The sequence below is a fragment of the Dasypus novemcinctus genome, chromosome 2 (genome assembly GCF_030445035.2).
Source record: "Dasypus novemcinctus isolate mDasNov1 chromosome 2, mDasNov1.1.hap2, whole genome shotgun sequence".
NCBI lineage: Eukaryota > Metazoa > Chordata > Mammalia > Cingulata > Dasypodidae > Dasypus > Dasypus novemcinctus.
The window spans coordinates 185,048,716-185,120,804 of NC_080674.1; the positions used below are offsets into that span (position 1 = coordinate 185,048,716).

The 72,089-nt window shown below is 45.1% G+C and overlaps 1 long non-coding RNA gene and 1 other non-coding gene across 2 annotated transcripts; both read left to right on the forward strand.

Moving 5' to 3' along the window:
- The first annotated feature begins 14,240 nt into the window (after positions 1–14,240).
- Positions 14,241–14,347, forward strand: LOC111758842 (U6 spliceosomal RNA). Its single transcript, XR_002792994.2, has one exon. It is a non-coding gene; the product is annotated as a U6 spliceosomal RNA (small nuclear RNA).
- Positions 14,348–51,904: 37,557 nt separating this feature from the next.
- Positions 51,905–56,095, forward strand: LOC111758841 (uncharacterized). The gene is made up of 3 exons (XR_002792993.3): positions 51,905–52,152; positions 54,228–54,343; positions 55,998–56,095. It is a non-coding gene; the product is annotated as an uncharacterized lncRNA (long non-coding RNA).
- Positions 56,096–72,089: the final 15,994 nt, after the last annotated feature.

Below are 72,089 nucleotides of genomic sequence, written 5' to 3' on the forward strand. Positions count from 1 at the left end.
CCCTGCTCTCACAGAGCTTCTGGTCTAGACAGGAAGACAGGCGTTAATCCAGTGATTAATGTAAATTTACAGCTTCCACTTGATGTGAAGGAACAGCTCATGGTGCGAAGATAGTAACTTTCTCTTTTTGATTCTCCTACTCTTGCTGTCTCCCTTTCCAATCAACCCCTGCATGAAGGCTGGATTAATCTTTCTAAATCCTGACTCAGATCACTCACAGCTCTCAAACCTTCAGTAGCTCCCCATTCCCAGACAGTAGAATGTCAATGCCTCAGCCTGGAATTCAAAACTTCTCTTAAGGCACTTTTTAAATTTTTATTTTCAGGAGGTATGAACCTGACACCTCATACATGGGAAGTAGGTGCTCAACCAGTGCACTACAACCCCTCCCTCCATAAGGCACTTCGACCTCATCTTTGCAACCTTCCCACCTGGCTCCTTTCCTGGGGCAAGAGCCACAGTTTCCACCTGCCCTGCCCTTACCTGTGGATACCTATCCACTCAGAATACTGAGCCCTCCATGTCTCCCCAATGTAAACTCCAAACTGCCCGTCCTCCAAAGCCTGTGCCACTGCCCTCTTTCATGAATCTTCCCTTTGCCTTTCATCACTTCCGTCCTCCACTGGCAGCACTTTGGTTCATCCTGGTCTGAGACTTTGTGCTTCTCTCCCTCACATCACAGGTATGTGTGGGGTTTCTGTTGGCCCCAAATTGAATGTGAATTCCTTGTGGTAGGGTGGAGACACAAATGTCTTGCTCATTTGAGGTTCTTCTGGGCTGTTTGATACACATGAGTTGAATTAAGTTGGTGCTCACAGGGCAGACTGGAGATAGGAGTTATACTCAAACGAAGGCTAATTCCTTTATTTTTTTCATTTTTGTAAAAGCCTTCTTAGCATCTATTGTATACCAGGCCATGTAGTGGAAACTGAGGATGGAGAGTTGAAGGCAATAGAGCCTTTGAGCTTGAAAAGAAACAGGGCGGAGGTAGAGACAAACACTCCCACACAGCATTGCTGCCGGGCTGATGAGGGTGCCACGGTGATAACAACTGCAGCGTGCCTTGCTTTGACGTTTCCCGTGGGCCAGGACTGTGCTTGCTCCTTTACATGCATTTCTCATTCAGTCTTCAAAGAAATCCCATGAGGTTCTTCTTATTTCTATCTTAGAGGACAAGGAGGAGCCAATTGTATTGGTTTCCTGGCTGCTAAAACAAATGCCGTACAATGGGTTGGCATAATCAATGGGAATTTGTGGGATCACGGTTTTGAGGCTCAAAAATGCGAGGCATCAGGAGGCGATGCTTTCTCCTGAAAGCTCGGGGGCTGGCTGCTGGCGATCCTTGGGTCCTTGGCTTTTGTGTCACATGGCAGTGTGTATGGCCACACCTTCTCCTTTCTCCTTAGGTTCTATTGACTTCCAGCTTCTGGCTGCTCTTTCCATGTTGAATTTCTCTGGCTTATAAGGACTTATGGCCATTTGGGGTTATGGCCCACCCTCAGTCAGGCCGGGCTCACCATAACTAATAACAGCTTCAAAGGTCTTTCCAGATGGGTTCACAGCCACAGGCTCAGGGATTGGCAGCATGCCTTTCATGGGGGGGGGGGGCACGATGCAATCTCCAAAACTAACGAAGTGTAAGACTACTTGCCTAGCGTCCTGCGTTCAGCAGTGTCTTACTGGGCCTCACCCAACAGAGGCTTAGCCACATAATGAGCAACCTGGGCACACAGTGCAGGTACCTGGGGAAGGTGCATGGGCTCTACAGTGCCATCAGGCACTCCTGCCTCTCACTCAGACCCTTTTATTGCGTGGCCTCCATCCTCCCGCTCATTACTACGTCCATCCAAGCTTCTAACCTCAGCAGGGATGGAGGGAGGGCAGAGAGTAAAAGGCAGACCTGTTACCCTACCTTCTTTTAAAGAGTTTCCCAGAAGCCCTACCTGGCCAATGCCATGTGCCATTGGCCAAAGCCATGGCATTTGAGCATTCTTCACTGTATGAGAGGCCGAAACACAGTTATTTGGTCAGACTCATTGCCCGGCTAAATGAAACTGCAATTCTTTGAGTAAGAACGAAGGGGAGAATGGACATTGGGTGAGCAATGAGCAGTATCTGCCACCCTAGGTTCAAGCCTGGACTCAAGTTCTGATTTGTGGCATTTGCCAATGTCCATGGTGAAAATACTCCTATTGTGGGCAAATTCAAGCTCCCAAGACAATGGCAGATGGCTTACAGAATTCCTGAAGATCTAACCATCAGTTCTCACTAGCCAGTGTGAGCCAGCTCCAGTAGTACATCACAGCCTTGAACTTGCCTAACCCCAAAGCCTACACTCTGGACCGTGCACTCTCTGCACTGTGGAATATCGGGAATGGAGCATCAGGTGTGAGCATGGGCACCTGGCGATTCTTGAGAGGCCACCTTGAGCTCAGAAGATGCAGCTAGGGTTTAACCACCCCGAGATGACTGAGAGAATCTCATTCCAGCTGGATGGGCTGCAGACAGGTTTGAGGTCCCTGAGCCCAAAGAGGCACCTCCGGGCCCCTGGGAAGCTGTTGGGAGATGAGTCAAAACCTCCAAGGAGAAGGCCATGATCAAGGCAACCAGCACCTGAAATTGAAAGAGAAGGAAAAGTGTTTCCTTCCACCACCTTCCTTTCTACCTTTGTGATTATGGTTCTCAACCAGGAATGGTCTTACTCCCAGGGGACATTTGGCCCTGTCTGGAGACATTTTGGGTTGTCACAACTGGAGGTTGATGCTGGCATCTAGTGGGTAGAGGCCAGAGATGCTGTTAAACTTCCTACAAGACACAGGGCACCCCACAACAAAGGTTATCCAGCCCAAAATATCAGTGCTGAAGCTGAGAAACCCCACCTCTATGATAGCAGCCTCCGTGAGTTTTGTGGGCCCCAGAAAAGACTTTTAGTTTTCAGTACCATGTTGGCTGGGGGGGTGGTATGGGGGACTGGGTTTGACTTGCGAAGGGAAGACGCTGTTTATTATTCAACTCTCACTTCCACAGCAGGGAAAGCGCTGTTTATACAAAACATCAAAGGTGGCTGCCACAGATATCAATTCCATATTGCATGAGCCTTTGCCAAATCAAATTAGCTTATTTTCCTTGATATTAAGTTTGACAAGCAAAGAGGCTGTGAAAACCAGAATTCCAACTGGGCGTGCCCCTGTAATTCAGTAAATTTTCTCTAGCATCGAAGATTCCAACAGTAGCCTTATTCTTCACGTAAGGATTATATTACTGTCTCTATTTATCTTGTCTGGAACTTTACCTCATTGCATCCCCAGCTCCTTCTAATATTCAGGGTCTCCAGGAATGTGACTGAGGCAGCAGGCGCTATTTGGACTGGCAGGGGAGGCCGATGGAGGGCGGCTGGGCTGGTACCCCAGGAAGAGAGGGGCCCCCGCTCCGGGCGAAACCCGCTATTAGGGTGATGTGGTGTGAGGCAGTGGTGTGTCAGCATTTGTGTCAGTCAAAAGGAAAAGAAAGTAAGGAAATATCCCCAGGCCAGTTATTCTTAATGGCTTTTGGTTCCAGAGAACTTTGAGAATTGGAGGAAAGCTGGAGCCTCTCTTCTGCCAATGTGGGCCCACATCCGTGCATTTTGCATGGAATCACGGCATATTTGCTGACTTCCAGAAGGTCAGCCACGGAGCCCCAGCTCCCAGTTACGACCCTCTGCTCGAGATGAAAGCAGGTAGCAACAAGATGCCGAATGTGGCACCAGCCGGGTTCAAGGTCACGTTCTGGCTCTTCCATGGCGTGACCTTGCACCTGTGACCTTGGGCCTCACCTCCTGAAGACTGTTTCATCTACCCTGAAATGGATATTCATTGGACTGGATGTGGCTCAAGCAGTTGAGTGCCCACCAACCACATGGGAGGCCCTGGTCAGTTCCTGGTGCCTCCTGAAGAAGCAAAAACAAATAACAAGCAAAACAAAGATAAAATCAACTCAGGGAAGCTGATGTGGCTCAGTGGTTGAGTGCCGGCTTCCCATATATGAGGTCCTGGGTTCAATCCCCAGTCCCTTGTACCTCAAAAAAGAAAAAAGGACTTTCTCCTTCCAGTCCTATCAGCAAGGACAAGATCCCTGGAAGTTGGTGTGGAGAATGGACCAGATGGGGAAGCAGAGGGAGGGGAGGAAGTCATTTTTTCATTTAACTAGTGAAGTGGAAACACCTATTATGTGCAGACAGCCTGCAGAGGGTTGGGAATTCAGAGCTACAGAAGGCAAAATCTCTGTCCTCGAGAAGCTCACTGAACATTTCGAACTTCCAGGAGACAGCTGGGGAGGCTTCATCTGGTGCTGTGGTATTGGGGATGGACAGAGGGAAAGGATTCCAGAGCTTGTAAAGAGAGGAGCCCTGGGGTGCTGAGGGAGGCAACCAGAGGGCTGACCCCAGAGGGCTGACCCCAGCTTAGTTCTCCAGCCGCACAAAGGTCATGACCTCAGGGTCGTGCCTTCTTTTCCTTTCAGTTTTATTGTGGTAACATACATAAAACATCAAATTTGCCACTCTAACCATTTTAAGTGTACAGCTCAGTGATATTAATTATAGTTACCATGTTCTCGGGAAGTGGATGTGGCTCAACTGATAGCGCATCCGTCTACCATATGGAGGGTCCGGGGTTCTATCCCCAGGGCCTCCTTGATTCGTGTGGAGCTGGCCCACACACAGTGTTGCCACACACAAGGAGTGCCATGCCACACAGGGGCACCCCCACATAGGGCTGCCCCACGTGCAAGGAGCGCACCCCAAAGGAGAGCCACCCCACGTGATAAAAGTGCAGACTGCCCAGGAGTGGCACCGTACACATAGAGAGCTGACGCAGCAAGATGACGCAACAAAAAAGAGATGCAGTTTCCCAGTGCCACCAGATAGTGCAAGCAGACGCAGAAGAACACACAGCGAATGGACCCAGAGAGCAGATGTAAATAAAATAAATCTTTAAAAAAATAATAAAATAAAATAATTATATTTACCATGTTCTGTTACCTTCGCCAACATCCATTATTGAGATTTCATTTCATCACCCAAAACAATATCCCTGCACCCATTAAGCCATAACTCCCTCCAGCAGCCTCTGGTAACCTCTAAGCTACTTTCTGTCTCTATGAATTTGCTTCTTCTAGTGGAATCTAACAATATTTGTCCTTTTGTATCTGACTTATTTCACTTGGCATAATGTTGACACAGTTCATCCGTGCTGTACCATGTACCAGAATTTTACTCTTTTTAAGAGCTGAATAAAGTTCCATTGTACGGATATGCTGCATTTGGTTTATGCATTCATCTGTCCATGGATGCTTGGCTTGTTTCTACCTTTTGGTTATTGTAAATAAAGTTGCTATGAACATAGGTATGTAAATATCTGTTTAAGTTCTTGGTTTTTTTTTTGTTTTTTTAAAATGTTTTTTATCTTCTTTTTTATTAGTTTGAAGTTCTTGTTTTAACACTTGAGGATATATACCTAGCAATGAAATCACCGGGTCATATGGTAAGTCTATGTTCAACTTTCTGAGGAACCACCAAACTGATTCCCACAGTGGCTAAACCATTTTATACTCCCATCAACAGCGTACACAGTTCCAGTTTCTCCACATCCTTGCCAGTATTTATTTTCCATTAAAAAAAAGAATAACAACTGTCATAGTGGGTGTGAAGTGATATCTCCTTGGGGTTTTGATTTGCATTTCCCTGAAGATGGATGATGTTGAGCATCCTTTCCCGTGTTTAATGGCCAGTTGTACTTCTTTGGAGAAATGTCTGTTCAAGTCCTTTGCCCATTGTTTACTTAGGGTTTTTGTTTGTTTGTTTGTTTAGACTTTGTGTGAATTACAGGCATTCTTTATATATTCTGAAGGATCATGCATTTTTTGTATAAGCCCAGAACAAAGCAGTTTCTAGATGTGGTGCCAGCTCTCAGCAACCCTGGCAGAGGGTTGACTTTCAAACACAACCTTGGGTAAAATGCCTCAGTTTTTGTTCTTTGGCATTTGAGATATAAATTGGACTAGTAGTCCACGCTTGCCTAATGGATTCGTAGGGTGTGATATTTAGACTACACATTCCATTCTCAGCACCTAGAATGGTGCCTGCCACTCAGGAGGACCTCTCTCAGCATTTAATCAAAACAGTGAATGAATGGATTCAACTAGTGGAGGCTACAGGTTTAATCAGGACTACAAATGACAAGAACAGGGTCTGAAAGCACATATATCCAAGGACGTTACCTTGGTTAGGAAGGCCCTGGAAGGCTCCCCTAAGGATATGGTCTTAGGGGTGAGACCGGAATAGAAGTTAATGAGCTGAAGAGAGAAGCAGAGGGAACAGCCCGTGCAAAGGCCCAGTGGCAGACTGGAGACTGGCAAATTCAAGGAGCTGAGAAGGTTGGTGTGACTAGAGTGCTGAGAAAGGCAGGGAGTGGCTCAGGGGGCAGCTGAAGGGGCAGACAGGGCCAGATCACACGGGGCCTTGTAGGTCATTGCCAAGTCTTGGTCATGGTCCTGAGAATACTGGGAAGCCAATGAATGTCTTCAAGAACTTTGGGCAATTTCTCCCCCTTCTCTTAGCCTCAATCTTCCCATCCAAACGACGACAGCTTGAGGGAGCACACTCTGTACATATGTCATTTGCCTTCCTAGTATTCATCTCTCTCTTTTCTTCCTGGAAACAATACCTTGAACTTCCCTTGCAATCTAACTTTCTCGCTTCTCAGCCTGGGTGGATTGGTCCCCTCCCAGCTCCATCAAGGGACTGTCATTTCCCTAAACCAGTGAGGACATCTCTTCCCTCTGGCCACAAGAAGTGATATGATGGTGGTCACAAAACACAAGCAGTGCAAAGCTGAAGAGTAGAATGCTGTCTGGGGCGTCTGGGGTATGATGCTTTTCCTTCCTTGGGAACTACTAGGAGAATGTCTCCCTTTCCCCCTGGATGGTTTGTTTGAAACTTCTCTGCATCTGGAGCGGCAACTGTTGGGATCAAACTCGTGGGACTTAAAAGATGAAGCTAACATTCCGAAAGAAAGAACCAAGGTATGTAGCTAAACCGAGCCTTGATGATACTTTGTGAGCATCTTCATCAAGCCTCACCTAACACCAAACTACTTCTAGACCTTTCAGCTTTCTGAGCCAATAAGTTCTGTTGATTTTTAAGCCATTTTGAGTTGGGCTTTTGGACACGGGAGTAAATTAATTGATTCAGACGATTGAGCTAGCTCTCTCTAATGTTGCTGAATCTGCAGAACAGTTTTTACAAAGACTCTTCAAAAGACAGGGCATCTGGGAGGTAGAAACCATGTGGAAACTGTAATCTGAAGGCATGAAATCTCATATTTTACCCAAGTATTATGATGGGCCATCAGTCCAAAACTTCACACCACAGTACAACCAAATTCACAGTGAGTGGTCTGAAATTCATGTGGACACGGCTCCAAAGTTTCAGGATTCAGTTTCCATTTGGAGGAGAGCCTAGAATTTTTGGATGTTTCCCCAAAGATTCAAGCTGGTGGATCTGAAAAGCCAGCAGGGAGATCTCCTCTGAGAGCCTTTTTCACGGCCCTCCAGGATACTTCCTTCCCAAGGATAAGAAGGAACTCTTCTGCTGGGCCTTAAGCCCTTCCACGGTGGAAAGTTGGCTGGAAATCAGAAGGGATGAGTAATGAGGAAAAGTCTGCAGGCTTCAAAGAGCCTGGGTTGGGGCTAACTTCAATAATAAGTAGACAGCCTGGCTGAGTGGGTTCACCATTTGTCGAAGCCCACTCATTCCTTCCTGGTGCTGTGAATGCTTGGCTGTCTCTTCTGAACTCAAGACAACCAAGGAAGGGCAAGTGGCAAGCCTGCTGTGTTGAAGCTTTGAGTTTCAGCTGGCAGAGTTTGACCCTGAAGAATCAGCATGGCCTCCATTCTGTGAGGTATCTCCAGCTTCAGGGTCCTTTCTCCTGAGCAACTCGCTCAGATTTTACCAAAAAGGAGCTGGAGCATCTTGGCGGAAGAAGGGGGAGCAGAAATAACGTTTGATTCGCCTGTTCATGATTTGTTGGAATTTGTCTTCGACAACCAATATTTGTTTAACTCTCTCTGAAGTGAACAGTTATCCAACCTCTCAGAACTTCAGTTTCTTCTTTGGTAAAATGGGGACCATAGAAATCACATAGCACGGTGTCCAACACATAAGCGAGCTCAATACATATTGCTGTAATAGGTAAATTCCAACAGGAGAATGTTACAAAGAGAGAAGATTATAGTCCAGCATCATGAAATGTCATACTGCCATGGAAATAAAAATAAAAATCTAACTCCCCAGATAAAAGCGAGCTGCTTCCCAGTGCTCATTCGCATGAAACTACAATGATATACTTTCGGTTTTGCAGTGGCGGGGTCGTAGAGTTCAGCCCACGCCCTGGCATGTGAACTTGTGGTTTCTGTCCAATGACTCAGTCCATGACGGGAAAATTAACTTATTCGAGCGGAATGATGTCAACGTCCCTTGGAGGAAGGTGCTGGTACAATGTACAGTCTCTGCAAATGTCTGAGATGAGGAGACAGAATCATGCCGTCTGCGGGGTTTGCCGATACGAGGTTCACATTTAGAAACCCTGATGTTAATCTAAAACATTTTGGTTTGGCATTGGGGGAGGGAAGAGGGCAGAAAGGGAGAGAGGCGCTCATGCAGCCACTGTGTAGCCGCGGCATGAGTGGACCAAACAAACACCCCGCAAGCCTGGCCCCCCAAGTCTCTGAGCCAGGGGACCCGGACAGCTGTTGGCTCTCAGATTGTTGTTTCTTTTCCTCCTACTGGGAAACCTTCTTTCCCAGAGGGGATTTCTCCAGTGACTTCTGCCGATTTCTCCTTGCAGCGTTGTGGGAGCCAGAGAAGCAAGTGGGCAACTGGAGGAAAACAGGAAAAGGCAGGCTTCTCGGGAGCCTTCTGACAGCCTAGATTGACTTCAGCGGTTTGGACAAGGTTAACGTTTTTCCAAACCAGCTCCTCCATCACTGTAACAGCTCGGGTGTCTGGGAAAACTGGCTTTTGGTAACAGCCAGGATGTGAAGAGATAGATTAGAAAGAGTAGGAAGGGGTCAGACTCTGTCTCGCTCCGAGCCAAGGAAAGAAAGAGTGAGAGGTGAGTGGTCAGTGTCTTGGGTGGATGGGGCCAGTGGGCTGTGGGTGGGGGTGGGGGGGCAACTGAGCTCTTCCCACCCCAGATGCTGGAAGCAGCGTGCATCAGAGACCCACAGGGGCCACTCGGACTTCTCAGCAGAAGCTGCTCGCAGCACTAGCAAGGCGGACACTCCTGGCAGGGCACTGGTGTATGAGGTCTGAACGGGAAGAGGGGATTAGAGCCGAGAAGGAAAACCTCGCCACAAGGATTATTTACAAGCTATAAATCCAGTTGTTAATTTTAAACCATCAAAACCATTCTCACACGGCCAGCTCAAAATGGCAACGGATGGACGCTAACGCACGGGTCATCCACGAGGAGAGCCCCAGCCACGCCAGCCACTGCCTTTCCCGGTGGATAAAATATGACCTTCATTACAAGTCAACCCATTCTCATTAGGAGAGGGGGAGGGAGAGACTGGAGAAGGCGGTTGAGAAATGGAGGCTGCTCGCCGGGATCAGAAATGTGCATGCAATTTGCAACAGGAAGAAAGCAAGGCTGACTTTTATAAAAGATGTGCCAAGAACACTTCAGGCTCCAGAAGAGACATGAGCCCGAAGCAGGCAAGGCCTTGCTGATTACACAGAGGCGAGATCCAGCACTGCCATTCATGCCAAAGGCTTCCTTTCTCATCTGTGAAAAGTTTACTGTAAGGCCGAAATTTCTCATAACTGTCCTACTTAATTACATATGTGTGTGAGGGGGGGAGGCGAGGCTTCACTGCTGGCCCCCAAAAAAGAATGACTGGTAATAATAACTTTACAGAGTTATTAGGACATCTATTGCCTTTTTTCTCTGTTTGATTTACATCACTGTGCATTTATTATGCAGTAGATACAAGGGTAGTTACAATAAGTGAATACTACTAGCATCTCTTCTTTAAAGATGAGGACACTGAAGTATGATAATTTACACAATGATACACAGCTAGTACATGCCGGAGGAGTCAGGATTTGAACCCACATTTATGTGGCTCCAGCAGCTTTGCTTATAACCCCTCCACTCTAGCAGCCTGTGCTTCTCAGAGATATTTTCCCCAGATTCCTTGAGCTATCTCTTCCCACTTCAAAGATAAAGAAACCAAGGCTAAGAGAAGGGAAGAACACACCCAAGGTGAGCCAGGCCCCGAGTGCTGGAGCTGGATTTCCACAGAGTTCCTTGAAAAAGGCTGAGCATGGCCTTCTAGAAGCCGAAGATGGGTCCATCTTAGTGCTGACCCCAGGCAACCAAAACAAGACATTCAAAGGCTTGCAGTCTTCCAGAGACTGCCCCTAATTCCTGCTCCCTTGAGCCTCAGAATTGCTCTGGTTCTTACTCTTTACAAAATCAGCTTCTCTTTCAATTCTATGAGCTACTCCCAATCCTTCAATTAATATCATTTTTTGTTTGTTAGCTAAAATTGGGTTTCTGTTGTGTACAACCACCCAGTCCTCACTGTCATAGGAATATACTGAATGAAAAAGGTCAAAGCCTGGGAAATCAAATTCTGAAGTCAAGGTTAAGGTGAACCCAAGGCCAAGAGAGAGGAACAAGCCAATAGGATTAGAATTTGTGAAGCTATAAAAACAAATGCTAGTGGAGAAAGAGGCTTCAGGACAATAAGGGAAGGAGGCTGGACTACCGGAGGCTTGGATTTTATCGACTTCTGATCTTACGGTGCTGTAAATGGATGGCCCTGATTTAAAGAATTCCTAGGCTCTGTTCATCAGACCATGTAGCCTTTTGTAAATTGGAATAATCATATCACTCGTGGTGCAAAGGCAAAACTTTATTCAAAAACTATTTATATTTTTATTTTTATATTTAATTTATATTTGTGCTATGAAACTGCTCTCCATTTACAATAGTACTATAAAGCTTGTTTTCTTAAATTAAGAGAGGAAAGATGAGTCTCTTTAAAGGAAAATTTTAAATATGGCAAAAACTGTAGTAGTGACGTTAAAAAATGAGTGACATTTAAGAAACTGCACAACACAGTTTATTTAATAATACAGTGAATGGAGCTTGAACTGTGATGACAAAACTAAGCCAAAAACCTTGAGATAAACCAAGATTAAACTTCTTACTTCAACCTCAATTACCTAGATAGGAAGGTTTTAGCGAACTTTAACCTGAATTGTCCAGAGATTAGCCTCTTTTTAAATGTTTAACTTCACTTTCATAAGGAAGCAGAGTCTGTATCTAGATTGGCCTCTGGGATTCAGAAACTGCACATGGTAGGGTGATGTCAAAGATAAAACAAAAACTACCAGAGGGGAAAAGCAAGTTACAAAACTGAGTCTATTAACTTACCAGTCAAGGAAGCAAACAACGGTGGAGAAATTCACTGAGTAGTTCGCTGTGTGGAAAAACTCAGGTTTTGTAAGTACTAGAAAGGGTTGTTCCTAGTCAAATTTCGCATTGAATACTAATACACAGGACACAGCATCAGCCTGAGCACAGTTGGTTAAGGCAAATGCCATTGCCATCGGTCAGGAATATCTTCAGTGATATCCAGAGAGTCTGGCAAGAATCACTCAAAATCAGCTTCACAGAGTGGCATCACCATCCCCAAATCCTCAAGGTTGGGGAATGAACAATGGACTAAAGCAGACTTATTATTATTCTACTATAGACTTATTATTATTCTAGCAATGGAAGAACTCTTATCACTGATATAAAGGCAGTGGCCACCAGAGGTTCTAAGGGATGGGAGAGGGAAGAATAGGTGTAGTATTGGGGAATTTTCAGGTCATGGGAGTTGTCTTGCATGATATTGCAGTGACAGATACAGGCCATTGTATATTTTGTCATAACCTACAAAATTGTGCAAGACAGTGTAAACTATAATGTAAACTGTAGTCCACAGTTAATAGCAATGCTTCAATATCTATTCATTCATTGTAACAAACATACCACAATAATGAGGGATGTTGTTGATGTGGGAAAGTGTGTGAGGGGAAGGGAATGGGGCATATGGGAGTCCCTTATACTTTCTATGTAACATTTATGTGATCCAAGCTTCTTTAAAAATAAAAAAAAAATTACTTAAAAAAATCATCAGCTTCAGCTGTTGAGGGTCAATTACAATGAAACATAACATTCATTTTTTTTATTGCTAGGAAAGTGGTGACCTAAGAGGAAAGTTTTCTTTTAAATTCCCTTCTCTTAGCTCTCCCTTTTCATGCTCTGATAAATGACCACATAAAGGATACACAGATGATCAGGTTTTCGGATCTATACCACCATCTTTGTTTCAGTACCATTCTTACAGATCCCATCGTGTTTAAGTCACTTAAGTCTCCTTTTGAGAGAGAATCATCCCCTATATGAATCAACACGATGGCAGCTCTGTGGCTGCATTGAAGACCTGGTTAACAATATACTCAACACCAGCAACAATTAATCTCAACATAACAAAACTATGTCAAGGGGAGAGAGGCCATTGGTTGGTATGTATGACCTTGGACAAGGAATTCCTTGTTCTTGAATTTTTTATAGGAGCCTCTTGACTTCATTTAAATCCTAAAACATTAATCTAAATGCAACAAAAAGTGATAATCGGAACGTGAATGCTACTTTCTTGCATCAAAAAATAACCCCAGGGAAACGGACTTTGGCCCAGTGGTTAGGGCGTCCGTCTACCACATGGGAGGTCCGCGGTTCAAGCCCCGGGCCTCCTTGACCCGTGTGGAGCTGGCCCATGCGCAGTGCTGATGCGCGCAAGGAGTGCCGTGCCACGCAAGGGTGTCCCCCGCGTGGGGGAGCCCCACGCGCAAGGAGTGCGCCCATGAGGAAAGCCGCCCAGCGTGAAAGAAAGAGCAGCCTGTCCAGGAATGGCGCCGCCCACACTTCCCGTGCCGCTGACGACAACAGAAGCGGACAAAGAAACAAGACGCAGCAAATAGACACCAAGAACAGACAACCAGGGGTGGGGGGGGAATTAAATAAATAAATAAATCTTTAAAAAAAAAAAAAAACCCCAAGTGATTTTATGGTCTACCGTCAATGTAGTGACTGAGTGAGTGTATTAGTCAGCCAAAGGGGTGCTGATGCAAAGTACCATAAATCTGTTGGCTTTTATAAAGGGTATTTATTTGTGGTAAAAGCTTATAGTTACAAGGCCCTAAAGAGACCAACTCAAGGTTGCTTACTCACCAAAGTCAGTTGCCACATGTCAAAGTAAGCTGGTCACTGATCTCTGCCTGTTCTCTCAGGCCTTCCCGGCTACTCAGCTGCTCTGTTGTTCTCTTTGGCTGCAAACTATCAGGAAAATGGCTCATCTCTCTTCCAGGGGCTTTAGCTGGTTGAGCCTTCTCCTTCCTGTCATACAGAAGGACTGAAATGACCAAGTTCTCTCCTCTTCCATATCTTCTTGAATGAGTGTCCATTTATATCAGTCCACCAAGGGGGAAGAGACTCAACCTGAGTCACACCGTCCTGCCGTGGTCTTAACAGGTCATTTAATCAAGGGCCCCTCAACCGCATCCAGTATAACCAAAGGGTATCACACCCAGAATAGATAAGTTTACAAACATAATATTTCTCTTTCTGAGATTCATAATCTCAAACTGCCACAGTGAGTGAAGGCTTTTGCAATTGAATATGAACTGCATACACATTCTACATGTTGGCATTTACTGCCATTGCTATTCTACAAGACAGTTTCTAAAGCAGTGTTCTTAATCTAGACCCCCCATCCAAGGGAGAAAGCCATGTCCCCATGATGGAACCCAGTTATCTCTGGCTCTTCCTGAGAGATCCGTTCTTTGACAGGCAAGTCATTTGGGTTATCACTAGTATAGAAATATGGGAACCCCCAAAAGGTATACAAGCCCAATCAAATCTACCAAGATGGTAGACTCCTCCTCTCCAAGGCCTCCAAAATGGTCATAATCGGTTGACAGAAATACACAAATTTAAACATACTTCTCAGGTATATATATTTGGTACCATTATAATGAAATATACCAAAGTTCAACAGAAAAAAATATATAGTGAGTTCAACCAGCACAAGGAAATTTTCCTTGATCTCTCAACAAGAATTAAGTTTTTAAAAAAGCTTTATTTGTGCTCGCTTCGGCAGCACATACACTAAAATTGGAATGATACAGAAAAGATTAGCACGGCCCCTATGCGAGGATGACACGCAATTTTGTGAAGTGTTCCATATTTTTTTTTTTAAAAAAAAGCTTTATTAGTTACATCCTATGAAACAGTAATTTTCCATCAGCAAAATTTTACATTATATGGCTTGAAAATAATTTTGACCTCTTTTTCCCAAAAGTTGGTTGCTGAATATTAACCTGAGGATGCCATTCTTACTGGCAAGACTCTTCATTGGAGACCAACCAGAAACAACAATTATGGAATTCTACAAAAAGATAATAAACTCAAACTGAGTTTGGTACATAAAATAACTCCTCACAATAATTTTGAGGTACTTAAAATACAGAGAATACCAGACAAACCTAATTATATTTATTATTATCTTTTCTATTTTTAAGGTGAAAGAGAAAATCTTTGTGTTTACATGATAGCTGTCCAGGAGATCCCAAAGATATCTCAGGTATAAAAGGCATCCTTGGGGTTTGATGATTCTAAATGTGGGACCTCATTTGGGGGAAAGCGATATCCAAAGGAGTCATCGGAATAGTTTGGCCACAGGAATGAAGGAAAGTTGTTGTCTTGGCTGCCTCAGCAAACAGAGGGACAAATTAGCTAACAGAAGTTAACGCGATAATCATAAAGAAGGTCAATCATTTGTGAAGTGAAGACTACTTGTAGTTTCTTTTAAAACAACCAAGGAGCATAAAAGCAAAGAACTAAACCCTTGAGAATTGAGACGACATCAAACAAGGATAATTATTTCCTCATGTGGAGGGAAGATATACAGTCCAAGGTCATCATTTTTCCTTCAGCTATCAGACCTCTTTAAGGTTTTTGCTACTGATGTTTTATACCATTGTATGCATATATTGAAACATACATAAATAGACATACTATGCAATATTTTATATTCTTAATCTTGTTAATATATGACAATGGATAGGTCACACTGATTTTGCCATTTTGAGTTAAGAGCAATATGAGCAAGACTATAACTAAGTACATGGCTGGCCAGGGTGGCTGAAAAATGGTGGGTCAAAGACGTCCTTGTATTCCATGGAACCTGTGCCTACGCTACCTCTTGTGGCAAAAAGAACTTTGCAGATGGAATTAAGTTCAAGAATTTGAGATTGCCCTGTACTTTCTGGGTGGCCTGAGGTAACAGCAAAGGTCCTTCTGAAAGGGAGGCGGGAAGTCTAGGAGGAGAGTAGATGCCTGCTGCTGGCTTTGAAGATGGGGGAAAGCGCCACAAGCCCAAGAATGCAGAAGCTTCTAGAAGCTGAAAGAGGCAAGCAAACAGCTTCTCCCCCTGAGCATCCAGAGGAACCAGTCCCCACCAAAAACCTGGTTTTTAGACTTTAGACCTCCAGAACTGCAAGGGGGCAAATCTGAATTGTTTTTAAGCCTCACATGGTAACTCTGTACAATCTTTCCCTCTGTTTTAGGAATTTGAAATAAAAAATATTCACTGCCAACTTTCTAGGTTTCAAAGTCAATTAGAGACCTTAGAAATTAAATTCAAGTCATCCTAAAAAAGCAATACAATCACTAATGATAGTAAAAATATCAGAAATAGACCATTTTAGAATGTACATAGTTAGCTGAATTGGAACAATTTTGTAGATTCATGTAATTTTTAGCATGACTAAAGTTACAGTGATCAATTCTTTCTGTGAATACATCGGTTATTATAATTCAATTTAAATGAACATACATTCACATTTTTTAAAGTTTAAACATTTATGAAAGCAATATTAGCCTAAGACTAGTTGGGAAATGCAGATTAATTAAACTTTCTAGCTTCTTCTGGAATATTATGCTAAAATTATTGTTATGCCGCAATAAAATCAGAAGTTGTAATCAAATCGGCTATTTTTCGAAGATTCACCTTAATTATAAATATCTCTTCTATTTAAATTAAATAACAACAATTAACACCTTACCTTGTTTAAAAGCACTGGATGAACCACATAGCATCTTAGTATGTAACCCAGTAAACAAGACCATGAATTGAACTCACAGTTAAATCTCTTTTACCGAGCTGTAGTCCCCACAGGAAAATATTCCTTGAAAGCACTAAAACATTTAAAACATGAGTTAAATTTGTTTTGCCTTTTGGAAATTCCTGAGTTCTTTTCTTTTAAGTTTATGTAAGTGCTTTTAAGTCTGTACAGACCAATTAATTTAAGGGCTCCCATAGAATTGCAAATTTATATTATGACTCATTAGTTTTCTCCTATCTGGACTAGGTATTCCTAGAGCACAGCATAACGATAGTTACAACCAAGTGAAAAGACTAACCATCATAGAATTGAAATAGTTTACGTTGGGTGGGTAGGTGGGTAGGCGTAGGAGAGGGTATTAACTGTTTTTGAACTTGGCAATTCCCTGCTTTAACAAAAATTTGAAATAGAAAGGATTCCAATTCCTCCAGTGAGGGACGTGGTTGAGGCACTCTTGGGAAATCTCCAGGCTGCCTGAGCATAAAGCCGAAAATAAAACAAAACAAAAAATAATCAAAGGAATAAACAACCAAAGAACCGAGCGCAGTCACTTGCCAAGCAAGGAAATAGGCACTAGCAAAGAAATTCACCAAGTCGTTCTCCAAGGTGAGAGGCAGGAAGGGATGTTTAGATGCTGAAAAGGGGGACTTTATGGAGGTTGTGCTAATGAAGTTGTTCTAATTAAGCCCTCCGGATAAGGCAGCCTGGAAAGAGCACGGAGCTCTGTACACAGGGCTTAAACAAGTCCCGCTGTTTACTGGTTAGGAAAGTCTGTAGCCAGGTCCTGTAAAGCTCTGGGACAGCAGCGTTGCTCAGAGTTCATGGCCTTTTAACAGCTTTAGCTGTTTAGAGCCAGTTGTGCGGAAACACAGCATTTGGTGCTGATTGTTCCCCGGCAAGCGTTGCTATAGGTAAAAAAAAAAAAATTTTAATTCTTTTATTGACGGCATTAAAAAGAAGGAACTCTGAACTTTTCTCAGCCTTCTATTCTCATCCAAAAATGTTTAAGGTGACCTCCTTAAACAGTCCTGACCACAAAGCAGTACCATCCTTCAAGAATTGGAGAGACAGGGTTGACAAAACACCTGGGAAATGACAGAGGCTGATAGGGGTTCTCAGAATATCAACTGAGACACAAGAAGAAGGAAATAATATTATTTTCTGGCATCCCCACTTGGTTCTTTGTTCCTATGTCATTGGGTGCATAGCAATTATCGGAAAATCATCTCTTCTTAATTAAACCATTTTGCTTTCATTTGGATTAATCACAGTCTCAATAGGATCAAATTTAGGGTTAGTTATTAATGAAACCAATAATAATCAAGCTTCTTAGAAAGCTTTTATTATGATTATTTAGAATGAAAGGGCCAACATAAACTCAGTTGCTTCCAAACAATACTTGATGCTAATAAATCTATCCCTGGGTAGCATATACTCTAGCCAATCGAATATATATTTCCAAGTCATGACAAACTGGGATTCGGGTGACCACTGAGAAATGCTATTTCCTTATCTTCTATGCTAAGATCAATTTGGATGGCAAAACACTTCATGTGGTCATTCATCTATTTAATGCGGGGATACATATTTTTCAATATTGAGAAATGAACCCTGAGGAAAGAATTTGGATTTTTCAAAATTCATAGAAAGTTACCACAGAAATGGTTAATTTTACTGTACGTAAAGTTTATCTTAATTAACCTGACCCAGCAAAAGGAATCTGGTTTATTTCCCCATACACAGATAGAACTGACTGAAAAAAAAATAATTTCCAATATCTGTGGATAAAATGAAATTTGTTTCAAAATTAAACCGGGGAGGGGGCACTAAAAATGAAACAAGATTGGCAGATGAGTTGATAAATGTGAAAATTTGCTACACTAGTCTTTCTAGATTTTTCTATGTTTGAAAATTTCTCTAATAAGAAGTGAAATAAAATATTTACTTTGAGGTTCAGGAAGGGCTTTTACTCAGAGAATCGTGAACAAATGCTCTGGTGCAGACTTGATGTCTAGAATAATGAAACACTACTAAAAGGTCACAGGTATTTATCAAGGGCCAGGTTCTCAGCTACATGCCTTATAAGTGTAAGGTCGTTCCATCCTAGTAGGCTTGCAAAGCAGGTATTATTATTTTCACTTGATAAAAAAGGAAATTGAGGCTTAGGAAGATTAGGGGTTTGCCTCAAGTCCCACAGCTTCTTGGAACTGGCAAAGCCCGTCTCCAAATCCAGATTGGCCTAATCCCAACGTCTGGTTTTTATTTGTTCAGTTTTTGTTTCTGCTTTTTGATGTGTGTGTGTTTATAATTCTTCAACATGAAAAACTATTTTCTCACATTCTTACTCTTCCGCTCTGAAAAAGTTGACCAAGGGAAGATGCTTGGATTTTTTCCCCGTGAATATATCTGACACAAACGTTCCTGGGATGTGCAAAAAGCATCTCGTGGGAAACAGATGTGGCTCAAGTGATAAGGCCTCCCCTTGCCATATGGGAGGACCTAGGTTTGATCCCTGGGACCTGTTGGTGAAAAAGAAGAAGAGAAAGTGTGCCTGCACTGTGAGCCAGTGCCTATACGAGGGCCCGCGTGGTGAGCCAGTGCCTGTGCAGTGAGCCAGTGCCTACACAAGTGAGCCACGCAGCAAGATGATGACCCAACAAAAGAGAGACAAGGGGAGAGTCAAGGTGAAGAGCAGCAGAGACCAGAAACTGAGATGGCGCAATTAACAGGGACCCTCTCTCCACATCAGAGGTCCCCAAGATCGAATCCCAGTGAATCCTAGAGGAGAAAAAGTGAAAAAGAAAAAAGAACCAGATACAGAAGATCACACAGCGAATGGACACAGCAAAAAAGGCAGGCGGGAGGAGGGGAGGGGCGGGGTGAAGGGAAGGGGGAAATAAATAAATAAATCTTTAAAAAAAAAAAAGCATCTCCTCTCAGCACCTATAGGACGGGAGAGGGTCTGCAGTTGCTGTGGCTGTCCCTGGCTCTCTCTCACTTTTTCCAGAAGCAGTCCCTGATCACACAGCCGGCAGCGGGGGCCCCCTCCTCACTCCTGCATCCTTTAAGGCTTAGCTCGGAATGAGGTTCTCGGAGGCGCCCCTCCCTGCACACGCCCCAGCCTCCAGCCAGACTGCAGCTTCCCCACCCATCCAAGGTCACAGCTCAGAGTCTCTCTTCCATTTTTTATTCCCCCAACCTCCACTTAAAGTTTTTCTTTGTATAAAAGATTAAAACAAATATTGATTCAGCACTTGTAACACGTGTGCCACACTCATGCATGATGTAACTATAAAGGGAAACTGAATGCAGAGAAATGAGGGCTATTTGGAAATAAAACAGATACATCCATACAATGAAATACTACTCAGTTAAAAAGGAATGAAGCTCCAATATAGGCTACAACAGGGATGAACCTGAAACCATTATATGGAATGAAATAAGCCAGATACAAAAGGACAAATATTATATGATTTCAATTATTGAAAATACATGGAAAGAAAAAATTCATAGAGATAGAAAGTTAATTCAAGGTTACAAGGGGCTGATGGGGAGGGGAGAATAGGGAGTTTTATGGCTTAGTGGGTATAAGGTTTCTGTTTGGGGTGATGAAAAAATTTCATTAAGGGATATTCAGCTGGTGATGGCAGCACAGCATTGTGAATGCAATTTTTATTAATCCCATTGAATTGCACACTTAAAGTGGCTAAAATGGAAAATTTCATGTTTTATATGTTACCACAATAAAAATACTTTTAAAAGATTAAGGGAAGCAGATGTGGCTCAACTGATAGAGTGTCCACCTACCATATTGGAGGTCCAGGGTTCAAACCTAGGGCCTCCTGGCCTGTGTGGAGCTGGCCCATGCGCAGTGCTGCCGCGCACAAGGAGTGCCGTGCCACGCAGGGGTGTTCCCTGCATAGGGGAGGCCCCATGTGCAAGAAGTGCACCCCGCAAGGATAGCTGCCCAGCATGAAAAGTGCAGCCCACCCAGGAATGGCGCCACACACCCAGAGAGCTGATGCAGTACACAATGAACAGACACAGAGAACAGAGAGCGAGCACAAACAATGGGAGGAGGGATAAAGAAAAAAATAAAATAAATCTTTAGAAAAAAAAGATTAAGATAATATTGCAAAGCAATGGAGATAGAGAAGATCCATCAGAGCAAGCAGGAAGTTGCTCTATCTGGAGCCACCTACTATGTTCTTTACTATTATAAGGCAATTAACATATGTGATCTCAATTTTTTTTTCCCATTGGAAAAGTCCGAGGAAAACAGGATTCCCATCTTATAGAAACTAGAGCTCACAAAGGTTGAAGGTATCTAGAATGAATGATTTTTTTTTGAATTGCACAGTATATTACACCGTGCTTTTTCTAGTGTGTGATTTTATTACTTTCTAGCATGGTGACTTTCTAGCTTCCCCTCTCTGAACCTCAGTTTCTTCGTATGTATAATGGTGATAATCATGCTAACTGGAAGGATTGTAGTGAAGGCAAAATAAAGATGCCTTGTGCTTAAATATGCATAAATACATCTCTCTCCTTTGGGTGAGGATTCATTGTCCCAGAATGGTGGGGTAAGAGTTGTTTCCCAGGGAGCTTTGGGGTGGTCACTCTTTTCCAGGTTGCCTCAGTGCCCTCGGCGTGCCAAGCCTCTGCCCCTCTGTGGCCCCACAACTCCTCTCTGACTGTTAGACCCGCCCCATCCCTACCACAGTCCCTGGAAGATCCATCTGCGAGAGGGAGTGCTGCCCCTTACCCTCACCTTTACCCAGACCAGGGGCCCCTGGAAGGTTGCAGTCAAGTCTGCACCCCTGATTCAGGTACGGAGTTCTGGTTTCGTCTTTGAGATTCCTGAAATCATCACCTGGATGTGCCAGGCAGCCCTGACCACACGTCCTGGTTGTCCCCATGTTTCTATGTGCTCTAGATCACCACTGAAATCAGATAATTGACTGTGTAATTAGTCGTTAAAAATCTCCTTTGCTAGATGATGAGAGCTAGGAGTGGGCCGCAGCAGCTTATAGAGCACCAGCCACCACGTAGGAGATTTGTATTCGTTGAATGATAAAAGAATCAGACACTTTAAATATGTTCAGGTTTCCTCTATACAAAGCCTGGCTCTTTGTCCCTGCCCTTCTGATCCCTCTGTTTTGACCACATGTGAGCTGGACTTGACTGTGCTTTTGCACTTGTCACTGATGCGGCCAGTAAGCAGACAAAGTGGTGAAAAGTGTATGAAATAATTGGATTAGAAATGTGATTAGAAATAAAACCCTAGAATCACTGATGAGAATTTCACATTTCAAAAATCATGGATTAGCTAAGAAACCATTACAAATGCTTTTTTATTTAAAACCAATTCATGAGGAATATTACCAGTAGAAAAACTCCTTTACAAATGAAACTCAACAACAAGAACTCACTTTGTAAATCTAAGACTTACAAAACAGAAAAGAAGACACCTGGACTTGAAGAAGAAAACTCAAAACTATGATTAATAAAACCTGATATGAGGGAGCGAATGTGGTTCAAGCAGTTGAGTGCCCACCTCCCACACAGGAGGTCCTGGGTTCGGTTCCTGTGCCTCCTAAAGAAGACAAACTAACGACAAGCAGACATTGAGCAAAAACAAATGAGCAGGGAGTGGATGTGGCTTGAACAGTTGAGCACCTGTCTCCCATATGGGAGGTCCTGGGTTCGGTTTCCAGTGCCTCCTAAAGAAAAGAGACAATGAGAAATAAATAAAATAAAATAAATGCGCAGATAATGAGCACAAACAATGAGCAAAAACAACAGGCAAGCAGACAAGGGATCGGGGGGGGGGGGGGGTGGGGGCGGGGCGGAGCCTGATAGGAACAAAATACCACTAGATGAACCAAATCTGTCTTTGTAAAATGTCCTTAGACAATACTTAGGTGACCGACTCATCCTGGTTTGCCAGGGGCTTTCCTGGCTTTAATGCTGGAAGTTCCTCAGTGCCTGGCAAACCAGGGTGGTTGGTTATCTGCAAAATAATTGACCTTATTGAAGGTGAGGTTGGCTCCACTTCTTATTAGCTATAGACCCTTGGATTCTTTTCTCATTTTTCTCACGTATAAATAGGGACTAATAATAGTATCAGCTTCACAGGTTTTTGAGAGGATAAGCTTAGATAATCAGCCGAAAGCATCTGGTACCTATTAATGCTCCAGACATTTAGTAGTTACTCTTATTGCTTGTTCAAAGTCAGAAGCTAGTTAGCGGCAGAAATGAATTTCAAATTGAGAGTTTTCTCTCCCCAAGGCCTCTGCCGATTCCCCTTCTGTGCTATGCATGTTTAGGCACACAGCCAAGAACTCCAAAGGGTGGTGGTTTGTGCTAAGATGCTCTGTGGTTGGTTTCAGAGCCCAGAAGCAGCAGCACGTGACTGCTGGAACATTCTCTGCATGTGGGCAGTTAGACCTGACCTCCAAGCCTTGAACGAAGCAAGTCATAACGAAAGACCTGATTATTTCCAGGTCTCTCTACTGCAGACGTGGTGTAGCTCAAGCACCCGAAGAACACTGGGCAAGGCTGATCCCAGCCTCCTCCTGCGGCCACCGCCAACACAAGCCCAGCTGGTACCAGGCTCTCCAGAGCGGGGAGCAGCTGCTGACCTGCCTCAGGCAGATTCCAGCTCACATGAATAAGAGATACTGGCTTAGAAAAGAACTCTTGTTAAAACAAATAAGCAGTCAAGCAAGGTGTCGAGGACTCTCAGATACTGTTGTGTCATCATTTGGGCTTGGATCATAAAGCTGCCTCCCCATCTAGTGCCATGTCTTAATTAATCCTTCTCATTCTGGTCACGGCTCTGCCGTCCCTCCCCTTGATTACTGAGATGGAGGGCAGGTTCCAGGCTCAAACTCATTCTAGAGAATCAGAAGAGAAGTTGTAGAGTTAGGAGGGGGTGGAGCAGATGGAAGAGCATGTCACGAAAGGTCTTCAGTACCTGTGTGGTCCTTGAAAAATGCTTCGGCTCCTGGTCCCACCCATGTCAGCTTCCTGCCTCCATCCTCTCTCTCAGGGATGCTTTTTATCTCGCAGTGGAGACATCTGGCCAATATCCTGATATTACCCACCACTGATCCACAGGCAGCAGCCTTAGCACCAAGTCCAAGGCAGGCGGTGCTGAGCTAAACTGGAGCGGTTCAGAGAGGCGAGACCAGGCGGCCCCAAAGGCAATTAACAGAGCTAAGCCTTCAGTACAAAGGCTGGTTGACCCGACTTAACCAAGAAAGCCTGTATCCACTTAGATGGAATCTTGCCAGAGCATCAAAGGCCCCTTGTCTGCCAGCAATCTTTCCTTTCTGGTGGCAGAAATGAGTTTCAGCTATGAATGAGGTCGCTAGAAGAGAAAATGTTTGTTGAATGAATAACTGCATGAACAATAAATCTGGGATGTCATTAAGGAAGTTAGGAGGCATGGGTTGCAAGGGGGGGTGCTGTCAGGTATTAAGCTGGCAAATGAGAAACTGGGTCATTGCATCTTCGGTGGATGCTATGGGAATGCAATGGGAACAAATCTGCATGGGCCTTCTCTGGATGGTTGGTGGATGTGGAAGCTGGCTCTGGTGGGAAGCCTGGCAGCGTAGAATGGTACAACCCTTTTGGAAATCACTTTACCTGCTTAAAGGAAAAAATGTAAACAATAGGACAAGTGATAACTGAATATTGTTAAAATTGTGAAGGTGCCCATGATTGGTGGAAGTGAGGGAATCCTGCCTTTAGAAGGTATCCATTCACTCTGTCCCACCTAATGGGATCTGAGGTCTCCTTAGGTCAAGACCAGATTTGCTAGGACCTCCATTTGAGGATTACCTTGACCTTCAGTTTATTTGATTTTCAAATCACCCCAGGCCAGCCCTCTACCTGCCTTTCATCCCCTGGGTTATGCTGGCGGAGCCTGCTGTGCCCCTGCAGAGGCAATTCTACAATCCCTCTCTCCCCAGCACTGGCAAACTCAGACAACTCTGATGGCTTCCCCAGGAGCCCCATAAAAAGTCCCTACCATGTCCTGGTGGAATGTTCCAGACACGCTACTGTTACTAGGCATGTTCTCCCTGTGGCTTCTCAAAGTAAGATATTTCAAAAAAAAAAAAGAAAGAACCACAGGCTTAATTCTGAAATGAACCCAGCCCTCTTCCTTCCTTCCCAATCTGACTTGTGTGCCTGCATTTAATTAATTGGGCTTGTAGCTGATAGATCATCTGACTTGCACAAACAATTAAGTGTAATTACTTGGGTGCACCCATTAGGGCTCATAATCTATTATGCTTGGCAAATTTGGCCAAACAAAATTAAAGACGTCGTTTCCACACCTGGTTCTGTCTTGCTGCCCTCACTCTTGGCAGTGAACCTGTGGTGCAGAGTTGATTCGCACGCTCAGCCTTTTATGGAGTCCTGATGTTTCATCATGTCTTCAGGTGCTGGATGCCCTCGTTTTGAGAAACCCGAAAACCTTATTCTATTCAATTTGATTGAGTTCATTTTAGCAGACACACAGGTCCCCTCCCAGGGCTGTGCTTTCCTTTGCTTGAAGCCCCCTTCTCTGACATTCCCCATGAAATGAGCCTCAATGTACTCCATCCACATTATCTTGTTCTAGCTTGGTCACGTCCAATGCTTTCTGCCCAGGAGATCCTATTCAGCTCTACAGTCTTTTAAAATGAGTATGCAGACACTTTTAAAATCAGGACTTTTTGCTGATGGTGTTTAATTTGATGTGCTCTGCTTGCCTTACTAATGAATTTTATTTCTTGCAGTTTCCTTGGAGGGTGTGAGGATCATAAAAAAATAAGACACTCGGTCCCCAGAAAGGATGCCTTGTCAGACCCGCGGCAAGGCTGAGCGCTTAGGGCAAGGCAGTGGTAACCTAGAGCTCTGGGCTTGGCTCTTAATATTGGAAGGGAAGGGTGGTTTATAGAGTTCCTATCATAAAGCTGCAGCAGATGTCAGGGCCCCAGATCAAAGTTTGTAGGAAGCAGATAAAAGGGAGTGAGAGGAGGCGGTTTCCCAGAGGGACAGAGGCAACTGCCAAGTCTCCATCCTTCCTAGAAAAGGGTGTCTTGGAAGAGGGGGACACATGTCCCCATTAGAAAAGGCTAATGGAGAGGAGGTCCAGGCACACTGGGACAGATGGGAGGGCACGCCTCCCTCGGGCGGGCTTTCCTCCCTTGTCCTCCATCACGCAGGTACTGCTCTTCATTTAGTGTAAAGCACCTTATGTAGTGATTAAGGCATCTAAGCAAGGGAATTTGCCTCTTCCCATCTCAACTGAACCATCTGTAAAATGGGAACAATCCTGAAAGCTGCATGAAGTCGTTTCCAAAGCTACTGATTATCTCCCACCACCCAGTGCTTGCAAAGTTGATTGCTCTTGCCACATTTTTTTTAAAATTTAAATGAACTTAATAGTGCTGTTTTAATTGATTATAACGTCTATAATTCCACACATAATGCATACATACATTCTCTACATTTTAAAAATCACAGACAAATCTAAAGAGGCTGATAATCACTGTTATTAATTTGTTGTATGTCCTTTCAAAGCTTTTTGCTTATATTAAATATAATTATGTCTCTATTTAAGGTATAACCAGTCTCAAATGGTATGTATCATTCTGCAATGTGTTTTTTGTTCACTCTCAAATGTTTATCTTATTCACTCCAAAGACTTCCACATAGAATTTCACACTGCAGTTGTGCCATGAAATTTTTTATTCCCACAGGTGGACATTTCGATTGTTTTCACTGATTTGAATGATGCTACAATGAAGACTCCTGTTCACGTGTCCAAGTGGGAGTCTGTCACCCGGCAAGGCTGTGGGCTTCTTTATAGGAATGTGTTACAATCACATCTCTATCCCTGGCAGGTGCTTTACCTGGAGACTGGCACTTGAGTTGTTCTCAAGGATTACTGACTAATGTACTAGTTGGTTTGAATACCTGGCCCTGTACAAGGTGATGGTAAGAGCTCAGATAGAATGAAATTGCCCTCAGGAAGCTTACAGGTAAGGTCACGCATGAAAACAAAGTCGTGTTAAACAGCATTAGATCCTTAGAATAAACAAAGGAGACAAAGTCAGAGAATTATTCCTTTGTTCTAGGACAGATCCTAATTTAAGTTTAGGCAGGTGGAGGCAGTGGGATCTGGAGATAAATAGGGTAAGACCCTGCCCTCAAAAAGCTTACTATTTAATGAAGGGGAGATAAGATATGTACACAGATGTCCTCAAGAAAGCTCAGAAGAATGTGGGAAACTCCCTAAGAACAGCAGAAACAAAGACTCAAGAGAGAGTGATGCCTTTTAGTGATGCAAACTTGCTAAGAAAAGAGTCTTTGAAAGAGTCAGAAGTGCGGAGGGAGGGGCAGGAGTGGATGTGGCTCAAGCAATTGAGCTCCCAACTACCATATAGGAGGTCCCAGGTTCAGTTCCCGGTGCCTCCTAGAGAAGACATGTAAGACAGCGGGCTGATGCAATGAGCAGGCATGCAAGCTGACACAAGGAGATACAAAGAGAAGGGACAGTGAGAAACACAGCAAAGCGGGAGCTGAGGTGGCTCAGGTGATTGAGCACCTTTCTCCCACATGGGAGGTCCGGGTTCAGTTCCCGGTGCCTCCTAAAGAGAAGACGAGCAGACACAGAGAGCAGACAGCAAATGGACATAGAGAGCAGACAGTGAGTGCAAGCAATGAGGAGGGGAATAAATAACATAAACAAATCTTAAAAAAGAAAAAAGAAGGTAGGGGGAGAACTGGTGATGACTATTCGGGGAGCTGGAAGGGAGAGAGTCCAGTGTGGAAGAAAGATCCACGTTAGCACTTCTCCAATACTCCTGTGTGCACGAGACTCGTGGGGGGCTGCTGACAGGCAGTCAGTCTGGGTTGGTCCCCAAGATCCTGTGTTTCCACAAGTTTCTAGGCAAAGTTATGCCCACAGTCCACAGATCTTAGGCATATAGGGAAAAATCCTGGATGTATTTGGAGGCCTGGGCTAGAAGTAAAAATAGTACAAACTTGGCATTGAAACTGGTCAGATTCCAGGGGGACTTGAACATCAGAATGACTTGACAACATTGTAAGTTTTGATCATTTCCTACAAACTTAACCCATAAATATTTATTGAGCTGCTACTATGTGCAGGCATTTTTCTAGGTGCTTCAGAATACAGCAGTGACCAGACAGATCAAAATCCTTGCTCTGGTGGAGATAATATTCCAGAGATGTGAGAAGAAGACAATAAACAATAAAAATACATAACTAATATAGCATTAGATGGTGGTACAACAGGAAAAACAGCAAAGGGGACAGGATAATGAGGGAGAATTTCAGTTTTCAGTAAGGTGGTCAAAGTAGGCCTCATTGGTTTGCCTAAAGACACGAGGGAGATAAATTCAATTTAAATTAGGGATTACAGATGTGAGCGTCTAGAGGAAGAGCACTGCAGGCAAGGAACAGCCAGTGCAAACACCCCGAGGTTCTGCAGAAGAAGAAACCAAGGCAGAGGGTTTAGGCAACTTATGAGAGAACTTTCTCCCAGGATACAAACCATACCTGGAGCTCACAAGCTTAGCCACTGCTCTCTGCTGCCTTTCTAGGCTGTGGGGTCACTGCTGAGCCCCCGCCAGACACCCTTCACTCGCCTACAGTGTGCAGTGACCGCCCAACCCAGGGTAGTCAGGGGGAGTCCCCCAGCTGGCACAGACAGCAAGAGCTCAGCTCATCTGTTTATCTGCAGCTTCTCCCTGGCCCCAGCCTCTGCCTCCACTGTGACCACTGAAGCCTCTCCACGTGCTCCCTCTGGGGCTTCACCACCCTCTAGCTGTGTGACCCTGGGCAATGATTTAACCTCCCTGAACCTCAGTTTCTTCATTGACAAATGGAGATACCCCACCGAGCTGCTCGCTCGGAAGATTAGCTGAGAAAATTTGCATAGCAATAATAGCTACCAGTTACTGGCCACCTACCACGTGCCAAGCTGGTGGGGGGGGGCTCTCAACCAGGAGGTGGGCAGCCCACGAGCAGGTGGAGCAGGACCTGTGGGCTTGTGCCTTTATTGTGATCCAGGGGTGTAAACTATAGACTGTAGTTAATAATATACTTATAATGATATTGGCTCATCCAATGTAGCAAAGGCGCCACACAAATGCCAAGAGTTAATAACAGGGAAACTGTGGGGTGGGAGTGGGGTGATATATAGGAACTCTGTTTTTGCTGCATGATTTTTCTGTAAACTGTACTAATAAAAAAGTTTATAACTAATAAATTATAAAGGTATAATTATAAAAATAATTATATTTATATGTGATCTTATAGTTTTAAATTCTACTATTCTTGCAACTTTTCTGTAGAGTTGAACTTGTCAAAATTAAAAAGTCGAAAGCAAAAATACATTAGGATAATTTTGAAGAGTGAAACTGCTAAGAAGGAAATAGGACAAGGCAATGGGACAGAGCTATGCTCAACAATGTGGTAGCCCATGCGGTAGTTATTGAAATAGGACTTTAAATTAGGGAAAATTAGCTAAACTTTAAAATTCAGTCCTGCAGTTACCCTTGCCACATTTCAAATACTCAACTGCCTCATATCTAGTGGCTAGTGTATTGGATATTTCCATCATTCCAGAAAGTTCTGTTGGACAGAGCTGGAGAGAGGAGCAGGTGTAGGAAAGTATGAGGGTAATAAAGGAAACCTCGCAGAGGTAATGGCATCCTCGCTAAATTTCCTGAATGAGAAGAGAAGGAAGCAGTCACGTGGAGATCTGTGGCTGGGGTGGACAGCAGGAGCAGGCGGCTTAAAGGAGAACACACCTCGAGGGTCAGGGAACAAAGACGCAGCCACAGCTGGAAGAGAACGAATGAGAGGGAGGACTTTAAAGGAGGAAGTTGGTGCAAGGTCCCAGGTTCAATCCCCATACCTCTTTAAAAAATAAAAAAAATAAAGTGCTTTGGGGTGCGGGTATAGCTCAGTGGTTGAGTACCTGCTTTGCATGTATGAGGTCCCGGGTTCAATCCCTGGTACGTCCTTAAAAAAAAAATCAATCAATAAAAATAAAATAAAGGATGAGCTTGGTCAGATGGGCAAGATGGCATCATGTGAGTTCCGTAGTCAAATCATAAAAGGAGATAGGACTTCTGCCTGGTTCTCTCAACGCTCACTCTTGGAACTCAGCCATGCTATAAGGAAGCCCAAACCAAGCAGCCCCTGGAAAGATCTATATGAGGAGGCACAGAGGCCTGGCGCTCACAGCGCTGGCCAAGGTCCCAGGTGACAGCCAGCGGCCAGGAGAGTGAGCCAACTCGGAAGCAGATCCGCCACCCTCCAGTGGGGCATCCCCGTTGGACTCTGCATGCAGCAGAGGATAGCCCACTGCCAAACTGCAGAATCGTGAGCAAAATAAATGACTGCTGTTGATTTAGGCCACTCCGTCCTGGCGTGGCTCGGGTACCCAGCAGTAGATAACTGATAGAGAGACACCTTCAGGAGATCAGCCCGCCAGGAAATCGTGGCGGGGTGATCTGAATCTAGCCCAGTAGCTTTCAGCGGCTTAGAGTCAACTATCCCAACTTTCCCACCTCCTAGCAATCTTTTGCAAATGAGATCACCTAACACAAGCTCCAAAGTTTAGAAAATGCAAATACTGTCGTTTGAATGTTAAAACTCTTCAGGCCCCACTTTGAAGTGTAAACACACTTCACACTTAGCACCCTTGAAAATCAAAAGTTGGGAATTTCTCCTTCAATTGTTCTCACAAGTTAAGGCATCACCTGAGGGGCTTGTTAAACTGCAACCCAGATCTCCTCATCTACCCCCCACCCCCACCCTGGGTTCTCCCAGCTTTGAGCTTTTGGGTAAAGCCCTGGGAGTTTACATTATAAAATTTTTTTTTCAATTTTATTGAGATATCATTGAAGTACAGGAAACAGCTCATATTTATAGTATACAATTGGATCAGTTTTGACATATGAACATAGCCGTGACTCCATCCCCACCATTAAGATAAAAAGCATCTCCAGGACTGCCAAAGATGACCCTCCGCTTCTTTGTAATGCATCCTTCCTTCCACCCCCAATGTGAGGCAACCACTAATGTGTTTTCTGTCCCTCTAGATTACTTTGCAATTTCTCTTAGAACTCAATATATTGAATAAATAGCACGTACTCTTTGTCTTCTTCCACTAAGGATAATGTTTTTACAATTCATCCATGTTGGTCCTTGCTTTAGTTTGCTAAAAATGACAGGGAGCAATATGCCAGAAATAGGTTGACTTTTACAGTGGGAATCTCTTAGGTTAAAAGCTTCCTGTTCCGAGGCTGTGGAAATGTCCAGATCAAGGCATCATCAGAGATGCTGTCTCACCAAAGACCAGCTGCTGGCCATCCTGGCCTCCTGCCACATGGCAAGACACAATGGCGGCATCTGCAGTCTGGCTCTCTACCTTCTCCTGCAAGCCCACTTTCTCCCCGAGCTCAGCTGTGGGCGATCAAGCTCATGGCAGGGCCCAAAGCCAGTCTGCTGGTCTCTCCCCTCTCCTCCGGGGCTCATTGCTAGCTCTGCTTTGGACCGCTCCATCTGTGGTTTCCTCTCTCCCAGGTTCCTCTCTGAGCACCTGGGTTCCTTCTCTCCATATCAGTGGCTTTTTCTCTGTGTGTCTCTGCTTACAGCCTTCCACTTATAAAGGGCTCCAGCAGGACCAAGATCCACCCTGAGTCACGCCTCACTGAAGCAATTTAAAGGCCCCCAACTGAATCCAATCCAATCAAGGGGTCCCATACCCACAGGAATGGATTAGTTTCAAGAACATGACCTTTCCTGGGGTCCACAAAAACCTTCAAACTGTCACAGTCATGTACCAAGAGTCTGTCCCTATTTATGGCTAAAATATATTCCATTGCATGACTGTGCAGCAGTTTGTTCACCCAATCATCTGTTAAATGGACATTTGGGTTGTTTCCAGTTTTTTATTATGAACAATGTTGTAATGAACATTTGTGTATTTAGGTATACCAAGGAGTCCAATGAAGGGGTCATATAGTAGGCAATATTCATCTTTTTTTAAAAATTGCCAAACCGTTTGTGAAAAATGGTTTTACCATTTTGCACTCCCAACAACCAGTGTCCTTGTCAACACTTGTAAGTGTCGGTTTTAAAATATTCTAGCCAGTGCTATAATGGAGCTAGCCTGTACCAGCTCGTGGGAGCCAACTGTATACATCTTTTCCCAACTCCAGCTTTAGTGACATCTTGTTGCTGCCTTGAAACTGGCTATGGTGGGAATATTTACACTATAGAAATTGGTAAATGTTACTATTTAGGCTGCTCCCACTCCCACTCCCACACCACCCAGAGCCAGATGCTAAATATTACCAGCACGGCACCAGTTTTAACCATTCTAGTGGGCATGTAGTAGTATCTCATGGTATTCCATTTGAATTGCCCCGATGACTAATGGTGTAAGGCATCTTTTCACGTGCTGATGGACCATTCTAAAATCCTTTTTTTGAGAAGTGTTTGTCCAAATCTTTTCCACATTTCTTCATAAGGTTTTGTGTCTTTTTATTATTGAGTTGTAGGAGTTCTTTACATTCTGAATACAAGTCCTTTTTCTGACATATATATAAACATTTTCTCCCAATCTGTGGCTTGCCTTTTTACCTTCTTAATGGTGTCTCTCATAGAACAAAAGTTTCTTATTTTCACTGAAGTTGAATATATCGTTTTTTTCTTTCATGGTTTGTGTTTGTTGTCTTCTTCCTAGGAAAACTTCGCCTCCCCCATGTTTGCAAAGATATTTTCCTATGGTTTCTTCTAAAAGCTTATAGGTTTAAAATTTATGTTTGGGTCTATGGCCCATTTTTCCATCTTGAGGTAATTTTTGTACGGGGTGTGAAGTAAATTTCAATGTTCATCTTTTCCCCAACATAGATATCTAGCACCGTTTGTTAAAAAGAGACTTTTCTGTACTTGCTGAATTGCCATGTACCTATGTAAAAAATCAATTGACCCAAGACGTGTGGGTCTATTTCTGCACTCTCTAGTCTGGTCCATCAACGTTTGTGTTTATCTTTTCATTAGTACCAAACTATCTTGATGACTATAGCTTTATACTAAGTTCTGAAATCAAGTAGGATAATTTATCAAAATCTGTACAACTTTTTCAAAAACTGCTTTTCTAAATCCTTAAGATTGAGGAATGAACAAATGTAAGGGGGAAATGCAACTATGGACTGAAGTAAACTTATGATTATTCTAGCAATGGAAGAGCTTGTAACATTGATATAAAGGCAGTGGCCACCAGAGGCTCTGAGGGGAGGGAGGGGAAAGAAAAGATGGAACATGAGGTACTTTGGGGACATAGGAATTGTCCTGTACGACATTGCAAGGATGAATACAGCCCATTATACATTTTGTCAAAGCCTATAAAATTGTGGGGTGCGAGGTGTAAACTATGATGTAAACTATAGTCCATGGTTAGCAGCAATATTTCAATATGTGTTTATCCACTGTAACAAATGTACCACACTAATGGAGAGTGTTGTTAATGTGGGAAAGTATAGAAGGGGGAAGGAGTGGAGCATGTGGGAATCCCCTATATTTTTGATGTAACATTTATGTAACCTAAAGCTTCTTTAAAAATAAAAAATTAACTTAAAAAAATGAATGAACTATGGATACACACACACACACACAATTGCTTTTCTTATTCTATGTTCTTTGCATTTCCACTTGAGTATTAAAATTTGTTTATCAGTTTCTACTGGAAATTTTTACTGGAATTGTGTCAAGTCTATAGACCAGTTTGGGGAGACATGCCATCTTAACAAGATTGAGTCTTTCAAACCATGAGCATGGTATAGTTTCACATTTATTTAGGTCCTGTTTAATTTCAGTGTAGAAGTCCTAGATGTCTTATGTTAGATTTTTTCCCTAGAGATTTAATATTTCTGGTGCTACTATAAATAGAACTGTTTCTTTAATTTCATTAATCGATGCTAGTATATAAGGATGCAATTGGGTTTTATACGTTGTTTTCTGCCACCTGTTAAACTCTTATATTAAGGAGGCAGATGTGACTCAAGCAGTTGAGCACCTGCTTCCCTCCACATGGGAGGTCCTAGATTCGGGTCCCAGTGCCCAGTACCTAGAAAAAAAAAAAAAAAAGAATTCATATATTAGTTAAAAATAGCTGTTTTGTAGACTCCCTTGGATTTTCTAGATAAACCGTAATAGCACCTGCAAGCAAGAATAGAGTTGTTTCTTCTATTTCAAATTGTATGCCTTTTATTTCTTGAAATAGCTGGGTCATCTAGAATAATACTGAATGGAAGTGGTGAAAGCAGGAATCTTTGTCTTTTTCCTAATCTCAGGGAAACAGTTCAGTCTTTCATCATTAAGTATGATCTTGGCTATAGGCTTTTCGTAGATACCTGTAGCAGTTTGAGGAAGCTCTCTATTGTTCCTAGTCTGTGGAGAGCTTTTATGAATCTGTGGAGTTTGTTCGTTTGTTTGCTTGATGTCAAACGTTTTTTCTACATCTATAGAAATAATCGTATGTTTTCCCCCCTTTATTCTGTTAGTTTGTTGAATTATATTGAAAATTACATCAACCTTTCATTCCTAAAATAAATCCAACCTGATCATGTTATCATTTTTATATACTGTCGGGTGCAATTTGCTATTACTTCATTAAAGAATTGTGTGTTTATATTTATAATGGATATTGGTCTGTAATTTTCTTATTTTGTAATCTCTTTGTCAGATTTGGGGATAAGAGTTACACAGGACTCACAAATCCAGTTGAACAGTGATCCTTCTTTCTCTATTTCTTGAAAATATTTGTGTAGTATTGGTGTTATTTCTTTCTCAAATGTTTGATAACATTCATCAATGATACCCACTGGGCATGGAGTTTTCTTTTGGGGGAATATTTTTAATAACAGATTCCATTTCTTAATAGGCATAGGGCTATTCATATATTCTGTTCTTTTGTCAATTTTGATAAACTTTATTCTTCAAAACATTTGTCCACTTGATCTAATTTGTTGAATTTGTAAATTTATTCATAGTACTCTTTTATTATCCTTTCAATCTCTATAGCTCTCTAGTGAGAATCCCTTTTTTATTCGCTTCTGATATTGATGATTGATATTCTCTTTTTTCCCCCTTGGATTAGTCTAGCTAAAGATTTGCTGATTTCTTTGATCTTTTCAAAGAGGCAGTTTTGAGCTTTGCTAATTTTCTCTATTGTCTTTCTATTTCATTGGTTTCTGGGCCTATCTTTATTATTCCCTTACTTCTACTTACTTTGGGTGTACTTTGCTCTTCTCTTCCTGTTTTCTTAAGGTGGAATCTTCAGCCATTGACTTTATTTTTTCTTTTCTAACATAAGCACTTAAAGCTATAACCTTCCATCTAAACACTGCTTTTGCTGCATCCCACAAATTTTGATATGTTGTATTTTTTATGTCTTTCAGTCAAAAATATTTTATAACCTTCCCTATGATTTTGTATTTAGTCCACGAATTACTTAGAAATAAGTTAATTTCCAGATATTGGGGATTTTCCTAGATATCTTATTAGTAGTAGTTTCTAATTTAATTCCAATGGGGTTAGAAAACATACCTGGTATTACTTTGATCCTTTTAAATCTATTTAGACTTTTATAGCCCAAGATAGCTCAGTCTCCACAAATGATGCTTACGATTTTAAGCCAGTTACTTAATCTCTGTGGCCACATACTTAATCTCTGTGGCCACAATTTCCTTATCTATAAAAGGGGATGAGAGCAGCAGCACTTACCTTCAAAGGATTGTTATGAGGATTAGAATAGATAACATACGAAAAGTACCAAACAGAGTGGGTGGCCCACAGTACACATTCAGTAACTGTTAACTCTATTATCATTACTATCATTATCCAAAAGACTAAAACCGGCTAGAGGCTGGGTTTGACTTTATTTTGGGCTCAACCCTGGTGCCCCGAGCTTCCCCATTAAAATGGGTCCTCAGGGCACTCGTCTCCCCACTGTTTGAAACTAGTGGGAATCCTTTCCGACCTCGAGGGCGCAGGTGCCCTGCCCCGCACCCCCTCACTGACCTCCCCTCCTCCCGCTCTTCTTGGTCACCACTTGCCAGCCCTGCCCATCTTCTATCCAGTCTCGCACACCACCAGGGGAAGTCTTCCCGTTGAGGGCCTTTGCACGTGCTGCTCCCTCTCCCTGATTCTTTCTCACTCTTCACTCTCTCTCTGGCTCACCCTTGTTCCTCTTTCAAAATCATTTTAAATTTAAATTTCTTTGGAGGCCTTCTCTGGCTGCACAACCTAAATTCAGTCCACTTGTTATTCTCTTTTATAGCCCCCTGGCTTATCCTTCAAAGTCCTTAGGACAATACGCAAATGTGCGAGCTCCACCTCCAGACTGTAAGCACCAAGAGGGCAGGAGCTCATTTACCCAGTGTTCTGGAAAGGACAGGAGTGGATATTCAATAAACATCTGAAGCAGGCTGGTAAGATAGGGAATTAATAGATGGCTCTAGAACCTGGCAGAGAGTCCGCGTGGACATCAGTAGTCCCCAAGACGGCTGCTGGAGGACCCCCACCCCCAAGATTCTGTCTTCAGAACAAAGACTTCTTTTGGGAAAAGGAAAAGCCCCGGACATTCCCTAGGGACTTTATCATTGGGTCCTCACTAGGGGATTGATGGGTGGGGTAATCAATCAAAACAGCAAACAGCTGGAACCCCTCCCCTGCCATTAGCAAAGGGGTGGAATAATTAATAGTTCATAAAGCAGACCACCAGGCCTGGGCACGCTCTCACCCTGCACTTTTGCCTGCGGACCTGTTTCTGCCCTCCGTATGCAGCTCTTGCCATTTTTCCTCTGCCGTGTGGTCGCACAAGTAAACCTGGGCATTTATAACCTATAATGGGGAATTGCAGTACGTAAATCGGCCCTCTTTATTCCATTTCACCCCCTCCCTCTCTACCTGGGATCCCTGCTCTGTTATTTTCTTCCATTTCTCTTCCCTCCACTGGCCTAACTCACCCGGCATGCTCTTGAAATTCATTTCTGCAGCATAGCCAAGAACCTAGATAAAATCCGGTAGCACATCTATTGAATAAACATCAGTTAAATGGATGATGGTTCCAAACTCCAGATATGTGACCCAAAGCAAACCACTTTACTTGTCTGAGCTTTATTTTCCCCATTTGTAAAATGGGTGCCATAAATCCTCCCTCAGAGCGTAAATTGGGAAGATTTTGCATGTGCTCATAAGAGCACAGGTGCAAGGGATATACTCCAGCAAGTACTGCACCACATGGTATACAATTGTCCATTGTCACTTGATTATAAAAGTGAAGGACTAGACCAATGGAAAAGGTCATCCACAGAGAACTGATTAATAAATCACAGTAGAACTCATACAATAGAATACTGTGTAGCTGCTAAAATTAAATTAAAAAAAGATAGTTCATTGGAAAGATATGTTACAGGGAGGGAAAGGAAGCTGAAGAAGAATGTACCTAGTAAGCATTCATTTTTTGAAAAGCATTTAAAAAAATATATATGGGGATGGGAAGCAGATGTGACCCAAGAAAGTGGCCTCCCGTTTACCATATGGGAGGCCCTGGGTTCGATTCCCGAGCCTCCTGGTAAAGGCGAGCTGGCCAGTGCCTCAGAGCTGACCGCCTGTGCCAAGGAGAGCTGACAGCCTGCCCAGCGGAGAGCTGGCACAGCAAGATGATGCAACGAAGGGAGACACAAAGGAGAGACAGTGAGAGACGCAGCAGACCAGGGAGCTGAGGCAGCTTAAGCAACTGAGTGCCTCTCTCCCACCTTGGCGGTCCTAGGATGGGTTCCTTATGAGAAAGTTGAGAAGACAAGCAGACACAGAAGAGTGCACAGCAAAGGGACACAGAGAGAGCAAGTGGAGGTAGCAAGGACTGGAGAATAAAAATATATATATGGGGAGCAGAGGTAGCTCACTGGTTGAGTGCCCGCTTCCCATGTATGAGGTTCTCGGTTCAGTCCCCAGTGCCTCCTTTTAAATAACGTGTGTGTATGTTTTCTGGAACAGGGAACACTCTTCGTTGTCTATTTCTGGGGGGTAAGAATGCAGATAGAAAGTTTTTGTTTTAAGCCTGTTTGAAACATTTACTACCTGCCCTTCTCCGTTGTATGATTAATTAGTGACCGTTTTGAACTTGGTGGTGACCAGTCGGTGACCAACTTTCGGTCTAGGGGCTCGACACTGATTCTTCAGATCGTTTGGACGGCACCAAGCAGCCCCCCCGGGGCGAGCGCCAACCCTCCTTCCACAGACCCCGCAGTCCTGGTCCACTCCCCACGCCGCCTTAGCCCGCTCCTCGGCGGCCGGTGCGTGCCTGGAAAAGCAAAGCGAACCAGCACCAGCAGCCTCTCCGGGCAGCCGACTCCGCACCCGCGCACGCTCCCCGGGGCGCGCCGGGGAGGGCTGCAGACTGCGCGGCTGCGGCCGCGGGCGCCAGGCTGGAGCAGCCGGCAGTAAATCATTAGCGGCCCGCCCACTCCGCACTGCCCCTGGTGGGGCGCTGCCGGGCGCACCCCGGGAGGACGAGACTTCCCGGCGAGGGGCGGCTGCCGCGCCCCGACGCAACCGCCGCCTCCGCCGGCAGGATTGGCCGCGTGGCTCCTCCTCCTTGGAGGCGGGGCCGGGCCCCGGAAGGGGCGCGGGAAATTACTGGAAGACAGCGGGAAACCCTTCCTCAGCGTCGTCCCTGGGCACACCCGGAGGGGGAAGGGGAGCAGGCACGACGAGCACGGCAGCCTTACTGTAACCCCGCTGCGCCTGGGGGCCCCGAGGGCCCGGCCTCACAGCCCTGCCCCGGCCCTGACCGGGGTGAGCACTGGGCAGAGAGAGGGCCTTGGCGGGTCATTTCCCGGTAATCGAAAGGTGGCTCCGGTTTGACCTCAATTCTCCCCCTCGCTGCTGTTGACACTGGGAAGGCGCCTTCCCCCACGATCCCAGGGCAGTTGTCTTTGAAGTGCCCAGAAGGCCCTGCCAAGGGCTGTTCCGGTGCGAGGAGGCTGCTGGGTGCGCTGCTGGGTGCGCTGCCGCTGCCCGACGAGCTGCCAGAACTGGAGCATCAAGACATCAAAGGGGAAGGCGGCAGCGGCGAGGAGCCAGGTGCCACCGGAGGCCGTCCACTCGGCCCTGTCACTGGACTCCTTGCCTCCCGCTGAGGGCCTTCTCCTGGGCTCCCAGCTGGCCGGGGTGCCGGATCTGGGTGCTGAAGCCCTAAAGACATGGAGACCTGGGAGGAAGGGTACCTGGTCTCAGCAGGAGGAGCCTTGCAGAAGCTTCTGGAAGCCTCGGCCCTGCCTCTCCAGACCTTGGAAAAGATGCTAATCATCACCAGGCAAAAGCACAGTCCAGTCCCGGCTCAGATGCTCCCCACCCGCCTTGACTATGGGCAATTCCCCTCCCCCGCTCTGTTCCCCAATTTCATCTGTCAAATGGGGGGGGGTCAACTCCAAGATGCACAACCCCTTGGGTCACTTCAGGCCCACGCTGAATATTTCTTTAAAAATAATGTGCAACTTTTATAAGCTAGGAGATTAGAGAGTATCCAGCTTTTTGGATTCTTTTGCCAACCTGGAAAGGTCTGGCAATACTGGGACGCTACCTCTGCAAGAAACGTTATCAGCATCTCCACCCAGCCTGCTTCTTTCATGCCAAATCACTGTTTGCGTTTGGGGCCCCTGGACTCAATTATTCCATTTTATTTCAAAAGATGTGGGGTGAGCCCATGTGACATAAACTCTCCTGAGAAAACACAGGGAGCCAGGCGGGCATCCCGGGGCCCCTCTTCCCTCTGACAGGGTCTCAAAGTGAGGTTCACAGACCCCTTGCAACAGAATCGCGTGGGGATGCTGATTAAAATGCAGAAATGCCTGGGCCCCAACCCAAATCTGCTCAGATTATCTGGAGGTAGAATCTGGAAATCTGCAGTTTTAGCAAGTTCCCCAGGAGCCCTCTCAACCCCGTTAAAGCTCTGCAGCCCTGGGAGGAAAGACAGTCCAAGCTCACTTCCAGCTGTGAGTCCAGGAGTCTAACGCGCTGACTGGGGCCACCACAGAGGGAATCAGTATGTACCAAACTCCATCACCTTCCAGGCACCGTGCTAAGCCCTTTCTGTACATCATTTCATTTCATCCTCATAATACCTCTAAGAGTTACATACTGTCATTACCACCCTTTAGCAGGTGAGGAAGCAAGCACAGAGAGGTTAAGATGTGTGTCAGGTCACACAGCTGATACAGCAGAGTTGGAATGCAAAGCTGGGCCTGACTGCAGAGTTACTGCATGAGAACACAGCTGCTAATATCTTCTTTTTCCAGCTGACACCAAGAAGGAAATGTTGAAAGCAAGGAGGGGAGAGGAGTCCAGTGGCATTACCCCTAAAAGGTAAACCTGTGCAACTGGATATCAGGATGAAATGGTGAGCCTGGACGGTACTGGGATCTGGAATCCTCTCTGCCAAGCCTACCGCCTGTAGCACACCAGGGACTATGGCTCTTGGGGTTACCGTTCAGTGTTTTGTGGTATTAAGTTTTGGCAAAGTAATTGGCAAAATGATTTTTCATACCTGGGCCCTCCCCTCCGGCCTGTGGAGGACTTTGAGCAGTTTCTCTCCAAGTAAACACAGGTTTAGCCACTGATCCAGAGAATCTGAACTCAGAACCCTAGGTCCAGCAAACTCAGAGGTTCTGCTCTTTTGCTGCTGCTTCTCTGTGACGTTGTGGTGTCATGAAGCTCCTTTCCGCTGGGCTTTGCTCTGCCCTTATTTTCGTTCCGTACCACGTGGATCACAAAAGACTTTTCCCCTTAGAAAACTTGCTTGGTTCCAAGGAGAGAGGCAAACAACAAATAAATAAGCAAAACTAGAGTCTTAAAAAGCTGATGTGAAAACCGATCGATGGACCAGATCGTCTGTGGGGGAGCAGAAGGTGGGGAGCAGAGAAGAGCTTTCATAGCTCTTCCTGAGAGCCAGCTCCGAACTGGGTCACCTCAGCCCAGAATGTGCAAAGGCGAGATGGCACAGTGCAGTCGGGAAGCGGCCCCAAGGCCAGGAACTGAGTCCACTTTGTCATTCTCGCAGTTGTGTCTTTGGATAGGTGTTTCACCTCTCCGAGCCTTAGTGTTCCCAACTGACAGTCTTGTTAGATAGCCTCTAAGCCCACTCTAGCTTGAATATTCTATGAATCTAACACCTGGCATACAATCAGCAGAAAAGGAGGGGCAGAGGGAAAACGCAGTCATCTGTGTAGAGGGTATCTTTCACAGACACGGGAATTGAGCGTATGTCCCCTTTTTACATCCAAGGCTGCTGCCTTAATCGCAATTAGTATATGCGCTGAACTGAATTGTAGGTAATTTAATAAACCCTGCTACTCTTCCCCATCGGAATACCAATTTTTTTTTCTTTGTTTTGCCTGTGTTGTCAAAAGAAAATGTATCCATTAAGGTACCTTAATTAAAGAGCTTTATAAAAGAAAATGTGAACTATTAATTCAGGTCGATTAGACCTGCTGGCTTGGCCGCTGGGTTCCAGATAGGAGCGTGTCTGCAGGCTCTTCATATCTGGGAATGAAGCCTTGAACTGCACCGTTTGATGGTGACATCCAGCTGGAATGTTCAGTCCTGACCTAATCGGAAAGTCTTTTTCCACCAAAAGGAGCAGAGTTCAAAACCGTTTTCTCCTTGCCCCTGTTCAGGGTGAGACCCAGATCACGGTTAAATAATGGTGTTACAGGATCACGAAATGGCAGGACACTGTTCTCAGGGAAATGAGAGCTGGGCATTTTGTAGCGTGTTTTGGAGGGAGCATAGACTATTGCCCTAGAAATATGGTTCTGTCTGAGAAATTGCGGGCAGACCCTGGGAAGTTTCTTCATATGGTGATGCCACTTAGGCGGCTAACAAACCTCCTTAAGTGAAGCTAAAATTACCTTGTACCCCCCAGTTCCCACAGCTGATGAAAATCCCATTCTCCCCCAGATGCCTGCCAACTCCCACTTCACCTGACTGAGGCGATGGGTGAGGGGAGCTTTTATCCTCCAAGACCCCCTGCCTCCTGTGTCCCGCCAACCCAGAAGTCAAACTTGGCCCCTCCTTTTGCTGGCACACGAACAGGCACTCACACAAAGCTCCTGTGCGTTTACTGAAGGTTTTGGGGGCCCCGGCAGCACACACGCTTCCACCCTTCGCCAGGCCCTCCTCCCTCACCCCCTCGGTTGCCTCTCACCCCCTCGCTGCCTCTCACCCCCTCCAGCTCTTCTATGCAGAGCAGCCTCCCCCCCCCCCCCCCCCCCAGGACCTGGCATCTGCCGCCATCCCCGCCCTGCGGAAAGTCGCCTTCTTCCCTGCACCTTCAAGTGTATTTTACCAGGCAAAGCTATTTTCTCCCTAATGGGTGCAAACTATTAAGAAAATTTGAGTTGTTTTTCAACCTCATTTAAAACAAGAAAGATACTGCGATGGCATTCGTTTTCTCTTGCTGTGTTAAAAGATTACCACGAACTCTGTAGCTGAACACACCACACACGTATGTTCTTCCAGTCTGTGCACCGCACCACCAGCCTGGGCCTGGCTTAGCTGCCTTCTCTGTCCGGGAGCTCACCAGGCTGCAGTCCAGGTGCTGGCCTCGTTTGGGGCTGAATGGGTAGGATTTGCTTCCAAACTCAGTGTCCAGGGGCTGGCCTCGGCTCTGAGGGCCGCCCGCAGGCCATTGCTTTCCGAGCACAGCTGCTTACTTCAGCCAGCCAGCAAGGAGACTCTCCAGAACAAGGCTAGCAAAATGGAATCCTATATCCTCGGGTATGACCACGGAGTGCTCTAGCCCATCACCGCGGTCACGTGTGGCGGATTATAAGCGAGCCGCGAGTCCTGCGCATGCTCGGGGGGCGGGGATTCTACCCAGGTGCAAGCACCGGGAGGCGGGGATCGCGGGGGGCGCCTTGGCACACCTACAAGGCCGTGGGCATGCTCGGTCGCTACCTAGCATCCATCCCATTCCCTAGTTCCCCGGGTAACCCGTGCTCTTGGCCATGATGGGTTTGGGAGTGTGGTAGGACACAGCTCTGGCTGCCCTGGTATGAGAAATCTACTGCGCAACTTCTGCCGGGTTTCCTTGCTCCTCTGATGACACTTGGGAAAGTTGGGTCTTGCTTTCCTTCTTTGGGATGTCCCAGCATTTAGATGGAGCCCTGGACGGCCACTTCCATCTCGCTACCAGCCGCAGGATGAAGACAGCACTCAGCCTGGCAGGTGGGAAAGAGAGAAAGAACCTGGGTCTCCCATGCCATCGTTTAGCTGCGGAATTGACCGTCCCTAAAGCCCACTCTGTTGTAAACTGAATTAGGTCCCTGTTACGTGCATCCAAATGCCCCTTAATTTAACACGACTCTGCCAGGGCAAAACAGCATGGGACCCACAGAAAAGGGTTTACAGAATCTGAATAGAAGACGCTGACTTCCATCAGTGAGAGAGAGGTCCATCTGGCGGAGATTTTCTTTGGATATTTTGTGGGCAGGAATTGGAAAATGATGCCAGTACTCACTGGTGTCATTCACAGCTGCTCTGTGTGATCAGGCTTGGCTACCTGTTTCCAGGTAGCTAGCGCTCTCATGTCAGAATGGGGCTGGTCATTCTCCACTAGTGGAGAAATGGTCATTGTAACTGCACTGGAAATTTACCATTTTGAGTGAGATTTGAAGATAAATGTCATTGGCCCGGAATAATTTGTCTTTTTTTTCAATTTTAAGAGGAAAGAAGAGAAACGAATACGTATTGAGTGCCCGTAAGTACCTCCTGTGTGCTGGAAGCTTGCACAATCTTCCAGTGAATCCTTACAACACTACGCAAAGGTCACTAGGCCTATTTGGCTGATAAGGAAACTGAGGCACAGATGGTGCCATCACTCACACCGGTGAATGCTGGTGAAAAACAAATTCTTTGTTCATTTTAGGATTTGTTACTCTGTTTTAGGATGTGGTTAGTCCAAAATGGTTTGCTCTGGATAATACCTAAGTCCTAGGGTCGAGTGTGAATTTTCTACCCTACCAATGACAAAGGGAGTCTAAGTCTTCTCCTTGAGTATAATTAGAGGCCCTGAAGCTCTCAGATCACTTCCAGGTGCCTTAGCTCAGGCACTGTCATTACCCCACTTCACAGATTGCATCATTGAGGCTTAGGCAAGGTTATATCAAAGTTCAAAACCCCTCAATTACAAGAGGCAGATCCAGGATGAGTTTGAAACCTGGTCTCTTAATCCAGTGTTCTACCACCAAAGAAAGTCCCTTTTTCCCTTGAAAGGATGCATAAGGCGTCCTCCTCCCTGCCATATTTACCCAGGGGTGGCAGTAGGACACATGCACTGGGGACGTGTTTCCACTTAGAGAGGGGCAAATGTGGTGCCCAAGACCAGACCTTTGAGGTCTTGGGAGAGTCTGTAAGAGCAAGGGGATACTGCTAATTGCTAGTTGGTGCAGGAGAAATTCTATCTCTGTGGACTAAAAAGGGCTTTCTAACGTCAGAAAATGCAAATTATGTACTGCCACCTGTTTGCCATCTGTCTTTGCATCAGCAAGCTGACAGCAAAATAATCACACAAGTCTGCAATTGTTCAGTGCAGGTACCAGAAAGCATCTGCTCAGGCTGCTTCCTTCCTGTGATAATTAAAAAAAAATTTTTTTTCTAAATATTTATTGATCACCTGGATAGGCAAACTGCCTTGTTCTCTCAGTGAATTTCAGATGGATTCTTTGTTTTTTGGATTTTTGTTTCTTTGTTTTTTGGATGTAACTGCTAATGTTTTCTCTCTCTCTCTCTCTCTCTCTCTCTCTCTCTTTTAATTGGGGGGGCTGCTCAATATTTATGCATAGTTTTTTAACCCACAGTTGCATATAGTGAGAGTTCAAGCTGTGTTAAAATCTAATGATGGGGGGCGGCAGACTTGGCCCAGTGGGGCATCCGTCTACCACATGGGAGGTCCGCGGTTCAAACCCCGTGTGCAGCTGGCTCATGCGCCGTGCTGGTGCGCACAAGGAGTGCCCTGCCACGCAGGGGTGTCCCCACGTAGGGGAGCCCCACGCGCAAGGAGTGCGCCCCGTAAGGAGAGCCGCCCAGCGTGAAAGAAAGTGCAGCCTGCCCAGGAGTGGCGCCACACGCACGGAGAGCTGATGCAACAAGATGACGCAACAAAAAAAAAGAGACACAGATTCCCATGCTGCTAACAACAACAGAAGTGGACAAAGAGGACGACGCAGCAAATAGACACAGAACAGACAACTGGGGTGGGGGGAGGGGAGAGAAATAAATAAATAAATCTTTTTTAAAAAATCTAATGATGGGGAGCAGAGGCTCAAGCAGATGAGTGCCTGCTTCCCACATGGGAGGGTCCTGGGTGATGTGTAAGTAAGTCTTCCTGCCATATCTCGGTCGAGGCATCCAGTTCCCCTCCCCACAGGCAATCATTGCTATCAGTTCCCATCTTATTTGTGCATAGACAAATCTGTGTATGTATCTTTTAAATACTCAGAGGAGATACATTCTGCCCTCGATTGTCATTTTTTCTTTGAATAGATATACTAAGATATAACCAGTTCCCTATAAATAGTTGGGGTTGTCTCTACATTTTTCTTAACATGTAATTCTGCAATTAATATCCTTGCAAAAATCCCCTTTGCTCATGTTTGCCTGTCTACCAGGGAGATACATTCCTAGAATTGCCGGGTCAAAGGACAAGCACATTTTATTTTAAGCAGCCATAACCCAATTGCCTTCTAAAGAGGCCGGGTGTGTTTTTCTTCCTCTAACAATGGCGAGAGTGTCTGTTTCTCCACAAACTCACCAGCACAGGGTGTTATCAGGCTTTGGACAGCTGCCAATCTGATAGGAGCAAAGGGCATTTCTTGTAGTTTCGATTTGTGTTTTCTCATTATGAGTGAGATTGAGCAACAGATGATCTCTTTTAAAGTCTTATTTTGCTCTAGGTTTTAATCTTAAAATGCTCTAAATCCTCTTAGAAGTAGGTAGGGTCAGATCTTAAATCTGGATGGATTTGCGTAATGGATCTATGAAAGCAGTGTGAAAGTAAAAAGAGGGGCATCGGGAGAAGGCAGAGCCTCTCCCGCTGGGCCCCCAGCCCATCCCTGATCCGGCACCCTTTTTAGTGTGTGTTCAGAGCTGCTACTACCGCCCCACCCCCAGCTCGTCCAGCCCGGGCCACAGCCCACTCTGCGAAGTCAGGCCTTGGGACCTCAAGCCCCAAAATTCAGAGATCGTGTTGGCAGTGGGGTGGCGAGCGTGGCTGGAACACTGGGCTTGTGTAACGGGTGACAGGGTCCCCCACCAATCCCTCCTGAATGTGATATCGGAATGGGCCTTTGCGGCGTCCCCCCATCAGGTCTAACCGTGGGCCCTTCACATTGAGCGCCCATAGTCCCATGTCGGCGAGGAGAAGGAATCTCGCTTTTGCAGGCTTTTCTAATCACAGCGCGCTTTCTCCTCGCTATTTCATTTGACCCTTTGCAACCAGCCGATGAGGTGGGGATCTTGAGTATACTGTGTTCCAGGTGAGGAAACTGAAGCCCAGAGAGGTTTGGCAACCTGTCCCAGGCCACACAGCCAGTAAGCGTGAGTGCTGGATTTCAACCACAGGCCTGTTGGCCTGGGTCCTGGGCAGGACCATCTGTTTTGTTTTGTTCTGTTCCCCCTCTCCTCCCACAAGATGGCTTCCTTATCTGTTTGCTTATTGTTTTTGCTCATTGTCTACTCATTGTCTGTTTGTTTCTTCTTTAGGAGGCACTGAACCCCGGATCTCCCATGTGGGATGTGGGCACCCAAATGCTTGAGCCACATCTGCTCCCTGCTCATTTGTTTTTGCTCACTGTCTGCTCATTGTCTGTTTGTTTCTTCTTTAGGAGGGATCAGGAACAGAACCCAGGACCTCCCATGTGGGAGGCGGGCACCCAACTGCCTGAGCCACATCCGCTCCCTGGGCAGGGCCATTGGAATGCCTCCTGGGGTCGGGTCCAGGGCCTGGGTGGTGTCCAGCCTTGGCTCAGAGGCTAAAAGAGGGAACCGCCTGGGGAAGGCTGACCACCCAATGAGACCAGCGCTGAGCCAAGGCAGGGCGTGACCCTTCTTCTTGACCCACGTTTGTCCACACTCAACATACCCCTGAACAGAACCTGGGGAATGGGAATCCCCGCCTGTAGTTTAATTATGTATTTGTGCATGGAGCTGGAATTGGAATGCCGGCCAGTCTGATTCCAGATCTGCTGCTCCTTCTCCACCTCCCTGCCTGGGAACATCCAGGGGCTTCCCTAGCAATTGCGGCTTGGCTCCTCCGCCCGTGTGCTGTGCCCCACTGGCCACCTCGCCGCTCTCCCCGAAGGAGAGGGGACCCCAGAGGGGCCCCCCGTGCTATCTGGGCAGGGAAAGTGAGTGTGAAGAACTCACCCTCCATCTGGACTTTATCAACTCCTTTCCTGGGTAGGATTACAATAAACGATTATCTGCAGATCTGGAGCCAGCAAGGACTTTAAAGGCCCCAGTGGCCAAAGGGGCAGCAGGCTAGGGGAGGGGCTGGAGACACAGGAGAGGGAAAAGCAGCCCGGGCGTCTTATCTTCCTCCTGAAATCCAGCAGGCTGGGCTGGGCAGGAGGGGAGGCACCCGGTGGGCGAGGCAGGCAGCCCCAGCCTGGCCATCCCAGGAGGTGGAGGAGGACTTGGGAAGGCCCTCTGCTCCTTTACCCTCATCCACCCTCCCTTCCTCCTTCTTTTTGTTTCCTTTCTTCATTCATTCATTCGTTCATTCATTCATTCATTCCTTTCCCTCTTTCAGCCCCTGAGTTATAATAGGTGATCCCAACTGAGTTCTTACCCGGAGCCAAGTGCCTTGGTTGCATCCCTCCTCTCACTGAAGGCTCTCAATGACCCTCTCTCAGCTAGGCCAAAATTAGCCCCATTTAACAGATAAGGAAACCAAGGCCCAGAGAGGTGAAGTAATTGAACCAGGATCACACAGCTAGTAAAGGACCAAGTCTGGAGTCTGTTAAAACGTCAGGCGTTCTTCCAATTTTCCCTTTCTGCCTTCCATCCTTTCATAATTCATCGATTTATTCTGTTTCCCATTCCTTTTGTTTGTTTGTTACCCATTACTGTTCAGCTTAAAAGTCGTCCTCCCCTTTCTTACTCATCCCGGCTATCCCTTCCTTCCTCCTTTCTCACTTCCCTAAACCTTCACTGAACACCTACTATGTGCCGGCTGTCACACTGTCACACCAGGAGGCTCCTGTCTCATGACTTCCAGAAAGGAAAACCCGAGACCCCTTGTCCGTGTCCAGCCTCCCCCTGGTGCCTCTGGGCTGTGCCTCACTTGCTGATTCATCTCCGTGGCTGCCTGACATTCCACGTGTGGACGGCCTGGTCCTGGAGCTGTCTCAGCCAAGCGGGAGGTGAGCGGCCGCTGATGTGGCTGTCGGCATGGCTGGCCTCAGCTGCTCCCCTGGTCCTGGCTGTCCCCTCCTCAACGAGGACCTGCTCTGACCTGAGCCCTCAGCCCGCCACCCCTCTGCCCCACCCACACTCCCAAGGCGCCTGGTGCTTCTTGCCTCCTTCCCTTCTAGAATGTTCTCTCCTAGAGGGCAGGCATTTGGCATCAGAGGATCTGCACTCACAACCCGGGCTCCATCCCTTCCTCTCTAGGATTGTTTGACTTCCTTTCTCTGCAGCCTCCCTCACCTCGTCTCCTAACAGAGGGCCTGGCATAGGCCAAATGCTAATAGCTACGGGCAGGCATGGAATTCGTCGTCGTCCTCCTCTATGACTCTCTAGGAACTGGCTTGCCAGTTGCAGAAGAGCTCTTTGGGCATGGGACCACCTAACACCTGCTCTTTCTCAATTGTTACATTGCTTTCATTTCCGGTTGGGAATCACCTCTTCCCCTCTAGGTGCTGTTCCAGTAGCTTTGGCTCTCTGGACGCCCCCAGAACAACTTTTATCGAGTTTGGCTTCCTGTGCATTTTGTGAACTGTTCAACGTCCTCCCCATACATTCCTTCTGGCCGTTGTTAACTAATAAATGTCTCTTTGTGTGCCTGTGAACAGCGAATCCTAGACATGGACATGGCTGGCAATGCTGGCCAAGGGGGTCTGGTCAGAAGTGCCCGAACTGCAAGCAGGAGCGTTCCAGCCATCTGCCTGTGGGATCCAAGCCCCCCCTCAGTCAGAAGCAGAGGGGGCATCCCCTTCCCCGAATCCTCAAGACTGAGGAAAGAACAAACATAAGGACAGAATGCAACCGTGGACCCGCGTAGACTTATGATTTTTCTAGGAATGGGGAAAAGTATGACACTGATGTACAGGCAGTGGCCACCAGGGGTTCTGAATGGGGGGAGAGGGAAGAGCAGGTGGAACTTGGGACTTTTGGGGGACGCTGGGATTGTACTGATGACCTTGCAGTGACAGATACAGGCCTTTATACATTTTGTCAAAACCCAAAAAATGGTGCGGGGCAAAGTGTAACCTGTAATGTAAACTGGAGACCATGGTTCTGAGCAGTGCTTCAAAAAAAGAAAAAAGAAAAATGAAGTGCCTATTGCCCCTCGTCGCCTGCCTGGGCACCGCCCTTGTCCTGCCCCGTTTAGCCCTGTAGCAACGCTTCTCCCGCCCCTGCGTCAGCACCAGGGAGCCTCCATACCTGCAGCAGCCCTGTCCATCTGTCCCGTTAAAACTGGAGCCACCAGCCACCTTCCTCGGCCTCTGGGTCCCCCAGGTCTCAGTGGCTGCTGAATAGGCATGTGTGGACTTGCCTTTGTTTTTCACTTCAGTCCAGTGTAACTGGACTTTCCTAGTTTGGAAGCATTTCTTGATCTTGACAACATTTAGAGAAAACTGAAAGAATCGGACTTTAAAGAGATCTTCAGATGGGTTCTGAATCTCACTCATATTTTTCATGCCTTCGCTGCAAGTTCAGCCTATGTCAGCAGCTGCTAAGAACACTCAACCTTGTACAGGCATTACTTCTGCTATCGCGGCATCGCCATACCTCGTACTTACTGGGGAATTTGAAATGTTTCTGTGGCTGTAAACAAGAAAGAGGAAAAAAACAGCGTGAAGTAAGAGGGGGTTGGAGGATGCAGATTTACAATGAGGCCCTAATTTGGCACACATCACCAGAGAGCGGCCATCACTGAGGATATCTGCGTGGGGGGGCGGCGATTCTGAGAGCTCCACGTTATCGCCTTAATCCTTACCTCAGGCCTCGGGGGTAGAGAGATTATCACCCCCATTTCACAGATTAGGAAATTGAGGTTTCAAGAGTAAATTGCCCAAGGAGGTGCTGCTTGGGGGAGACTTCTGAACCCAAATTGTTTGTGCACACAGGCACGTCTAGTCCAAAAGGACAGGGATGAGAAGAGGTGGCCAGAAAAGCAACCACAATGTGCAGAGGACCTACTATGTGACGTGTCCCAGGTTATGCATTGTATTTTCTTTATTTCACTGAAGTCGCCTAGCAGCCGCATTTTACAGATGAGGCAGCTGAGGCCCAGGGAGATGGAAAAGCTTGTCCGCGATCACACAGAGAGGAGATGAATAGAAGAGCAGGGCCTTGAAGCTCTACGAAGGGTTCTGCAGACCATGTTGATTCCACTGCCCGGGGCACCACCCCAAATGGGAGCCCCATTTTTGCAAGACTCCAGAAGGTGCTGCCTACTTGAAGTAATTAGTGTACTTACCCCCCTTCTTGCTGCTGCCCCCAGATTCCCAGGAAGCGTCTGCAGCCCCATCCAGCCTGAAAACCCATCAGGAGAAAGTCAACTTAATCCGACCCAAGGGTCACTCAAAGGTTTGCGGAGTCCCCAAAAACACCAGGTCCTCCACCGGTAGAGAGAGACTCGAAGGCGCCTTTGGGGAGCTTGCGGGGCTTTGGGGCAGAGGGTACCGGTGCGTTTACTCAAAGGCTGCAGGGGGACTGACTCCACCCGGGAGCCCAATCCCGTGGGCCCAGGGTTCGAGCTACTGGTTTAATCTGGCCCAGCCCCTGCCTGCTGGGAAATCTGGGCCAGAGCTCTTCACCCTCTAGAACTGTAAAAATGGGAACATAACGTGGGCGAACCTCGGCGAACTGCCAGAGCTTTAGATGAGTGCCTTACCCACAGTGCCTGGCCACAAAAAGCGCTTGAGTGTTTGGCGGCTTTGATATTAAAAAGGCACCCCGCTAAGAAGGGGGGAAGGACAGTGGTGCAGAGTGAGTTTGCGCTGGGTCTTGAAGGGGATGGGGTGTGAAGGAAGGGCCTTGCAGGAGGGGAGCACAGAGAGAGCAGAGCCCAGGGGCCTGGGTAACTCAGGGAGTAGTGAATTGGACGGTAAACTTCCCCGGCTCCAGGAAACAGGGTTGGAGAGTTGGGCAGGGGCCCCGCTCAGCCCCCCTCCAGGGGCGCGCTCAGGCAGGAGGTTGGATCCCGGGTCCGGAGCTGCCCAGCTGCGCCATCCATGGCCCATCCTCCCAACATCACGTTTCATTTCCACCTACCGCCCGCACAGTTACTTATTTAATATTTTTCTTTAAGCTCAATCCCCTTCCCACCCCCCCCTTCTTTTAAATTGAAGAACATTTGTTATATACAGAAGCCTTTTATCACCGATGTCTATGGAAAGCCAGTAACAGCTGGCATAGGTAGAGAATAATTGTCAAAGTAAACATTGTCTGGCTGGACACTCGTGCCCGGGCAGACTGAGCTAAAACCTGGGTGCATCTGGTGAAAAACTAGATTAGCGAGTTTCAGAGGCAGCGTGAAGGAGAAGCCAGGAGAAGGACCAACAGAAAATCCCCAAGGGGTGTTAGCCACATTCTCAGACCACTAAAATCATACATTCTGCCCCGGAAACGCCTCACGAGCCCAGGATACTGTTGGGGGAGGAGGGGGAGCTTTCAAAGGATCAGAAATCTAAAATCCAAAGGTGGAGGAGGAGGAGCGGAATGGGTTAAAACATTCCCACTCCCTCCTCGCCTAGCAGGACCCAGGCGTTCTCCGGAGAGTCCCCCGCCCCCCTTGACCCTCCCCTGACTCCAGCGTCCCCACCCTTTCCAGACTGGCCCGCCCCATTCCTCAGGCTGCTCAGCCCGCTTAGGGCTAATTCTGTATTTCTGATTCTATCTGCGCTCCAGGAGTCATTATCTCTATCTCCCTAATAGCTTCTCAGGCAGTAACATTGCACTGGGTAAAAGAGCAGAGCCCAGTGCTGATTTCCCAAAGCCCTGTCCGAGAAGCCCCTCCTGTCTGCTCTCTGGGGGGCAGCCTCTAATAACCGTCGTACCAAAGTGGGTCTCACTGCGTACACAGCTCTCGGCCTTCATTCATTTATTCCACAAATGTCCGTCAAATGCCCCTGTTCTGTGCCAGACCTTGCTCTGGGTGCTGAAGACAGCCACCAGCAAAGACCCACGAGATGTTTGCTCTAGTTGGGAAGACAGGGAGTAAACTCTAAAACAAGCAAATGAAAGAGATCACGGTGAGGGACCAGGAGAAAACAACATGGCGGCCACGGGATGGTGACTCGGAATGGGAGGCAGTGGTGGTCAGAGAAGGGGTCGGCCGATGGAAAGTTCTGGAAGCAGAGCTTCTTTTGGTGTAGAGGGCTAGAGGAAGAGCAAGTTTAGCAGAGGGAGCCTCAAGAGAGTACCCTAATGTGAGAAACAGTGGGAGCAGCACAGGTCGCTGGGATCAGCCGTGAGAGTTTAGTGCTGACCACACCCAAACGCATCTCTGCTCTTCTAAACAAACCCACAAGGTAAGGGTTGCTGGTGTTCCTCACTTAACAGACAGGAAAACTGAGGCTGGGGAGGCCACCCAGCTGGTAAGGAAGAGAGTGAGGATGGGACTGCAGGTTTTGGGATGCCAGCACCCACCAGTCGCAGCTGCCCCCCACTGCAGCAGGGGCCACATCCAGAGGTTGTGATGTGGCGGCCTGGATGCGGCTCTAGCTCCCAAATATGTTGCGTCTGCTCCTCTGTGGGTCTTGTGAAATTAATTCAGAGCTCGTGATCAACTCTTTAAGATAAGATTTTACCCTCTAAATTTGACTTTCTGGTTTCTGAAATTCTTTGATGGTCTGGTGGTCCTGGGACCATGTTGCCTAACAATGATGATGGGTTGAAGCAGTTGCTCTCTTCATATAGCCCAGGTCTCTCCGCTTTTCCACAGTCCCCACCTCTGCCTATTGTCACACCCTGGCCCCCTTCTCTCCCTAAGTTACATTACACTCTTGGCTCCTCTGTGCATTTGGGTTTTTTTCTTTCCTTTTTTTAAATTTCTTTTTATTCTTCATCCTTTGCATTTGGTTTTGAGACCCCAGCTCTCCAATAATGAAATATTTGGGAAGAATCTGAAAGCCCAGCAAGCAAAGAATGAACAGAGGGATTGAATTAATTAAATTTCCTTGCTGGAACACTCTGCTGTCGTTGTGATACGATCATTTTGTACAAACAGTAGGAAATGTTTATAAGAGCTGGGACAAGGCAGTGGTCAGGAGGTCAGGCCTGGGCTTCAGTGCCAGCTGCGCCACGTCCCAGCCAGGGTAGTTTGGGCAGATCTCTGACCTGGGTTTCTTCATCTGTAAAGTAATAGAAATGATCACACCTACTTCATAAGTCTCTGGGAGGAAAAAAACGGAATTAATTTAGATAATGTCCTTGAAACAATGCTTGTTTCCTGGTGAGCACCCAATAGATGGCAGTCGTGGTGATTTTTGCCTGTTACTTTGGGAAGTAATCGAATAGACTTCGAATCCTCTCCCGTCCTTCTTCCTTGGGAGGGCAGAAGTGTTTCTCTTTATCTTTCTCAAAGTATAAAGACAAATCCAAAGGGAAAAATTCTTAAGACTGGGTCCATAGGTACTCAGCCTCTTGGAAGTTCCCTTTGGGATTTAGCTCTATCTTCTGCAGATGCCCAAATATAAGGCCATTCCCTCCTTTCCTAATTAAAAAATAAATAAAAATATTGCTTGGATCTAGTCGAATATACACACTTTCAAGGGTGTAGAAACAATAGGCAAATGTCCACTTATTTGTTAACTTACCTTCTCAGGTTTAACCTTACTCAATGTAGCCTTGCTTATCATTTTAAAACATTCACCTGGAAACGTTGCTTTTCTCCATACGTGCATCTCAGGAGACAGTGTCACTCTAACGCTTGCCACACCCTTGCATGTTCATGTCTTTGTAGCACAGTCACCCTTGAGTCAGCCGATGCAGTTTTCTGGAACTTTCTCGTCCCTTCCACCTTACCTCTCCGAGACACAGCGCTTTCTAGTCCCATGTCTGAAACTGTCGCTGGCAGCACAAGAGTCTCCATCTGCTTTGCGTGACACGAACACTGTCGCGTTCTTTATTCATCTTCTGGGTTTGTGTGTCTCCGTGCTCTCCACAAAAGATGCACTCGGCATTGCCTTTTCAGTCCGAGCTTTAAAAGGCTTATTCACCATGACATCCAGCACTTGTAATTTGAGGTCGTACCCCGAGGAAGAATTACTAAACCTGTGTAAAATGTCTCTGATTTCTTTTCTTACAGATTGTCAGATTATCTCTTTAAGAAGTCTAAACCCACGTTGTTTGAGGTGGTTTCAGGCTAATGTACATTCCCTGAACATTTCTTTGTTGTTCAAATTAAAGCAATTGAGAGAGGTCTCCACAAAATGAGACGTTTTGTATGAGCCCCATACCAGAAACAACACTCTGTTTTCTAAGGGATAATTTTAAGAAAGAGAGAATTATATTTAAGCCTGTGCATGCATTATAATAGTAAGAACTGTTTGCTGAGGTCCTGTATGTTTTGGGTGTTCATTTGTTTTCCCACCTCTTTCCCCAGGAGATGAAATGAGGCCCAAGGAGTGGAAGAGATGGACCAAGCCAGTCAGTAACAGAACCGGGATAGGGCCCAAGTCTCCTGGGCTCAACCCGCCCCCCCCACACCTTATTTATTCTGTGAGTATTAGACCCTGTGCTGATCTCTGGTTGTATAAAACCAGCTAAGACAAGTCCCTGTGCTCAAGGAGCTCCCAGGCCCACTGGGGGTGAGGATGGAGGCAACAGAGAAGGGTGCAATTCAGGAATGGAATTGCTCAAATGACTGTGCATCCAAGCCCTGAGGGACAAGGGGGAGAGCTGCTGACTGTTCTGTAGGTGGTCAGGGAATGCTTCCTGGAGGAGGCGTTTCAGCAAAGTCCTGAAAGAAGAGGGAATGACTGGAACAAAGGACTGAGGTAGGAAGATCAGGGGGTGTTTGGGAAATGATGGAATACCTGGGAGCAGCTGTAGAGAAGGGAGTGATAGAGGTGGCAAAAGCCAGGGGCCAGTGGAGAGGTCCTCGTGTGCCATGCTTAGAAGCCTAGATTCCCACATGGGGTCTCCAGTTGGACCCAGCAAAGGGTTCAGACATTTCATTTCATCCAATTCTGCCAGCTGTGACTCTGAGGCCCAGGCTTCTTCCTGGCTCCTGGCTGGATATGGTGTCATGCCTGTCCATCGCCACAGCTTCTTCCAAACCCAGCACAGGTTACCCGAAGGGGCGCTGGGCTCTCCCCAGCAAGCGGAGAAGGCTGGGCTCACATCCGCGAGTCTGAAGAGCTGAGCCCCACACAGGAGCAGAAAATCACATGCAGATGCAGACAGTGAGACGGAGACCCAAAGCTCAGCAAGGAGACACAGGGAGGCATGCACACCGCCAGGCGCACACTCACAGGCGAGCCACACGCACACACACACCCCGAGGCACAGAGAGGATAAACAGACCATCAGGCGCACACTCACAGGCGAGCCACACACACACACACACCCCGAGGCACAGAGAGGATAAACAGACCATCAGGAGACGCCCAGAGAGACTCTCAGCAGGCCCAGAGGTGCCAACACCCCTTCTGCACAGGCAATTGCACCCCTTCTCTCTTGCTCTTCCCACCTGCCTCTCTCTCCTTCCCACCTTCACAGGCACAAACACACACATACACACATTCATTTCTAAAATGCACATGGAAATGAGACTGGAAGACCCCCCCAAGCCTTTCCCACCTAGATTTCCGCAATACTCGTCCACCTCACCCACCCCCCCATTCTTCATCCAACAGAGAAAAGTCCCCTGCCATCCTCAAAGCCAACTCGACACACTGTTCTGTGAATGAAAGCACGTATTTCTAGATGGGTGGCTGCAGATGCTCTATGTGCCTCGAGGAGAGGGAGGCTTTCTCTGGGCTGGGATACCCCGAGTGGGCCTGAAGTGGGAAGGAGAAGGTTGTTTTCCTCTAGAAAGCAGCCAAACATGCAGATGTGGAGAATCAGGGTTTCCCTCTCAAGGGGTGAGGATGGGAACAGAGTTAGAGACTCTCCCAGGGACCCCAGCTGGTCCTGTTTGGTGTGCCGTGCCCACCGGACTGATTCAAGTTTATGTGACTGAAAAAAAAATTTGGCCACAAGCAATTTGGTCAAATTGGATAAAAATAATGATTGGGTTGAAAATAAATAGCCTCATATGCTCTTTGTCAAGTGTCATTAGTTTTGGTGAATTATCAGGTGGTTTGGCAGCCGACTGTGATACTCTGGGAATTTTGACTATGTTTCCTGCCTTCGTTTACTCCTTTTGCAGGGAGGAGGAATTGAGTATTTCAAATGCATTTTCAGGAGACCGTTTCTGCTTATACTACTTGAGACAATGGAAAATGGAGACAATCTCAATGATCACCATTAAGGTCATATTTTATTCACTTATTTATTTCATTCATTGAGTTAGTAATTGCTTACTGGAAGTCCAATAGAATGGGTATTACTTTAAAGCCTGACCGGACAGACAGAAGTGGACAAAGCAGACAAAGTCCAGCCCCTCAGTAGGCTCACAATTTGGTAGGGAAGAGGGCATCAAATAAACTGATTCCTACCTAGTGAATATCATGTAGGAAATACTACGGAGAAAGAGGTAAAAGGAAAGAGAGAAAAGAGGGTGTGACTTCCAATAGGGCAATCAAGGAATGTGACAACTGAATAGAGACCTCAGTGCACTGAAGGAGTGAGCCACACACACACCTAGGGAAAGAATACCCCAGCAGAGCGGACAAGACATGCAAAGGCCCCGAGGCAGAGCAGTCTCGGTGTGTTTGAGATGAGCAAAGTGGTCATAGTGACTGGTCCACAGTGCATGAAGGAGAACAGGTAGGAAATGAACTTGAAGAGGCAGCCCGCATCTGATAGTGCCACAAATTTGCAGGCAAAGTCAGGACTAGGTTTTGATCTGAGTATGCTGGGGAGCCATTGGAGGCTTAAGAACCAATACAATGTACCTTACATTTTAAAAGGATCATTCTGAAGATTAGCCTGGAGATGATGGGCTAAGAATGGAAGGATTGAGACCAGTCAAGAAGATCTCACAGAAATCCAAGTAGAGGAGATGGGAAAATCTTTAATGTCTACCAAGAATTAACCAGAAGAACCTGTAAGTCAAAGAAGAGGCAAACTAACTGTCCAACACCAAAGACTTGTCAGAACACCCCAAATGTCCGCAAGAGAGAAATTGCTCATTTTTGCTTTTTTTTTTTTAAAGATTTATTTATTTATTTCTCTCTCCTCCCCTCCCCCTGCCCCGGTTGTCTGTTCTCTGCATCTATTTGCTGCATCTTCTTTGTCCACTTCTGTTGTTATCAGAGGCACAAGAATCTGTGTTTCTTTTTTTTTTGTTACATCATCTTATTGTGTCAGCTCTCCGTGTGTGCGGCACCATTCCTGGGCAGGCTGTGCTCTCTTTCGCGCTGGGTGGCTCTCCTTATGGGGCGCACTCCTTGCACATGGGGCTCCCCTACGTGGGGGACAACCCTGTGTGGCGCAGAACTCCTTGTGTGCATCAGCACTGCACATGGGCCAGCTCCACACGGTCAAGGAGGCCCGGGGTTTGAACCGTGGACCTCCCATGTGGTAGACGGACACCCTCACCACTGGGCCAAGTCCGCTGCCCATCATTTTTGCTTATTGAGGAGCCGCTATACACACAGGACTGTTCAAGAAATGTTCTATAAAACTCTCTGAACCTTTATAATCACCATTCAGAATAAATATCATGATCACCATTTCACAGTTTGGGAACATCCTAAATCTCCTTTATTCCTGTATGCAAAAAAATATTAAAATATCAACATTTCAGAAAGGAGAAAATTGGCTTGAAACAAAAGAGAAACTTTAAAGTTGGAAAAAAATCAAAGCCTTGAAAAATCTTTGAAGCTTTTCTTTTAGTTTTTTATTTTCTTGGTACAAATGAAATGCATTCTCACCTCAGAAATTTTAAAAATATAGTGTCTTAGTTTCTTAGCTGGTAAAACAAATACTACACAATGGGTTGGCTTAAACAGTGGGAATTTATTGACTCACTGTTCTGAGGCTGAGAAGTCCAAAGTCAAGCCATCATCAAGGTGATGCTTTCTTCCTGAAGTCTGCAGCGTTCTGGGCTGACTCCCAACCATCTTTGGTCCTTGGCTTTTCTGTCACATGGCAACACCTTCTCCTTTCTCTTTTTGGTTTCATTGACTTCCAGCTTCTTCCCACAGCTTCTTTCTCCCTCTGAATTTCATTCTGCTAATAAAGGACTCCAGTAATCCAGATTGAAGCCCAACCTGATTGAGTTGGGCCACACCTTAACTGAAGAGCTAGAAGAGATCTTATTACAATGGGTCCACACCCACCAGAATGCAGACCAAGACCAAGAACATGTCCAAACTGGCGGACACAATTCAACCCATGACTTGCTTGCTTGTTTGTTTGTTTGTTTAGGAGGGACAGGGACTGAACCCAGGATTTCGTATATGGGAAGTAGGTGCTCAACCGCTTGAGCTACATCTGCTCCCACATCTTATTTTAATTAATCCTCCCAGTTGATCGAGGTTGGGCTGGTCTTCGCCATCTGACAGGTGTGGACTCAGGTGTGTGTACAAAGGGATAAGGTCACAGCCCAAGGTCATCTGGCTGGCAAGTGGCAGGAGCAGCATCTGAAGCCTGGCTGCTGGGGTCTGGGCCCTTATCATTTTCATGTGATGAGACACATGCAATACACAATAAACATTGGTTGGTCCCCTGGCCTCCTCTGACAGCCTTAATTTCCAGGCAGGAAGAACTAATGCTAATCTTAGATTAAAATCTTAACTGATTTGAAAACTTTCTATCATTTTTCTTCTTTAAATAAGACAGAAATTCCCTGTCTATATTAAAAAGGTGTTTATGCTAATGCTGTGATGTTGTGGAGAGTACACTTTCACTTATATGTATTTCATCTTGGTTTATATTGTGAATTGCCATGGATGGGAAATAATGAAATTAAACATAAAGAGCATGATGAAAAAGAGAAAAGACTTAGGGGGCTGGTTTGTGTGAATCAGAACCATCAATTACCCCACTGGAAAATCAATTCAGAGGAGACTGGAAATCTGGGGTGACCAATAGGCCGATGCCATGCACTCAGAGAGAGGGGGGCACACCTCAGAGGCTAGGCTGGGCTGGGGGGAGTGACACAGCTGGACCAGGAGCAGCAAGTGGGGCACGAGCCCTCAGGAAGTGAGTTCATATGGGTTGTGCCTGAGCACTTGCTCACCCCCTCGTTTCTTGGTTTATTCCACAAGTATGCATTGGGCACAACCTCTCTGTCCAGTTCTGTGCTGGCCTGGCCATGGGGCAGTCTAAGAAGCAAGGTGCACCCTGCCCGGTGCACCCCCAAGGAACAGGCAATCCAGAATGAGAGAGAGTTCACAAACAGCGACTGCGTTATGATGCACTTGCCAGAGGCTGTGCTCGCTCCTTGGGTTGTGGAGTTTGGTGAGAAGTTTATAATGCTATCTTTTCATTTCTGATGATAATATGTATCTGTGTCCTTTGACTGCTGTAAGAAATTAGCACAAGCCTGGTGACTTCAACCAACAGGAGTGCATGCTCTCACAGTTCCAGAGGCCAGCAAGCCAAAATCAAGGTGTCAGCAGGGCTGGGCTCCCTCCGAAGGCTCTAGGGGAGACTCCTGCTGGCCTCTTCAGCTAAGGGTGGCCCAGCGTTCCTTGGCTTGTGGCTCCAGTCTCTGCCTTCTCATGGCCTTCTCCTCTTCTCCCTTTGTGCCTCTCTTCGTGTGTCTCTCACAAGGATTCTTCTTCTTGTATTTGGGTCCTACCCAGGTAGTTCTAGAATGATCTCACCTCAAAAGCCTTAACTCTATCACATCTTCAAAAAAAACCTTGTCTCAAACAAAGTCGCATTCACAGAAATCAGTTAGGCTGGGGACATATCTTTTGGGGGGCCACCTTTCAAGCCACTACATAACATAAACAATTTGCATTGTTGAAACAGACGACTGTTTCTGCCCGGCCAGTGAGAAAGGAGCCGAACATCAGGGAGAATTTGCAGATAGCAGTGACCTGAGCTTTGGAGTTGGCAGTGGACGTGTGAATTGGAACTCGGCAGCTAGAGAAATGAGGAAGGGGATCGGCAAACCAGAGGCGGGGAGAGCCCGTGCAAAGGCAGGGGAGCAAGGATGTGCCTGCCGTGCCCAGGCAATGGGTACAAGTGCAAGCGAGGGCCTCAGATTCCAGAGGAGGGGACCAGGGATGTGGGGAGTGAGTGGAGGAGAGCAGAGGCTGAGGTGGGAATCTAGAAGGGAGTGGGACCAAGGCTCACCGTGGACTTCAACTGCATCATCTGAAAGATGAATGCAGACACACACACCTATGTGTTTGCTTTGGCCAAAAAGTGGGACGTGAACATGGGGAGCAACTGGAATGGCTCAGTCACTGTGGGTGGAAATGTCAATTGGCCCAAGCGCTTCGGTGAACAATGTGCCATTATCTAGGAAAGTTGAGGATGCCCCACCCCAGGACCCAGCATCTGTTCTTTATAGCCCCACACTGAAAAATGCCCACAAGACCCATCGATAGTAGAACAGCTAAATAAACTGATGAATACTTGTGCAATGGAACTCTGTGCAGCAATGAGAATAAATGAACTATCACTGCTCCTGTCGAGATGCATGAATCATGCACACAAATGCTGTACAAAAGGATCCAAACACTGCCCTCCGCATGGCGGGGCTTTCCAGGCCCTGCGTGTTTTCAGTAGGGAGTCGAGGAATCCTGACTGACCGGCTTAGGGCAGTGTGCGGCTGTAACAGGCCGTTCCAGGGTTTCACAACACCCACTCCACCAGCCCTAAATCCTGCAGCCTGCGGACGCGTCTGGCCCCAGAGCCCCTGCTCCCAGTCCTGGCCACTGTCTGTGAGGGCATCCTTCCTTCACTCCAGCTTCTCTAGACTTGGACCAGTCTCACATCTGTGAGCCTATGAGCCTCAGAATCTCATCCTCACATGGACCTGACGTTGCCCTCTCCAGAGACGTTGGATTCAGACAGTTTTATACCTAAACCCAGGTCTCTAAGACTTGGTACATGGAGATGTCTCTTTAAAAAGCTCCTTTCATGAAATGGGCTCATTTCTCCAACTTTGTTTTTCTTCTTTGAATGGCCAAAGGCTCAGAAAACCTTGGCATTGCACGTGGAAGATGTGTTCCTCCATCTCCGTGGAGCCATTCATTTGTTTAGCCAAAAATGTATTTATTGAGCACTTAATCACATCATGTCCTGGGAGTGAAGTCTTGAGCAGGAAGGAGAAATACTACCATATGGTGGTGGCCCATTAAATGGTATCACCCTCTATATTCCAAATGTTTTGGGATGTTTTAGTCTGTTAGGCTAAATATACCAGAAATTCGTTGATGTTTACAATGAGGATTTTTTAGCTTAAAAGCTTACAGTTCTAAGACCATGAAAATGTCCAAATCAAAGCATAATCAAGTGATACTTTCTCCCCAAAGACTGGCTACCGGCAATCCTGGACTCCTCTGTCACATGGCAAGGCACATGGCGGAGTCTACTGGTTTCTCCCTTCTCTTCCTGGTTTTGTTGTTCAGCTTCTGGCTCTCATGATTTTCTCTCTCTTTCTCTCTCTATTTATCCCATTTATGAAAGACTCCAGTAAAATATTCAGACTCACTTTGGGTCATGTCTTACTGAAGTCGTCTAATCAAAAAACCCTTGACTGAAGTAACCTCATCCAAAAGCCCCATCCACAACAGACTCGCTCCCACAGGAACGACCAGCTTGGAGAACATGATCTTCTGGGGGCCATCCATCTTCACACCATCACATGGGGAAATTGTAAGAGGCGGGATATGTGGACCTGGCTTCCAATCCCAGCTGTGTGTGCTTTGGACTCAAAGAGATCTGGGTCGGAGCCCTATTTTCTGGCTCTTTGTATTTGGGAAACATCCATCCCCTCCCTGAGCTTTTTTTTTTTTTCCCCCATTTATTTATTTTATTTTTTACACTTCTTTTATTAAAGTTAATAGATCACAAAGTACATTACATTAAAAAACTTTAGGTAGGGGTGGGGAGTGGGTTATATGGGAACCTCTTATGTTTTTTAATGTAATGTTTTTTGTGCTCTATTAACTTTAATTTTAAAAAAGTGTTAAATCAAAAAAAATCATAAGAGGTTCCCATATAACCCAGTCCCCATCTCCCCACCCCCATCATTTTTGTAAATTGTATTTTTTTGAAGATACATACATGACAAAAAACTTCCTGAGCTTTATTTAAATCTTCTTAATGGAGAAAACAGTTCTGACCTTAAAAGGTTGTTCTGAGGGGCTTTGAGAAAAGGGCTGTAAAAACCTTAAGTGCAAGGAATTCTCATATTAAGGGAATTACTATTCTGTTATCATCCCACTATACTAAACTGCACTTATTGTATCATTCTGGCAAATACGCCTCCGTTTCCTGAACTCTGAAATGATGATAAGACCTACTATCAGTATTTCATGTGAACATTAAAGGAAGATAATTTTGTAAAAAGGATTTATAAGTGTAAACATATGACACAATATATATTCCATTAGAGGAAAATAAAATGAAAGGAACCCACACTCATTTCAGCTATAATGAGATAGAAATTTTTTAGGACTGCCCTCCCTATAAATATTCCAGGAAACCCCTGTGGCTACCATCTGTGAAGCACTGCACTCAGTACGTCCCCATGTTTTCTTACTTAACCTTTACAACAACCCTGGGAAGTGGGCATGATCCTTAATGTACAGATGCTGAAATAGGTGTGCAGAGAGGTTACCTAACTTGCCCAGGGTCACACAGCTAACAAATGAAAATTGGGATTAGACCCAAATCCAATTGGGTCAAAAGATCTTGCACTTGCTACAGAATGTCCCCGACAGCCAACAGGTGTTCTGCATGTGGTTTCTGCCCTTAAAAAAAAAAAAAAAAGAAAAAAGTCATCACTGTTGTTAAACATTGTATTAGAAGTTCTAGCTAGAGAAATTAGACAAGAAAATAAAATAAAAGGCATCCAAATAAGAAAAGAGGAAGTAAAACTCTCATTATTTTCAAATGACATGATCCTATACCTAGAAAATTCTGAAATGTGTATGACAAAGCTACTTGAAGTAATAAATGAGTTCAGCAAAGTGGCAGGATATAAGATAAACATGCAAAAATCAGTAATGTGTCTGTATACTAGTATTGAACAATCTGAGGAGGAAATCAGAGGAAAAATCAATTTACATTAGAAACAAAAAGACTCAAATACTTAGGAATCAGTTTTACCAAGAATGTAAAGGATCTGTATTCAGAAAACTATAAAACACTGCTGAAAGAAATCAAAGAAGACCTAAAAAATGGAAAGACATTCCATGTTCACAAATTAGAAGACAATATTTTGAAGATGTCAATCCTACCCAAACTGATTTATAGATTCAATGCAATACCAATCAAAATTCCAACAGCCTACTTTAAAGAAATAAAATAGACAATTACTAGGAAATGGATGTGGCTCAAGCAACTGGGCTGCCATCTACCATATAGGAGGCCCAGTGTTCAATTCCTGGGGCCTCCTGGTGAAAGGCAAGCTGGCCCACGTTGTGAGCTGGCCTGAGCAAACAGTTGGTCCACATGGAGTGCTGGTCCATGCAGAAGTGCTGGCCCTTGCAGGAGTGTTGGTCTGAGCAGGACGAGAGCTGGCACAGCAAGATGATGCAACAAAAAGAGACACAGAGGACAGACAATAAGAGATGCAGCAGATCAGGGAGCTGGTCTCTCACTCCAGAAGTTCCCAGGATTGGTTCCCAGTGCTGCCTAAAGAGAATACAGGTAGACACAGAAGAACACACAGAGAGCAGACTGTGAATGCAAAACTGTGAGGTGGTGGGGGGGCGGTGGGGGGGGAGAAAGAAAGAAAAGAAAAATAAATCTTAAAAAAAAAAAGAAAGGGCAACTACCAAATTTGTTTAGAAGAAAAAGGGTATCTGAATAGCCAAAAATATTCTAAAAAAAAGAAGAGTGAAGGGGGAGCACTTCTCACTGCTTAACTTTGAAACGTTACAAAGCTACAGTGGTTAAAATAGTGTGGTACTGGCATAAAGAGAGACACATTGGTCAATGGAATAGATTTGAGAGTCTAAAAACAGACTCTCACCACTATGGTCAACTGGTTTTTTACAAACTTACCAAGTCCATGTTAACAGGGCAAAATAGTTTCTTTGACAAATGGTGCTGGGAGAACTGGATATCTATAACCAAAAGAATGACAGAGGACCCCTATCTCACTCCCTATATGGGAATCAACTCAAAATGGATCAAAGCATACGACATGATTGTTTTTAAGTTCACAACTTCTGTTATAAAAATATGTTTTCTTAAAAATGGAACAGAAGCCTAAATATAAAATCCAGAACCATAAATCTGCCAGAAGACAACAAGGTAGAGAAACATCTTCAAGATCTGTCGTAGGTAGGGGTCTCTTAAATCTTACACCCAAAGCATGAGAAATGAAAGAAAAAGTAAATGAGGACTTCTTCAAATTAAACACTTTTGCCCTTCAAAGGACTTTGTCAGAAGGGTGAAAAAGCAGTTGACTCAATGGGAGAAAATATTTGGAAATCACATATCCAATAAGGTTTTAATATCTATGATATATAAAGAGATGCTACAACTCAACAATAAAAAGACAAATGACCCAATTAAAAAATGGACCAAAGACTTGATTAGACATTTATCCAAAGAAATACAAATGGCAAAAAAAGAAAAAAAAACATGAACAAATGTTCAACATCTTTTGAAAATCAAAGCTACAATGAGATCTCATTTCACATCTATTAGAATGGACACTATTTAAAAGACAACCATCAACAGGGGTTGGAGAGGATGTGGAGAGACAGGAAGGCTTATTCACTGTTGGTGGGAATGCAGAATGGTACAGCCACTGTGGAGGACTATGTGGCAGTTCCTAAGGAAGTTGCATATAGAATTACCATGTGACTCGGCAATATCACAACTAGGTATGTACCCAGAAGAACTGAGAGCAGTGGTATGAACAGACATCTGCACAAAATATTCATAGCAGCATTATTCACAATCGCCAAAAGACAGAAACAACCCAGGTGTCCGTCCATCAACAAATGGATAAACAAATTGTGGTGTTATATACAATGGAATATTATTCAGCTATAAGAAAAAATGAAGGGAAATGGACTTGGCCCAGTGGTTAGGGCGCCCGTTTACCACATGGGAGGTCCGCGGTTCAAACCCCGGGCCTCCTTGACCCGTGTGGAGCTGGCCCACGTGCAGTGCTGATGAGCGCAAGGAGTGTCGTGCCACGCAGGGGTGTCCCCCGTGTAGGGGAGCCCCACGCGCAAGGAGTGTGCCCCGTAAGGAGAGCCGCCCGGCGCGAAAGAAAGTGCAGCCTGCCCAGGAATGGCGCCGCCCACACTTCCCGTGCCGCTGACGACAACAGAAGCGGACAGAGAAACAAAACGCAGCAAATAGACACAGAGAACAGACAACCGGGGGAGGGGGAGGAATTAAATAAATAAATAAATTTTTAAAAAGAGTTTAAAAAAAAAAGAAAAAATGAAGTCGTGAAGCATATGACAACATGGATGAACCTGGAGGACTTAATGTTGAGTGAAGCAAGCCAGACACAAAAGGACAGATACTGTACGCTTGTGCCATTATGAACTAAACATATTGTGTAAACTCATGGAGTTAATTACTAGACTATAGGTCACCAGAAAACAGAATGAGGTTAGAGAATGGAAAACTGAGGGTTAATCTCTGCAGAATTGGCAAAAAAAAAGGTTGTTCGTAGATCTTTGGAAATGCATAGAAATGGCAAAAGCACATTATAGTGCTTGAAACTAGCAGTGCTAATATTTGGGTATGACAGTGATTGAAAGGGAAAGTCTAAGGTCACGTATATTACCAGAAGGAAAGCTAAAACACGTAACCTGGGACTGCACAGCACAGTGAAACCCCATGTGAAATATGAGCATGGCTAACATTGCATATATGACTGCTTTTCTTTGAAACAGAGTAAATGTACATTAATGATACACGATGTTAATATCAGGCAAAAAGTCAACCAAAGCAAACTATGGACAGTAATGTTTAATAATGTATTAACAATATTCAGTTAAGGATAAAACTTTTTTTTTAAAAAAAAAAAGGAAATAGACTAAGTGAAAGAAGCTAGACAAAAGGTACTACACATGGTTTGATTCCATCTATTCAAAAGATAAATACAAATAAAATAGAAAGACGGAAAGAGAAGAGTAACTCTGCCCAGCAGGGGGAGGATAGAGAGATTGAGAGGTGATTATTGAGGGGTAGAGTTTTTTGTTTATTTTAACTATTAATATTACTGGAGTTAGGAAAACACTGAAATATTGATCGAAATGAAGAATGCACATCTCTGCGATTATACCCAAAACGGTTGATTGTATGCTTTATATGGACCAATGAAATTGATTAAAAAGGATAAAAGAAGAAACCCACCTTCTTAGGGAGGTTATTTCATGGAGAGCCGTTCTTGCAGCTCTAATTTCAGTCCCCGCTCAAGGCTCAAGCAGTGAGTCACTTGCCCCCCGCCCCCTTAAGTTCCATTCCCTCCAAGGTCTAGAAAACTGCACACACAGTTGCTTTTCAGCTTCCCTCTGAACTGGGGCTGTCAGATGCAGCAAATGAAAACATAGGACTCCCAGGTAAGTTTGAATTTCAGGTAAAATAAAATAATTTTAAAAAACAAAAATTTTGATGTGAATGTGCTCCCTGCAATATTTGGGGACAAGCTATATTTTATTTTATCTGGCAATCCTACGCTCAGCTTACCACTAAGTCAGGGCGGGGTGGAGTGTTGGTTAAGGCTCTAATTATTTGTGGGTTGCTATTGTGTCTGGTGGCATCAGATAGTCTCTGTGAATCTTCATCCCAGCCTGTCAGGAGTTTAGCCTTTACTACTAATCCTCTCTTCATCCCAGCTCCGAGGGCTTCACGTCTGCTTCCCAGAAGAAAATATAATTGGATCACTCAGTCGGAGAGAATCAACCTGTTCGCCGCTCTCCTTTCAAACATTTTTTTTCCTCCAGAAAGTGTGGTTAAAGCGTAAACTGAGCTAAAATCTAGTCTTGGCCTGGTATAAAAAGGGAGATGGAAGTTCACCAAGCAGAGGAGGCTGAGAAGGGGTCCAGGATGTGCAAAATTTCAGAACTTGAGAGATAGGTGTGTGACTAAAGTCTCAATGTTTCAGGGAATGACTGGAGAGAGAGGTAAGCAGCGCCCAAACTGTAAAAGGCCTTTGTATGTGTAGTTACTGATTCTGGATTTTATCCCTAAGACAATGAAGAGTCCTTGAAGGATTTTGCCCAGGGCAGTTTGCTGGCTGATAATGATTTACTTTTGCTTTTATTTGATTACAGGGGAGACTGAACTGTTTTTCCATCTTTGTCTTTCTTCTCTTTTTCTTATTGATTTGTAATAATCTTTGACATAGAAGGGTTTGACATAGTGACAATGCTTTATTTAGTTTTATGATTTTTAAGGCAAAAATGGTTTTGATTTTTATATAAAAACATTGCTATATTTTTATGTGTGGATTCTTCCGTTGTCTTTGACGTAGAACATTATTTTCTATTCTAAAGAGAGAATACCTCGGATTATGGTGTTAAATCTAAAAAACAGGCATATTTATTATACATATTTCCTTTTTTTATTTGTATGTTTGTTACATTTACCTCTATAAGACATGTGGTATTTATTTGAAGTATGATGTGAAGCGATGATTTCTCTCTTTTTTTACTTTTTTCTTTTTTCTCAAATAGCCAGTTTCCTCCAACGCCTTTTATTCATTAAATCCTTTTTTTACCTGCTGTTGTGTGATACTTACTTATCATAGAGGAGGTTTTTATATGTCCAGGAATTGGTTTCAGGCAGCCTACTATATTCCAATGATCTATTTGTCCATTGTTCAAATTCTACACTATTTTAATGACTGTAATTTAATAATGCCATTATTTTTCTTCTTTTACAATTCTTTCAAATAAACTTCAAATCATTTTGCCAAGCTCTACAAATAATTCTACTGGATCTTTGACTAAATTTATTTGAAGGAATCGCCATCTTTAAATCTTCAGCCTACGAACCAGGAGCATGATATGTATCTCACATACATTGTTTCTAATACTCACAGAACTCTGGGAAATTGATACAATTATCCCCATTTTACAAATGAGCAAACTGAGGCTCAGAGAAGTCACCTGCCTAAAGGCACACATTTAAAATAAGTCTGAGATACAGGCCAACTAGTTCTTTCTTCCAGTTCAACTGCTTCGCTCATAATTATGCTCAGTAAATTTTAAAAAATCACTTTGTGGTCTCATATTTAACAAACATTTATTTAACACCTACTATGCAGCAGATACTGGGAATGAAGATGAGTAAGATGCAATCCCTGCCCTCAAGGTACTCGCGGTTTTGATGGGCAGGGGGCAAAAAGTATAAAGATAATTAAAATATTCAATGATAAGTTATATAAAAATACTAGCTTCTTGTAGTGCATGCTTATCAGGTGCCAGGTACTGTTCTCAGCTCTTTACTTGCATCTTCTCATTTTATCCTCAAAACGAACCTATGAGGTTTAGACACTGCGACATCCATTGTGCAGATGAGAACACTGAGAGGCGGAAATGTTAAGTAACTTGACCAATGTCATGAAGTTGCTAAGAGTCAGAGCTGGCCTTTGAAGGCAGGCAGACTGACTCTAGAGCCTGTGCTCAGGACCACAGCTCTGGGCTGTCATGGGGTGAGAAGGCAACTGTACAAGCCTCAGAGAGGAAACTCATTCATCCTGGAAGGCTCCCTGGAGGAGGTGCTGGTGACCTGAGTCAAGAAGGATGCCCAGGAATGAAGGAGGCAGTGAAGCAGGAGAGAAGGGTTGGCAAGGATAGGAAGCGTCCGGATTGAAACAGAAAGTTTCCGGAGTCCGGCCTACCATCAATAAACCATTTTTCCTTCTAAAAAAAAAAAAAAAAAGGCTAGGAAGCAACACCTGCAAAGGCTTTAGGCTGTACAGCGCGGGGTGGGGAATGCAGATGGAAATCTTCATACTAGCTAACATTTATTGAGCAGCTACTATGTGCCAGGTCAGGTGCTCACTCTCTCTTTTATTTTTTTTTAGGTTTACAGAAATTTATTAAAATGAGGCTGTTTAATCTTGAATTATGAGTCATTACATATAATTGAAGCAGACTCCAGATGAGTTTACAGAAATTAAAATTCAGACTGTTTAGTCTTGTGAGTATCCAACCAGCTACCTTTCAAATGGTTAAGCACCACATGGCTGGCTGGCATGAAAATCCTTGACACCTTCAGGTGAATGAGGTCTACCTGTGTTCTCCACGAAGGTGATTCCTGATCCTGAAAGAGTATAGAATAAGACATTTGTACAAAAAACCACTATAATAAACCAAGGCCCTTAACATTCTGTGGGAGTGGCTAAACTGCATTTTCTACAGATATAGACTGTTTTCAGCTAGATACATCATAGGTGCTCATTATCCCATTTTACAGATAGGAAAACGGAGGCACCAGAAGAGTAGGTAATTTGACCCCTGAACTCCTGGTGGGTCTTTGGCAGAGCTGGAAATGGAACCGGAGAGGGGAACATGGGTCAGATTGTGAAAAGTCTCAAGAACCAACCAGTTTGCGCTTTCACCTACAAAAATAAAGAGTCATTAAAAGGTCAGATTTCCAATGAACTGGGCAGCCCTTACCCAGGCAGCACATTGTACTCCTACAACGTCATTTATGTTTGTTTATTTTTTTTAAATTTCTACCCCCCCACACTCACCTCCATTGTCTGCTCATCTTCTTGAGGAGACACTGGGAACTGAACCCGGGACCTCCCATGTGGGAGGCGGGCACCCACTTGCTTGAGCCACATCCGCTCCCCCTCCACAACCTCATTTAAAGTCCATAACCAAACCGCCGAGGTAGGTGTCTGTGATTCCCATGTTATAGGTGAGAAACCAGAGGCGCTGAGGGAGCAGGTAATTTTCCTATCACTAGAGAGTGGTGGAGACAGAATCCCATCCCAGATGCGTCCTGTGGCCAAGCCCAGCTCTCCGCATCCTGGGCAGTGGAAGGGATGGCCGGGAAGGGGGAGCAGCCGCCGCGGCCCCTGCACTCCCTCACGTGGATGGTGAAAGCTCCCTGGCGGACACGTGGGTCACCTCCCAGTGGGAATGAAAGTGGAGAGTTGCAAAGATATAAAAACTTGCAAAGCGTTCTTCACATTCCTGCCTGTGGCTGCAACAAGATTAGCTTTCGTTTGGGGACATCGGTGGGCATTTCCATCAGGGTTTGAGTGAGCCCTTCAATTTTTCCTCTGTGCTGGAAAATCTCTACCTTCTGAGGCCGGACACCCGTCGTTTGGCTTAGTGGGAGCCTACGTGCTGAAAGGCGAGCCCGGAGCCGATGCTGCCACGGACCTTCCCATCTGGAACACATTTGGGCACTAACCGGCCTTAATCACTTCTGATCCTGAGAACATGCACCAGAGACATTTCACTGGGAACTTTAAAGAGAAACCAAAAAAGACAGACAGAGTCAACTATGTAAACATGTAAAACTTCTGTACGGGGGGTGGAGAGAGATGCCGGCGCTGGGGAGGAACTGCGAAAGAGCAGACTGGAAAAGAAAACCAACCCAAGGAAGAGGAGGAACTATTGCCTCCATTTTGTAGATAAGAAAACCGAGGCTGGGGAGGTTTCGCCCCTTGTGCTTAGAACTAGCGGTGGCTGGTCCACATCTGTTTGACTTCAGAGCATGCACTATTAAGCCCCAAACTAGTCTCTAATTAGAATAACAAGGAAAAGAGGAGGCTTGACATTTTCTTTAATGTAGTGAATGTGTTAGGCAAAACCAACATCTATTTGGATACAAAACATGCATGCATGGGAAGCAGATGTGGCTCAAGCGCTTGGGCACCTGCCTACCACATGGGAGGTCCAGAGTTCGGTTGTGGTGCCTCCTAAAGAAGACAAGCAAAACAGTGAGCTGACACAAGGGGCTGGCATGGTGAGCTGATGCAAAAAGATGACAATGCAACCAGATGATGATGCAACAAGGAAGCACAATGAGAGACACAACAAGCAGGGAGCAGAGGTGGCTTAAGTGATTGATGCTTCCTTCCTACATGGGAGGTCCTAGGTTCATTTCCCGGTGCCTCCTAAAAAGAAAAATGAAGACGAGCAGACAGCAAGTGCAAAACAATGAGGTGGAGAGTAGAAATAAATTTTAAAAATTAATCTTAAGGAAAAAATTAAGAATAAAAAGTGCATGCAACTTGATAAGGAAAAAAAAAATCATCCAGACCCTAATATGTAAGTTAGCAAAGAACAGCCTAATACCTGTAATTAAGAGAGGAACATTAAAAATGGGGAAAAAATACATCTTAATATAAACTATGGACTGTAGTTGATAGTACAATTATACTATTCTTTCATCACTTGTAGCAAAGGTTAATGCAAAGTGTTAATAATGGAGGGGAGCAGGATATATGGGAACAATATTTTTTCTATATGATTTTTCTGTAAACCTACAACTTCTCTAATTAAAAAAAATTTTTTTAATGATTTGACCTTTGAGAACACTCAAAGAAATATAAATGAAAGCAACAGGAATTTGATACTTAGTATCAAATTCTTTTGGTGAAAATAGTGTTAACATCTAGTACTGGTAAAGAAGAGAAGAAATCAAAACACAACTTCATGGCCAATGACAAGTGTAATTCACTCAGCCTTGTGGAAAGATAGTTTGGCAATATATTTCAAACATCATTCACATTTTCATATCATTCAACCCAAGAATGCCAGGCTTGGGAATGCATCTAAATAAATAATCCAAAATGAAGAAAAGGCTCTTCTGCTGCTTTATTTACAATAATGAAAAAATTGGGAACCACCAAAATGCCCAAAAGTAGAATGCTACATTATTTAAGGGGCATCCACGCCAAAGACTTTGACAAGAGTTCTTAAAATATTTAATTCTGAACACTTCAGAGCATCATGGAAAATGTTGTTGCTAATATGTCAAGAAAAAAGAGACGTTTACAAAATGGCACCTAAGCGTTGATTGAGGTGACTAAAAAAAAAGTTTTATTTGCAAATGGACAAAGACAAGAAAGAAATATGGAAAAAAATTGAAGCCAGTCAGATTGTTTGGGTGGTGGAATTGTGGGCATTGACGTAATATTTCTGTTGATATATTTGTGCAAGAAATAAAAATCACACTCGTAAAAAATGATTGCTCTGTGATCATATTGGGCCAAATT